At 40.4% G+C, this 72,089-nt stretch overlaps 4 protein-coding genes across 11 annotated transcripts in view; 2 read left to right on the top strand and 2 right to left on the bottom strand.

The window, feature by feature from the left end:
- Positions 1–12,795: 12,795 nt before the first annotated feature.
- LOC126984185 (translin-associated protein X-like) lies at positions 12,796–18,708 on the bottom strand. Of its 2 annotated transcripts, none has more exons than XM_050837660.1 (4): positions 18,561–18,708; positions 17,326–17,559; positions 17,028–17,167; positions 12,796–16,610 (listed from the first exon to the last, which is right to left on the bottom strand). In XM_050837660.1, exons 2-4 carry the CDS (start codon positions 17,541–17,543, stop codon positions 16,141–16,143), a joined length of 828 nt encoding a protein of 275 aa, XP_050693617.1. In that variant the 5' UTR covers positions 17,544–17,559; positions 18,561–18,708; the 3' UTR covers positions 12,796–16,140. The 2 variants fall into 2 exon arrangements, with proteins under 2 accessions (XP_050693617.1, XP_050693618.1); XM_050837661.1 differs by having other exon boundaries at positions 18,494–18,570.
- Positions 18,709–21,121: 2,413 nt separating this feature from the next.
- On the top strand, positions 21,122–41,814 carry LOC126984176 (titin homolog). Of its 2 annotated transcripts, XM_050837594.1 has the most exons (15): positions 21,122–21,287; positions 23,048–23,529; positions 24,230–24,319; positions 25,295–25,870; positions 26,128–26,301; positions 26,799–26,959; positions 27,172–27,258; positions 27,930–31,829; positions 32,475–35,652; positions 35,849–36,015; positions 38,126–38,329; positions 38,639–38,862; positions 39,942–40,145; positions 40,558–40,867; positions 41,113–41,814. In XM_050837594.1, the coding sequence occupies exons 2-15, from the start codon at positions 23,103–23,105 to the stop codon at positions 41,281–41,283; spliced, it is 9,873 nt and encodes a 3,290-aa protein (XP_050693551.1). In that variant the 5' UTR covers positions 21,122–21,287; positions 23,048–23,102; the 3' UTR covers positions 41,284–41,814. The 2 variants fall into 2 exon arrangements, with proteins under 2 accessions (XP_050693551.1, XP_050693552.1); XM_050837595.1 differs by lacking the exon at positions 24,230–24,319.
- Positions 41,815–46,197: 4,383 nt separating this feature from the next.
- Positions 46,198–65,401, bottom strand: LOC126984186 (ubiquitin-conjugating enzyme E2 G1-like). Its single transcript, XM_050837662.1, has 6 exons — positions 65,257–65,401; positions 55,294–55,396; positions 54,999–55,096; positions 54,285–54,463; positions 53,975–54,075; positions 46,198–48,445 (listed from the first exon to the last, which is right to left on the bottom strand). The coding sequence occupies exons 1-5, from the start codon at positions 65,300–65,302 to the stop codon at positions 54,001–54,003; spliced, it is 501 nt and encodes a 166-aa protein (XP_050693619.1). The 5' UTR covers positions 65,303–65,401; the 3' UTR covers positions 46,198–48,445; positions 53,975–54,000.
- A 3,698-nt stretch (positions 65,402–69,099) lies between these two features.
- Positions 69,100–72,089, top strand: part of LOC126984180 (hepatoma-derived growth factor-related protein 2-like) — a 21,500-nt gene continuing 18,510 nt past the window's right edge. For 4 of the 6 annotated variants that reach the window (XM_050837649.1, XM_050837648.1, XM_050837652.1 and 1 more), the window contains exons 1-2: positions 69,100–69,430; positions 71,472–71,548. In XM_050837649.1, the coding sequence (XP_050693606.1) occupies positions 69,353–69,430; positions 71,472–71,548 (155 nt within the window). In that variant the 5' untranslated portion in view covers positions 69,100–69,352. The remainder of the gene's footprint in view (positions 69,431–71,471; positions 71,549–72,089) is intronic. The other 2 variants (XM_050837647.1, XM_050837651.1) reach the window with 2 other exon arrangements.

Raw genomic sequence — 72,089 nt, 5'->3', positions numbered from 1 at the left:
CTCTCCCAAGTGCTTCCATTCGGTTCTGTCCTGTGCCTTTACTTCTCAATTTCGATGTAAATGTTCCTTAAACTTCAAACTATTGGACAAAGTATAGCGTCGTTAAACACATGTGTATGTCTCTCCCAAGTGCTTCCATTTGGTTTTGTCCTGTGCCTCTGTAGTTTTTTTCTATCAACGTTCCGTAAACTTCTTAATTCCATCACGCTACCCGCTGAATTGCCTCTCTTTGGGCATTTTTATATCAGTTATTTCCCCGTCTATCACGTTTTGTCCATCTGTTGTCCGCTTTCCTACCTGCGTGGCCTGACCATTGCTGTTTCTTATTTTCACAGCCTTTGTTATGTCATCTACTTTAGTCTGCTATCTTATCCACTGTAGTGATACACAGCTTCAATCTCTCCATCACTCTTCGGGCACTTATTTTTTTCTTCCAGAGGCTTGGTCAATGTCCTTGAGCCGATTTCACAGTCCAACACAATGTCTTCGTAACACCCCGAACCAAACTATAGAATCCCATGCAATCCAAAATGGGGAGGTCTTCGATCCCACACTAAATACACATGACTTTTCTAGTATAGTTTCATCAAATTTGTGAACTTAAAATATAAACACCAGACACTATACAAGGAAATTTCGAAGGCACTGGTATTGGTTTGGGAGCTTATTAACCGATCATGGGGAACTGTGAAACTGGCCCCAAGTCTCTGCCCCGTATGTCATGGCGGGGAGACGCTGTGATTTAAACCCTTCGCTTCAAGCACAGCGGCAGAGATTCTCGGTTAATTGCCTTATTCTTCAAAGACAATCCGGCCCTTATACGTCTTTTTCTATTTTTTCATAAGTTGTCCTAAATATAGGTATTCATTTACAGATTCTAGAGCTTCCTCGAAGGTGACTATTCGATATGAGTATAATTGTTGAACATCACTTTGGTATTTTATTATTTACCTTATCTCTACCTGTAGATTTTTTTCTCCCATCATATGCTGCGTTACACCACTAGTCTAAAAAGAACAACGTCATCTGCTAATCGGAAATAACATGGATATTCGTTCCTATTTTAATTCCTTTTATTACCCCAGTAGCGTAAATCTTTTTAAAGATATCATTTAAGCACGCCGTAAACAGCTTAAGTGATATGTATTTTATGATCATATCTAATGGAAATACCCAGAACTCGTAAAAAATCCTTGTCAAATGGTGGGGGGTGTAAGGCCCGTATTGTTCAACGTATGGGCACCTCACCTGGAGTTCGCCCGTTTGAGAAGCCTTTCGTAGGAGTTGCTGAGATGTTCATGGACTGTTTTGGGATGCTAGCTAGTGAAAGTGGTAGTTTTACCCGACATCTGCATCTTGAGCGGGAAAAATCACCGAGTTAATCTTTGTGGCTTTGGGAAATCCAGGATGTTTTGAGGGTGAGAGATGCAAAGATAGAAAAAATGATCAGAATTGGGAAGGAGAGAGAAGGGAAAGTAAGGCCAGTGATTGTGGAGTTGAATGGAGTGAGTGTGAAGTGGGAGTTAGTCAAGAGGAGCAAGGGCTTGAGGGAAAATGAAGACTAATATCAAAAAAAGTTCCCATATTCCCCGACCTAACCTAACAAATAGTCAAAATGGGAACCCGATAAGTGTGATGATATGGACTTGAGTCTCGAAATGTTTGAGAATTTATGGGTCTACATGTTTTGCTTGGTGGAAGGCGGCGGGCGAGCAGCTGCAGTTAAATTGATTGATGAGGCGCTAATTATTACACGATATCATTTTAAAGGTGTTCATGCGCTCTAAACCACATGTTTCTGATTACTCTCTCTCTCTCTCTCTCTCTCTCTCTCTCTCTCTCTCTCTCTCTCTCTCCTCCTCCCTTCACCTTTCTTTTCTTCTATGTCTTCTCTTTTCTCCTCTTCTCTTTTCTCCTCTGTTATCAGTTCTTTGCTCTCTCTCTCTCTCTCTCTCTCTCTCTCTCTCTCTCTCTCTCACACACACACACACACACACACACACAGTGAATGAAGTACGTGTGGTTTTCATCTCGCTTGTAATCTGCTCTTGGTAGCTAAGAAGCCGCAGTAACAAGATAGTCCCGCGCGGCATTAGCCTACTCTTGCCGCAGACGCTCATTTGTTTTAACTTCTTCAAGAGTCAAGAGGATGGTCGAGACTTCGGTCGACATCCTCAGACGCTCCCGCCCCTCACATCAACCATTTCCAAGGAGCGAAAGGGAGATGTAAATCGGGTTCTAATGAGGTTTTTTTTTTTTTAGGGTTATGATACACAGGAATGGACGAAATACCACCAGGGTTATACAGTAAAGCTACCCATGGAAATGCATAAAACTCCTACGTGGGTGTGATGGAGTATGGAGATAGGAGAGGGAACGAGAAGGCGGTAAGGAAGGAAGGTGTTTGTAACTTTGTAGTGCGTTGAAGGAAGGGAGAGAATGCGTGAAAAGCCTTGTCAAATATGCGAGCTTGGACGCCGAAATGTTTAAGAATACGACCCTTTATATGGTTGGTATCATAAGACACGTTCGCTTCTCACTTCACCTATTTCTAAAGGTCAAAGAGAGGGCCAGTCGGGTTCTAATTAGTGTTTCTTCAGGTTCACGGTACAGAAGAAGACTCACACTACCACCAGGGTCATAAAACTACCCCTGGAAATGCCCAGAACTCCTACGAAAGCCTTGTCAAATATGTGTTCTTGGGTGGCTTTATGTCTTGTAATACGACCCATAGTATGTATTTTGAGCCTCGGTCGGGCGCCATATGGAGTGAGCTGATTAGCGTTTCCTGGTAACACAACATTGATTACTTCGGTTACAGAGCCATGCCATACAATAAAAGAGTTAGTGATTTGTCTTTTTTTGACCTGTTTTTCAAGGCGTGGTTAGTTGGCTTCGTTGATCGTTTTATATCACTTTTTACGACTGAGTTTGTATCATGTCGACTTAACCGCGAAAAGCCAACACTTCTAACAAACTCCATCTCAAAAACCGAATCAAAAAATCAAACTAGCCACATAACTTAATAAATACTAATGCGACGTTCAAGGTCTGGCGAAATTCAAGTGAGAAATCATCGTTTAGAGAGAGAGCTTCCCGAAGGGCTTGGCGTGAGCTCGTATCAACGTTGCCAGATTATCGTACTCAGCCTCCTATGTTTGCCGATTTCCGACCCCAAAACTGACTCCTTAACCCCAATAACTACCTTCATATATAATTAGCGTTAAAATGGTTTATTATTTGGGTTTTTTGGCAATAGCTATGGCTCAGAAACCGGTAAATATGAGGCTCTGAGTACGATAATCTGGCAACGGTGGCCTCGTATCATTAACTTCTCACAGGGTGTAACATTGATGGTATTTTAAGACCGTTCCACCTTTCACATTAACTATTTCCAAAGGTCAAAAATGAGATCAGCCTGGTTCTAATAAGCGTTTTTGTAGGTTCATGGTACGGAAGTAGGCTCAAACTACCACCAGGGTCAATAAACTACCCCTGGAAATGCCTGAAACTCCCACGAAAGCCTTGTCAAATATGTGTGCTGGGGCGCTGAAATGTTTAAATACGCCCCATTATTTTTACCCACTCTGCAAAGGCCGTTATTCATCCTACGTATATGGATAGTTTCGCTTTTCAGTGGAGAATAAATGGCAAGGGGCTGGATTCTCGTGTTGCTTGCCTCGGTGTCCTAGAAATACGCGGGGCCGTCAGGGACTCATGGGTCGTATTTTAAAACATTTCGTCGCCCAAGTCCACACATTTGACATGGCTTTCATAGGAGCTGTAGGCCTTTCCAGGGGTAGTTTTATGACCCTGGTGGTAGTTTGACCCTTCTTCTGTGCCATGAACCTTAAAAAACACTCATGAAAACTAGATTGATCCCCTCTTTGACCTTTAGAAATAGTTGATGTGAGAAGCGATGGTGTCTTAAAATACGGCCCTCAGCACAAGGACTTATCCAATTAACTACTATGCTATGAAGCGTTTCAGGATTTTAAAAGCCGAAAGTTTCAGTCATAGTTTGGGACTTCCGTGGTCAAGGCACCCGAAAAGGCCTGTAGTGGCAATCCGTAGAAACAACATAGATTGGTTGGGCTGATTAACAAGCAAAAACGGAGGATCAGGACCGGAGTAAGCCATACCAAGGCCGGGGACATGAGAGGGTGAAAAACATAGCTGACAATGGCTCTGTGGCCCTGCCCTGAATCCGGCCCTGTGTACCTCTCCTCTCACCACTTAATATTCGCTTTCAAAGATGAGTATCCACCACTGCATGAGATAACGTCGTCGGGGCAATTCTTATGACAAGCATTTATCTCCTCGCAGTTTTTTTTTCTACGTACAGTATAACAGTGGTCAATGTTTTAAAGATAGATTCAAGCCAACCGGTTATCTGTAAACATCAGACAGGGATTCTCGGCAGGTGCAGTATGTGACCGGCGGTGACGATAAGATATATATAAGACGTGTCATATCGGAACCTCGGTCACGGCGGCTGGAGTGACCACACTGTAAAAAAAAAATTAAAGGTATAAAAAGGGTATGGGGGGGCTCCCGTGGTCCCGTGGTAGTCTCTCCGCCTTGCGCTCCGGCGGGGTGCTAGAGCATATAGGTTCGAGACCTGCCCGGTGCCATGGGAGTGGAAAGGTGGGCTCTTTCCGTCACCCCCAGCCCCGTTGTTGGGCCTCCTCCTTGAAAGAATTGGGCATCTCTCTACCAGCCGTCTGGGTGGTTGCGCGGCATACACCGCCTTCCTCCCTTGGGGTATATCCCCAACGAAAAACTGCCCCCCCCCCACACAAAAAAAAATAATAATATATGCTTCCCATACCCTTACCCAGGGGTATTCAAGGCAGAGAATACACGTACCCTACGAAAGAGTATTCTAGATGATTATATACCACCACCACCAGTGCCACCACCACCACCACCACCAGTGCCACCACCACCACCACTACCACAACCACCACCACCACAACCATCACCACCACAACCATCACCACCACAACCATACCACCACCACCACCACCAGTGCCACCACCACCACCACTACCACAACCACCACCACCACAACCATCACCACCACAACCATCACCACCACAACCATACCACCACCACCACCACCAGTGCCACCACCACCTCCACCACCACTACCACAACCACCACCACCACAACCATCACCACCATACCACCACCACCACCACCACCACATCACTACCACCACCACCACCACCATCATCATCATCACCACCACCATCACCATCATCATGTGGTAGTGGTGGTGATGATCGTGGTAGTGGTATAACATAAGAACATAACAAAAACGTAAGGAGTCTGCAAAATTCCGGTTGTCAATTAGTTCATCGATAAGTGTTACCCAATTCGTTAGCTAGACGGGAACCGACCTCCTGGAGTGTACAGACCAATTAGGAGCGCCAATCATCAGTCTTTGTCTAACGAAAAAGGAAAATATGAAAGCTATAGGACGAAGACTCCGGTCATACACAAGGTAAAAGTTGGTTTATTGCATCTACTCATCCTTGAACCTCTTTTATTAATCACTTTTATTTGGTTGGCAGGTGAAAAGCATTGATCGATGTAAAATGGTTCTCACGATCTGAGTGAATAATCTATTATATATTTTGTTAATAAAAAAAAAACGAAAATACAATACAAAACTGAAAATAGTAGACGTTACTCGTAGCCTACAGCTGTGAGTTTTCTTCAATAACTTTTGGTGTAATAGTGTCAGCGGAGAGAGAGAGAGAGAGAGAGAGAGAGAGAGAGAGAGAGAGAGAGAGAGAACATGGTGACAGTCGGGGAATGATTACAGCCCTCGGCCACGCTATAACCCGTTAACTACAGCCTTCCCCTCACTCACTGCCCTCTCTCTTAATGGTCTCCTTGTCTTCCATCGACCCCATGTTGGCCAATAACGGACAACGGTTTCATGAAGACAAACATATCTAGCGTTTCATAAGGTGTGTGTGTGTGTGTGTGTGTGTGTGTGTGTGTGTGTGTAATTCCCCACCACGGGCTGATCACGTGTTGGACTCGTAATCGCCAGCAGGTAGCCTACCGACCCTCTGCTCCCGACATGAACAAGTGCTCTTTATCGTCGATCTCTGGGTACTGCCAGGACCTCACACACCACACACCCCATCCCCCTTGCCCAACGGGGGACAGTAACCACTCCTAGTCAACGGAAAGAATCCGGCCTGAGCGGGCTCGAACCGCCGCCCTGTCAGACCGTGATGCCTGCCAGCGAAGGGCTTTGTGTGTGTGTTTCTGTGCGTGTGTGTGTGTGTGTGTGTGTGTGTGTGTGTGTGTTTATCATCGACTTGCCAGGATATGTTGTATATAAGTATTTTTGATAAAGGTGTAAGTCTGTAAGCCTCATCTTCCAAGTTGATCGCACGCACGCACGCACGGCTTTGTTGCCTGATATTAATATTTCCCGAGGCGCTTTTCGTATATTAGAGAATTATTAGTCAGCCTTTGTCTTTGTCGGGTCGATCATTAAGAGATTGTCGCATCATCCGTTGAAAAGTATCGAGTGTTCTGACTGTCGCTTGTACGATTATTGATAGCTAACGTAACCACTAATACCAATAATAATAAATGTGTGTGTGTGTGTGTGTGTGTGTGTGTGTGTGTGTGTGTGTGTGTGTGTGTGTGTGTGTGTGTGTGTGTTTAGGTGCTGTCTATAGCGCCGGTAGACTTTCTTGAGGGGGCTCTTGGACGGCCCCAGCCTGTTAGTGGCGCAGGCGAATTTTATTTATAGTGGCTGGGGAGTGATGCATGACTCTTGTTTAACACACGCTGCCCCCCCCTCCACCCCCACCCCTCGATGCTCCTCCCTCCGGTGATGAGCCCCAGGTAAAAATTCGTTAAGTGTTTCCATTGTTCTCTTCGCCGTACTTACCTGTGGATCCCTAGCACAAAAGGGAACTATATGCGGGTTCTTTACAATAGCAGATGGCCGGGTAATCAAGCACCAGTGGGCAGGCAGCGGCCCTCAGGAGACAACAGTATATATTATGCGCGCTCCTGTGTTGTGTGGGGTTGGCAGCGGTATTTAACTCTGTGATTATAACCCTTCAGCTGTCACAGTAATTTATTTTCGGCATACCTTGATGGTTTCTGATTATAAAAAAAATATATTTATATAATCGAGGTTTTCACATTATATATTTCTTAGATCGTTACTGATGAAGCACTATGATCAAGGTGTTCACATTATTGCATTTCTAGGTAGATTTAGTGATTTTGTTTTTGTTATCTGTTTTTCGTTTGCTCCTCGATCTTCACAATCCCAGTTTTATGTAGTCTCGTAGTTGGAGTCGATCGCTGAAATCCCTTGTCACCCTAATCTTTTATCTTGCTCAACGTGACGGCGACCCAGAAGGCGGGCACGTGGGTGGCGGTGGGCGTCGAGGTAATTTGTTTTATAATGAAGGATTTTACGTCAGCGTGGATCAAAGTGTTGACACCCCCGCTGCCCCCACCGACTGCTCAATGTCTATATTCTTAACCCGGTAGCAACGACGGGCCAAATTTGTGGCTTTACCGTGTACCAGCGACGGGGGCCAAATTTTTACCATGATATAACCCCAAAAAAAGAGATGATGCATAAACTGATGACAAATGCGTTGATATATATTATGAAATGGTTTGCGTGAGTGTTGATTTTTTCTCATTTTGATCGTTTAGAGGGGGCTTTAAGAAACATGATCCCCTCAGCTACTGGGTTAAACCTTTCATGTTACACTCCCAAATTTAATGAAGCCTTCGTAGAGATTATTGGTATTTCCATGGGTGGTTCTTGTAGCATTAGTTTGATAAGTCTTCTTCACCATGAACGTGAAAAACACTTATGAAAACCCAACTAATCCCAGTCGTGGCCTATGGAAATAATTGTTTTGGGAGCCGAAAGTGACTGAAAATATGGCCCAGGACTGTACCCCGAAGCCCCCTCCCCCAGCAACACCTCGTGGGCTGTTGGATTGAAAATGAAAATGAATGTGAATATGAAAAACACTTATGAGAACCCAACTAATCCCAGTCGTGGCCTATGGAAATAATTGTTTTGAGAGCCGAAAGTGACTGAAAACATGCCCCAGGACTGTACCCCGAAGCCCCCTCCCCCAGCAACACCTCGTGGGCTGTTGGATTGAATATGAAAATGAATGTGAATGTGAAAAACACTTATGAGAACCCAACTAATCCCCTTCGTGGCCTCTGGAAATAATTGTTTTGGGAGCCGAAAGTGACTGAAAATATGGCAGGACTGTACCCCGAAGCCCCCTCCCCCAGCAACACCTCGTGGGCTGTTGGATTGAAAATGAAAATGAATGTGAATATGAAAAACACTTATGAGAACCCAACTAATCCCCTTCGTGGCCTCTGGAAATAATTGTTTTGAGAGCCGAAAGTGACTGAAATATGGCCTCTTAGACCACCCTGCCTCTCACATCAACAATATCCAAAGGCCCAAACGGAGATCAGTCGGGTTCTAATGAGTGTTTTTTGTAGGTTCATGCCACAGAGGAAGGGTCAAACTACCAATAGGGTCAATAAACTACCCCTGGAAATGCCCGAAACTCCTACGAAAGCCTTGTCAAATATGTTTAAAAATACGGCCCACCCTGAAGGCCCCTCCCCCAGCAACACCTCGTGGCCTGTTGGATTGAATATGAAAAGTGGGACATCGAAGTCTCGCCACTGCAGAGGATATATGTAAGGAAGATAAAAGATAAGGTCCATGTCCCCATCATTTATACTTGTTTTCATAAGGGCTTAGTCAGCAAAATTGGGCATGTAAAGTAAGTTAACGAACGATCTGTACTCCGTTATTATTATTATTATTATTATTATTATCATTACCAGTAGTAGTAGTAGTAGTAGTAGTAGTAGTAGTAGTAGTAGTAGAGAAACACAAAAGGGCATCAAGAAAATATAAAAATTGATATAGACCCAAACTGAGTCCCCTCGATGAACAGACGAGGATGTGAAATATAGAAGAGACAATAAAGATGACAATGAAGAAGAAGAAGAAAGGGGGAAGGACAAAAAACGAAGCCTAATGAGTTCACAGGTGTGTGTTCCCTGCGTATACTCCATAGGACTCTCCGAAACTTGCTGTGGAAGCCTATTAATCGTTGCCAGCAATTACTATCCAGATTATTATTTTTGCAGTAAAGAAAGCAACTCAAGGGCAAAAATAAATAAAAACAAAAAAGACCGCCAGCACTGCTCCTATATAAGAAAGTAGAGAAGAGTGCCCAAAAGAGCGGTCAGTTTCGGATGGCAGAGGTGGGCGCGGTACTGAAAAATCAATAGTTCGGTTGCGGTAGTGCAGTTCTTTTTCCGGAGTAGTGCGGTTGCGGTACTGCGGTCCCATATTTTTTCTTTCCCAGTGCGGTACGCGGTGTGCGGTACTGCGGTAGCGGCAGTCACTAGTCAATATAAAAAAAAATACTTAAGTGCCTATCCTAGCTATCCATTGACTAGCTAATAACTTGTTAGCTACAAAAAATATAAAGGAAGATTGGGGGAGGGAGAGAGGGAGATAAGGAAGGAGGAAGGGGGGGACAGGGGAGTAGAGGACGGGAAGGGGAGGAGGGGTAGGGAAGGGAATGCAACTTTCCGAGGGAGGAGGAGATCAGCGTCATGTGAGAGAGGAGGAAGTGGGGGGTGGGAAGGAAGGAAGGAAGGGTGGTGCAGTAGCAATAGCCAGGGAGGAATGGTAGGGAGGATATGGGGGAGTGAAGGGGAAGGGGAGGAATTCTCTGGCGTTTGAGCGAAAACGAAAGATTACTAATATAGGAAAGTCATGACGGGAACAGTGAAACATTATTCAAACTGTCCAACATATTAAGACAAAACACACCAACCGGTAATAGCGAGACATCGGCCGTGGGAAAACTCTAAGCACTGGCGTCTCAGGCCTCAGCGAAGGAACCACGTGGAAATTTCAACGAGGAGATAATAATAATAATAATAATAATAATAATAATAATAATAATAATAATAATTATTATTATTATTATTATTATTATTATTATTATTATTATTATTATTATTATTATTATTATTATTATTATTATTATAATCAAACAATATTGATCTTGGCTACATTGAAGAGAGAGAGAGAGAGAGAGAGAGAGAGAGAGAGAGAGAGAGAGAGAGAGAGAGAGAGAGAGAGAGAGAGAGAAGTTATAATGAAGTTAAAAAACAGATATAGTATGTACTATGGTCTATGTTATGCATCAAAGAAAAATTTGTACGGGACATGAGATTGAGCGGCGATCATGTTAGTGGTTGCTTGTACTGTTGTACACTGCCATGTACAGTCATCGTCAGAGGCAGGCATGGCGCGCCGCCTTGGGTTGAGTGACGAACAGATTTACTCTGAGTTATTAATTTAGTATTTAATTTTGAACTGAAAAGTCAGAATGATTGAATCACTGATTCTGATGACTGATACCGATTGACTGAGTCCGATTCACTGAAAAAAAAAAATATCTGTGAGCATGCCGCGCTGCAAATGTCTTCGATAGTTTTCTAAGTACCGCAAAAAGTAGCTGCCGCAGGATTTTTAAGTGCGGTCCGCGGTAGTGCGGTATTTTCAGAAAGTTTGCGGTAGTGCGGTACTTTTTTTGTGATGCGGTACTACCGCGCTAAGTACCGCACTTGCCCACCTCTGTCGGATGGAGAGGTGCCCTTGATGCTCCTTGACACGGCCTACGACTTGACTTCTTTCAAGAGCGGAGTATTATAGTTCTGCGCATAGATGAAAGGTCTTTAACATTGTTTTTCCCTCACTATACTGTCTTCTAATGTTTATCTCGAGCGTTCTTTGATATCGTAACTGGCAGCTCTTTGAATCTGCGGGAAAGTCTAGAAAAAAAACATACTTCAAGATCAAGATATCTTAGATAATGATCATTACTCATGCCGTGACTTCTGATTATATCCCTTATCTGCAGGTTATGCAGCACACACACACACACACACACACACACACACACACATACACACCATCCCTTTAGAAATTCGATAAACATGACGGATCGGTGCGGTTAGTAACTATCCGATCTTGTTGTCGAATTTGACGTCATGCGTTGCCTCTTATGAGAGAGAGAGAGAGAGAGAGAGAGAGAGAGAGAGAGAGAGAGAGAGAGAGAGAGAGAGAGAGAGGCATAAACAAAAGACGAGAGAGAAGCCGAAATAAATCCCCTTTCTCTGGCCAGCACTATAATAAAAACATAAGAAGCACTAGTAATAATACTGCTGGGGAGATGTAATCCTCTCTGTATATAAATCTAGAATCTCATAGTCTGTCACGTTCCTTCATCTCCTCCTCTTCCATGTCTTCTCTTCCCCCTCTACAAGCTCGACCACCACTCCCTTCAACTTGATATTCACTGAAGTCGAAATGCAAAGTCTTGATGGCATTGAATTTAATATAAACTCACTTAGGTTAAGGATAGACCACCTAATCTGAACTATATAGGGTCTACGTGGTCTGAAGTGATGAAGTCAGGATGTATAGGTTCTATGATTATTTTGCACTTCCTCGTGACAGAGATGAGCACCGCCGCCACGCGCAGCCATAGCGTATCCTCTCTCTCTCTCTCTCTGGGCGGTATTCGATCGCTTCCACCTCTCACGTGAACTATTTTCAAAGGCCGAAATGGAGATCAATCGAGTTATCATGAGTGTTGTTTATGTCCATGGTACAGAAGAAGGCTCAAACTACCACCAGGATCATAAAACGACCCATGGAAATGCTGAAAACTCCTTCGAAAACCTTAATTGTTTGAAAATATGGCCCCAGATCATAACCTTGGGAGTATCAGTGATCAGATCTGGCGGGATTTTCTCAATATCAAGTCACATAACAGGGCATGAGGAGGGGACAGCACTTGAATCTCAAATCTCGGTAGCTGTAATCTCTATCGCTGTCGTTTTTGTTGTTGTTGTTTTTATGTGCAGATATAGTGTAAGAGGTGTGTGTGTGTGTGTGTGTGTGTGTGTGTGTGTGTGTGTCGAAGTAAACACGTACATGACTATGCATACGCGTGTCCATAGCATATAACAGTTCCCCTTCTCTGGTATTTATTTATTTATTATTTTGTTTATTTTGCCGATATATATAAAAATTGTTGTTAAGTTGTCATTAGCTTCCCCTCTTATACCTTCTATGTTATACTATATAGTGTTGCTGATCGAAGTTTTCCACCGATTACGTAACTAATTGTTCACGCACATCACCTCTTTATAACGATATTAAGAACACTGGGGCAATAATTATGAGTGCTCTCGGGTTCCAGTGATCGAGAGGCAAATTTGATGGATTGATAGTTTATTGTTGCAAGTAAACAACAAAGGAAAACGCCAAATATTTTTTTTTCAAACTCAAATATTTATTAGTACAGTGGGGGGGAAGTTACAGAGAGCGGGGGGTGGGGATGGGGGTGGGGGGTACATACGAAGATAAATATAAATATACAATCTGTGTATATACGAAGATTTGTTACGCCAAGCTGTTCCTCCTCTTATACAGGATGGTTAATAAATGCACGGCTGTCTGGGGAACTTGGGGAAGGTAAACTGTGGTGACCGCCCTGTGTCCCAAGGGGCATTCATTAAGACTGAGTTGAGCACTGAGGCCACGTGCACCTAAGCATATACGCCTCAGCTTCACCTTTATTGATATATGCGAGTAGGGTTGAATGGGGTAGGTACTTTTTTTTTTTTTTTTGTGTGTGTGTGTGTGTGTGTGTGTGTGTGTCGACTCTTGATGGTCATAACGTACAGTCGGCGAAATCTAAATACCTTGTTGGTGTTGTGTTTTGTAAATGGGTAGCTACCATAAGCTTGACTCCATCCATCGGTACCCACCCAACCAACACAACACCAAGTCTATATAGTTTTCGCTCAAATTTGATTCAATTGATCCGTTTCTGTTCGATCCTTTACAGCTGTACTACATAGTACATAATGTGTTTCAAGGCTAAGTCGCGCAACGTTCCCCAGATCAGAGTTTGTGTGATGCAATTTGTTTTGGCCTTGTCACCAAATTAACGCGGATCTTGTTCCTAACGCGATCAAGTTCATATCACAACCAAACACGACTAAATGATCGTGAGTGTAGCGAACCCAGCCCAGGCCACGCCGGCAACACGTAGCTATACATGTGACCGCAGGATCACTACTATTCATCCATGAGTTATGACTTGTTAAACTGACTTGTCTTTATCAGCAATGAGAGTGTGTGTGTGTGTGTGTGTGTGTGTGTGTGTGTGTGTGTTTTATCTCTCTCTCTCTCTCTCTCTCTCTCTCTCTCTCTCACACACACACACACATACACACACACTATCATCGCGAGCTCTGTAGTGTAGTGGTTAGCACGAATCGCGAGTCCAGCGCGTGATGCTTTCATGCAGAATGACAGCTAGCGTACAAGAGGTAATACAAACGAGAGATGGTTGGGTGGACAGTATTTATTTATATATTATGAAAGCATCAATAGAGTACCATACCAAAGGCTATCATGGAAACTGAAGTATAAAGGAGTTCAAGAAAAACATTATAGTTGGATTTTATTTATTTTTCTAAATACAGAGAATTGAGGACAGAGCTGAGGGGAAAATCCTCATTATGGAAAGTTGACAAACAGATCCTTGCAGGGGTCAGTGCTGACACCTAGCATATTTCCAATATAATGTACACACACACACACACACACACACACACACACACACACACACACACACACACACACACACACACACACATGCAAAATATAAGAGTATCATTCCATTTTATGGACAAAGAAATGATGAAGAAAATGAAGAAAATAATAACAATGATAAGTCCAAAGCTTGAATATGCTGCAGTTGTGTGGTCCCCTTACAAAAAGATCGGAAAGCTGGAAAGGATACAGAGAATTGCAACTAAAATGGTCCCAGAACTCTCGCATATGATGTATGAAGACAGATTGAAGGAGATGGACTTGATGACACTGGAACAAAGAAGGGAGAGAGGAGATCTGATCATGCTGTATAAGTTGGTAAATAAGTTTGATGAGGTGGATAGAGATGATCTCTTCTTAACTGCGAGAACACAGGGGCTGAGAGGACATAGGAAGAAACTTAATAAAGGAACCTGTCAGAGTGACTTCAAAAAAGTAGTTTTCCACATAGAAGTGTAAACACATGTAACAGCTTGTGGGAAGAGGTGGTGGAGGCGAACAGTGTCCAACAAATGAAGGAAAGGCTGGATAAATGTAGATATAGAGATGGGACTATTAGAGCTTAGCTTGGGCCTGGTAGACTACAAATAGGTACACACACACACACACACACACACACACACACACACACACACTTCAATGGAATGAGATGCTACAAAAAAAAAAAAAAAAATAGAAAATACTTCCTGCTGTATGACAGTGGAAGGACTAGAGGAGAAGCAAATTTAAGTTGGTAAAACTAAGTATCAAAATATATGAAGAGAAATTCAGCTTCTCATGAAGAACAATTAACAAAGAGAAAGATCTCAGTCAAGAGATGATTCAAGCAAGGAGCATTCATGAATTTAAGAACAGGTTAGATAAATAGTATGGCTATGAAGCATGACTTAATTCCTGTAAAACACTTGGAAAAATATGGATAACAAGCACAACCTAACTCCTGTAAGACACTAGGGAAAATCACACACACATTGAAAATATGCAAGGAAAGACAAAACATGATCATCCTATACAAACATGTGACAAAAAATGAAAACAAAGATGCAAAAGAGCCTAATCACCTATGGAAAACTAGAATCAGTGACACATTGAAAATATAAATATAAAAGTGGAGCATTCAGTAAGGATTGTAAATGGACATGTTTCTGCCCCCACCCCGGCCACCAGAACCTTGTGAATCACTCCAGTGCTCTCCACTAATGTTTCTATATGCATCACATCATAGCAATAAAAATTCTTTGTACCATATTATTTTGCAAGATGAAACTGCATGTACACACATTATTAGTAAAAATCTCTGCATGCTGAATACATTGGTCACCACAATCACTTAAACTTCCCATACGAAGATAATTTTGCACATGTTGCCAAGTATATCTGGAAGAAGGATGTAGTCAAGTGACTCTATAGTGAAAAATCATGGGTACCTTTCTTCTGTGGGACTCCTGAGAGGCAGAAAAGTGTTTTGTCAGCTTGATATAAGAATTAAACCTAACAGCAACAGTCAGCTCTAAAAGTTACACAATGGACCTGTCTTAATTTCCGCACCTTATCCATGACAATGTTAGCAAATCTCACATTTATCTGTTTGAGACACTGGTGATTAAAAAATGTGTTCCCATTTATAGTTGCCAAAATGTTCCAAACACAAGATGCATTATGTGAGTGTGGAATCACTTGGGTTCAACTGGCTGCACAGAACATAACTAACAAAAAGTTGAAGAAAGCTGGCTTTGCAAAAAAAAAAATATATACCCATATATAAACATTCATTAAAAAAAAAACACCACTTCCACAGCCTAAATGCACATGACTTTTTACTCCAGCTCATCTCTATTCTGTCCAAATTCCTAATGCAAGCGTTAACCAGTATCGTACCTTTATTGTTTCATCCTTTTAACTGATAAACTCTGGAACAGCTTTCCTCTGTCTGTAGTATTTCATGCTTATGACTTGAATGCTTTCAACTTTTTCAATTTAAATTAGTTATTTTTTTAGAGCTTGTCTTGTCCCAGTGTTATTAGGAGCAGTGTTGTGTATTTTTGTTTGTTTTGCCCCAGAGCTGCCTCCTTTGATGTATTTTTTTTAAGCAAATGTCCATTTACTGCTCACAAAAGTAAAGGTACAATTTACCAGTCATAAAATCTATTACTTGGGCCATCTGCTTGTACAACTGACTGGCATATCTGACACTTTGTTTTGGCTTTTTTGGCCACTAAGAGAACATATACACCACTAGATAACTCATACTGTTGTGTCAGTCTTTCAACTTCAGTTGTCTTGCCTCTCATTTTCCAGTATCAGCAGCAGTATCTTTCTTGACTTGTGAGAATGTTACAAGTCATAGGCTTTCCTTATCAGAATGACAATAAACATTACTACATAAAATGGGCATTGTTTTCATCAGCATCATACATGGCAAATACATCACTGAGCATGTCAGCAGGAACTTCTGACTTCCTTAGTTGTAAAGAGTAACATGCTTCCTCCACTTTGTGTAAGCTTGACTTAAACACCATCATCTTGTGGTAAAGCTCTTTGGCTGGAATATAACCTAAAGATAAGAAGCCACCATGCATAGTTTTGAGAATGTCACAAATCTTATAGCATTTGTCAAAATCCCCGGTGCTGACACACTTGATACAGAAACGCATGAGTTCACCGGTGAGATCAGCAATGCCCAAGATGTATTCCTTGGGCTGCAGGAGGACGTTGAGGGGCACCAGTTCCGCTTGGTCTTCTGCCAGGCCCCCAAAGGTTACTCTCTTCTGCACTTCACTGTGACTGATTATTGTCCCACTCATCAAAAAATAATGAAAGGACAAAGCTTCTACATATTCTTGAATACCTGAAATTATTTCAGAGAACAATAAATTTTCTAGTAAAACATAACATGTGTGTTTTACATTTAATTTGAAGGCCAGCCTGTATGTAAGGAGAACTTTTCAGGCAAAAGACCTCAAAGGAGCATTCAACAATCACATCACGAGATGGATTCCCAAAAAGCAGCTGTTCATAATACTGAATATGTGAGATAAATTAATCCATTACAAATGATAACTTTAGATATAATAAATTTGAGAGAAATATTCACAGATTTGAGACAAAAGAGTAAGATAATTAATATGCTTTCTGATAAGATGGCAAAAACAGTTTTTTGCAGTTTTTGGAGATATATAATAGATTTGCAGATTTAGAAGTATTTGTAGGAAATCTTACAGACTGGTGTGTCTGGTTGAGAGTTGACACACTTTTCCGTCCTTACCTGAAGTATAAGCGTTAACAAACTGGTGTGGGTCTTCATCCCTCAGCTCCATTGCTATGTGTTTCATCAAGGTTTGCTCAATGTCCCTCAGTTCATTGGCCCCAGATGACAGCAAACTTTCCCTGACATCCTCTGACACCCTAAAAATGAGATTTCATGAAATGTCAAAACAAGAGAAACATTTGTAATAAATAGCAACTGATAACAGAGACAAAATTAAACCAGCCCATAGGATTGTAACCTAAGGCGTGAGGGCTAACAAGCTGAGGCTGCTGTGCCGTGGGCTGCATGCCTTTACCCAGGGATCCTGTGTAGGGTGAAAATGACCCTCTTGCTGCGAACAGTAACGTCTCTGCTGGTCTTGTAGATTCGTTCATACTTGTCATTCTTCTCGTCAAGCATCTTTGAGTATTCTCGAAATTTCACCATTAACGGAGAGTCCTGGCAGGCCTCTGGAAGCTCTCTGCTGGAGCCCTTGAGGTCTGTCTTGGCAGCTGGCTCCTGCACCTCTGCCATGGTAGCTGGCTCACCCCTAGAAGAAGGGACATACATTGCAGACTCAAATGAGCTCAGAATATGCTTATTATACTGGTAAGTTATGCAAGTGAGTTATGCTGTGAAAAGTTAACTTATATATCGGCCAGCTACTCAACAGCTAACCTATGCTGTGATGCATAAAATAATGTCTCTTATTCAGTAACATGTATAGAAGGATATGGGTGAATGTCTTATGATTATTATTATTAGAGAAGATACTAATACCTTGTAACTAATAATCTGCTTGTAACACTAAAAACACCTTGTAACACTAATAAACACCTTGTAACACTAATAATCAGCTTGTAACACTAATAACCACCTTGTAACACTAATAACCACCTTGTAACACTAAAAACCAGCTTGTAACACTAATAACCACCTTGTAACACTAATAAACACCTTGTAACACTAATAACCACCTTGTAACACTAATAACCACCTTGTAACACTAATAATCAGCTTGTAACACTAATAATCACCTTGTAACACTAATAAACACCTTGTAATACTAATAACCAGCTTGTAACACTAAAAACACCTTGTAACACTAATAATCACCTTGTAACACTAAAAACCACCTTGTAACACTAATAACCACCTTGTAACACTAATAATCAGCTTGTAATACTAATAATCACCTTGTAACACTTAAAACCATCTTGTAACACTAAAACACACCTTGTAACACTAAAACACACCTTGTAACACTAATAATCACCTTTTAACACTAATAAACACCTTGTAACACTAATAATCAGCTTGTAACACTAAAAAACACCTTGTAACACTAATAATCAGCTTGTAACACTAAAAACACCTTGTAACACTAATATTCAGCTTATTTGACAGTTGTAAGGAAAACTCCAAGCTTTCACAGGGATACATAAATAGTGGACAGCTTCAAGAGGTACAGAAGCATGTATTACCTAATTTCCTAAAGCTACAGTTAATAAATAATCTTGTGGGAAAAGATTACATGGGCTGAAATATTACCTGAGTCAACCTTCCTGGAATATGCCTTTGCAACGGCTCCCATTATGTGCGGTATGTGGCTTCTTTTTCTTATTTTATTGCTTTTCTGTGCTTTTTCATGGCCTTCTACTCTGCTATATTCGTGTTTTTTCTTCTTTCTTTTCTTCTACAGCCCTTTTTTATCATTATTTTCTGGTTTCAGTTTCCTCAGCGCCTTTCAGATTCTTTTTTTTTCGTATTTTATTGCCTTTCTTCTGCAATAATAATTTCTACACCTCTATATTCGTGTTTTTTTTCTCATTTCTTTTTTTCCAGTCTTTTTTATCATTGTTTCCTGAGTTTAATTTTATTTTATTGCTTTTCCTCTGCTTTTTCATGGTTTTCTACACTAAAATTCGTGTTTTTTCTTCTTTCTTTTCCCCTACAGTCCTTTTTTATCATTATTTCTGTTGCTTGTATTCTTTTCATTCTTCAACGCCTATATGTAAGCTTCCTTCTCTTATTTTATTGCTTTTCCTCTGCTTTTTCATGGTTTTCTACACTCCTATATATTCGTGTTTAAATATCTCCTTTGTTGTTTTACTTGCAACAATTAAACAATCAATCAATCAATCAATCGTTCCCGTATATCAATCAATTAAGTCGTATTCTTTTTTATCATTATTTTCTGTTTAGTTGAATATTCGTCTTTTTTCTTCTTCTTCGTTCCCGTATTATTTTTTTATCATTATTTTCTGTTTAGTTGAATATTCGTCTTTTTTCTTCTTCTTCGTTCCCGTATTATTTTTTTTATCATTATTTTCTGTTTAGTTGAATATTCGTCTTTTTTCTTCTTCTTTCCCTTATTATTTTTTTATCATTATTTTCTGTTTAGTTGAATATTCGTCTTTTTTCTTCTTCTTCGTTCCCTTATTATTTTTTTATCATTATTTTCTGTTTAGTTGAATATTCGTCTTTTTTCTTCTTCGTTCCCGTATTATTTTTTTATCATTATTTTCTGTTTAGTTGAATATTCGTCTTTTTTCTTCTTCGTTCCCGTATTATTTTTTTATCATTATTTTCTGTTTAGTTGAATATTCGTCTTTTTTCTTCTTCTTCGTTCCCGTATTATTTTTTTATCATTATTTTCTGTTTAGTTGAATATTCGTCTTTTTTCTTCTTCTTCGTTCCCGTATTATTTTTTTATCATTATTTTCTGTTTAGTTGAATATTCGTCTTTTTTCTTCTTCGTTCCCGTATTATTTTTTATCATTATTTTCTGTTTAGTTGAATATTCGTCTTTTTTCTTCTTCTTCGTTCCCGTATTATTTTTTTATCAGTATTTTCTGTTGCTTGTATTTTTATTTTATTGACTTTCCACTGTTTTTTTTTTTTATATATTTACGTACATTTCTATATTTGTGGGTTTTTTCTTCTTTCTTTCTTTCCATTAAAATCTTCAGCGCCTTAATTGCTTTTCCTCTGCTTATTTTTTTCTTTCTTTATTTATCATTATTTCCTGGGTCTACTTTAATTGTGTGTTTCTTTAATTAATTTTATTTTATCGCCTCTCCTCTACTTTTTTCATGACTTAAAAAGTTAATAATAATTTCTACGTATTTTTTCCCTTCTCCTTAATTGTTGTTTACTTGCAATAATAAACTTTCAACCAATCAATCAATTTTCTATCATTATTTTCTGTTTAGTTCTGTTTAGCGCTAAAGAAATTGATGTAATATTGAAAAGATTGATTGATAGTTTATTGTTGCAAGTAAAACAACAAAGGAGAAGGAAATTGAAAAGAAAAGTGTTTATAAGTGAAAAAGAAGAAATTAAAGAGGAATTAACGAAAGGAGGAGGGCCTAAGAAGCAATACAATTTGGGTCGTATTTTAAGACGCCATCGCTTCTCACATCAACTATTTCTAAAGGTCAAGGAGGGCATCAATCGGGTTTTCATGAGTGTTTTTTTAAGGTTCATGGCACAGAAGAAGGGTCAAACTACCACCAGGGTCATAAAACTACCCCTGGATAGGCCTACAGCTCCTACGAAAGCTATGTCAAATATGTGAACTTGGGCGACGAAATGTTTTAAAATACGACCTTAAGCGTCACAGGCACCGTTACCAGATTATCGTACTCAGAGTCTCGTATTCACCGGTGTCTGGCCATAGCTATTCCCCCCCTCCTCCCCCCCGAGAAAAAACTACCAATAATTAACCATTTTAATGTTAACTATATATGAAGGCAGTTATTGGAATCGAGGAAGCAGTTTTTGGGTCGGAAATCGGCAAACATATTCGGGGTGTGTACGACAATCTAGCAACGTTGGTCACAGGTCAAAAGAAGAAGAAGAAGAGCGGCCACAGGAAGAGGAGGAGGAGGATGGGAATGTTTGTCTCAGTATTTCAAAGCTTTCTCGTTCATCAGGTCGGGGCCTCGTATTTTCGGTTTAATTAACCATTTTAACGTTAACTATATACGAAGGCAGTTATTGGAATCGAGGAGGCAGATTTTGTGTCGGAAATCGGCAAACATTCGGGGTGTGTACGATAATCTAGCAACGTTGGTTACAGGTCAAAAGAAGAAGAAGAAGAGCGGCCACAGGAAGAGGAGGAGGAGGAGGGGAATGTTTGTCTCAGTATTTCAAAGCTTTCTCGGCAGCGGGTACGTTCAGCAGGTCGGGGCCTCGTATTTTCGGTTTTAATACGCCAGCACACACATGGAAGCATCGTCCAGCTGTACACGACGTGAATAACCGTTCCGTGAGGTAATGGTGGCGGAGTTTTGAGTGTCAGGTGAATGGTTACAAGTATATACACCCTGTTGATATGTTTTCTCCCATTCTCCACCTCCCCTGTCCTTCCTTCCTTCCCATACCCTTCCTTCATTCCCATACCCTTCCTTCCTTACCCTTTCCTTCCTTCCCATCCCCTTCCTTCTTTCCCCATTTCTTCCTTCCCTTACCTTTCCTCCCCTTCCTTCTTTCCCCTTTCTTCCCATCCCCTTCCTTCTTTCCCCATTTCTTCCTTCCCTTACCTTTCCTCCCCATCCCCTTCCTTCCTTCCCTTACCTTTCCTCCCCATTCCCTTACCCCTTCCTTCCTTCCCCTTTCTTCCTTCCCTTACCTTTCCTCCCCATTCCCTTACCCCTCCCTTCCTTCCTCTTCCTTCCTTCCCTAACCCCTTCCTTCCTCCCCTTCCTTCTGCTGGCTGACACACATTCTCTGGTCGGCAGTAACGTGCTGCTCAGCCTCAACAATAACTGATTTCGTTTCCCAGTGCTGATTGCTGAGTTAATTATTGTGGTCCACATGTAAACATCACCCACCTGCCATGTCACAATTATTATGCTAAAAAATTTCGATTTTATAACTTACTAGCTATCGTCTACATCCAAGTGTCGTGGGAAAATTGAAGGGTCGCTCACCTGGTATTTATCCATCTACACCCGCCACACACGAGTTTAAACTTATGATAGGTTACATCATACTATTCACCCAATTTGCAGGAAATGGTGAGATGGGGGGACAGAACCCTCACTGCTAGGAGGTGATGTTAGGTTTGGTTACATTGAGATAACGGGGGCTAATGTTGGGGCAGAGACCCCCATTAAGAAGAGGTGTTGGGTTTTGTTAGATTTGCTGAGCTTAATTATTTTTGATAAATACTAATAATGTGCTTTGCAATGCTGTTTTCAACATGGCATTGGAGGCAACGGCTCACTTTGGCTGCTGGCAAGCTCGCCTTCCTCATGGTCTTCGTGTTTATTTTCCTCATTTTTGTGTATTGTGAGAAAACTTTTATTTCTGAAAGAGTAGCTAGAAAACAATTTAACTAATTCAGAAAACCACTAGTCTACAGAGATTTGTAACAATAGAAGTGAAGGAATAGCAGAATAGCAAACCTATTTTTCTCATGTAAAAATGGAGTTGGGTTCCACCATTTTGGCCAAAAAAATCTATGAAGATGAAAATAAATATGAAATTTTATGTTTTGCAAAATAATTTGATGACTTGAAAGTTTTATTTTTATTTTATATTTTGACTTCATTATTCAGCAACCTCATAAATGTCAATGAAATCAAATCATATAAATAAATACCTCACCAAGTAAAATAACCCAATCCACCATACAGCTAACTTGTGGATTTTTTTTACTTAGGTCCTCTCACCTTCCACTCAACTGTGTACGTGGACAATATCAGAACAAATCATCTAACCGTACCAAATTAAATAACATTACCTAATCCCACCAAATTATTCTAAAGTTGCAGAATTATTTATTCTAACCCTACCAGATAAAGTAATCTGATTCCACCAGATAGATTCACGCCAAGAGAGAACCTAACTCCACCATATATTGTAACCTGACCATCCGAACATAACCTGAAAACAATTATTTATAGTGTTGTTATGCTTTTTAATTGTTAATCATATGAGCTTAGACTGAAGAAGAGGCCTTATTTCCCTATGTTGATAATGCTGGGAATCGACAGTAAACCATATCAAAGTTTTTATGGTATTTACAGATGAGTTCAGAAGCGATGAGACATGTTGGCATGACCACCTGACCTTTGGCAAACCATGAGTTCCCACGGCCGCATCCCCTTCAGCACCCACTCCATAGGCCAGGGTGACCTTGACTTCCAGCCTGTGCGAGAGGCAAGGGTGCGGGTGCTGAATGACATCCCAAAGGAGCCTGTCGTGCCACCTCCTCCTCCACAAGTAAAGTTTAATTTTGTTGATGTAACATTTCCCAAGGCAACCCAGAAGAACCCCACGGAGTCACCAGGAATCCATCATGGAAGTCCTAGCAAGAAGAAAAGGAGCAGTGCTGGGAAAGAGAGGAATGCCAGGGACCAAATTAGATACGATAAAGAGAACTCTAACACTGGCCGAGCCCAGAGGAACATGGAGAGGGACCGTCGCGAGTACCTGAGTCGCCTGCTGAGGAGAGGCATGCCGGTGTGGGAAGAGGTGCCAGTGGAAGAGAGGGCTAGCAGGGTCATTGGTAAGCATGTGCCAACTCTGTTTGCTACCTCTCCTGATCATGGGAACATTAGGATTCCCATTTGAAATCAGCCCCGCCCCGAAGCTCCGCCACACACTCAAAACCTCTCACATCCTTTCATATGTCAGCTGTTTACTACCGTTAGATGAATTTAATTAAATGATTGGGTAATCCAATAAGGTCATTAGTGTTCGGATTGTTTCGATTTTAGGATAATAACAAAGATTTTGTATAAATACCACTACACGACAATGTTGTCAATTGTGGTATTTATACAAAATCTTTGTTATTATCCTAAAAACGAAATAATCTTAACACTAGTGATGAGAGGAAGCGAGAGGTTTTGAGAGTGTGTGGCAGAGCTGCGGGGCGGGGCTGACCCGCATCGGCCAACACACCACCAGCCAGTTTCAAAAGGGAATACTATAGTTAAAACTGACAATCTCAATAGCTTCATTTCTCTCAGCTCCAAACAATGACTAAGGATGTTTAAAGGTAATAACCATTTCTGAATTATTGTTAATTGATTTTTTATATTATTTGTCAAGCAAATACTGATAACATTTGACCGATTTCCTTAAAAAAAAAAATATATATATATATATATATATATATATATATATATATATATATATATATATATATATATATATATATATATATATATATATATATATATATGTATGGTTTTCTCTTTCAGGTGGCACAAATCCATTCAGACATCATCCATATTCTAGCACTCCACTAACATCAAACATTACACAGAGAAACTTAAATAAGCAAGAATCAGGTCAGTATGTAATTCTGATGTGCAAGTATGAACAACATGGTAATGTGGCAGTTGCCTATGTTGTTGTTACAGTTGACTTCCCAACATTGTTACAGGAATTTTCTTGCACTGCTTCTTTTAAATTGATTTTTATCTTTACTAGCAAAGAATATATTTTCTGTCACTAATACATTTCTTTCCATCACTATAGTGGGTAACAGAAGACTCAGAGTGATAATATGCAATTATTGCCATGAATATAATTAGCATGAACTGTTTAGTAAGCCATCCTGAAAACCCTATCTCATTGAAAAGTAGAGTTCCCATTACCACTACTTTGAAATATTTTGATTTATTTTCTGACCTCTGTTTTATTTCATGTTTGTGTAGTGCATTATATGTTTTGTGATAACTACAGCATTATCAGTACCTATGATGTACCTATGCATTTGCTGTATATGTGTATGAAATATGAATCCTCAAGAAAAAAATATTCTTAAATTCTTTGAGTGATGAAGCTTGTGAAGAATTAATTTTATCCAAATCTGAAAATCAGTTATATAAATTAGTATTATAAATTAGAAAATGTGTCAGCCAAACCTAAGTGCTATACAGCAGGCATAAAAGTCTTACAGGTGAATGATCATTTCAGGTTTTACAAAGCCATTTATTATATAAGATTAGAATAATTATATCATATAATTCTAGAATATTATTCCAAATTTTTGGATTGTTTCTTTAAAACCTCAAAGTCATTTTTCATAATTCTACGATTCATTACAACCTATTTCAACAATTCCAATCATCAGTAAAATTACATGGATTCTGTAAACGACAAGTAAAACTGACAAGGCAGGAACCTGAGTCCTAGTTTTTACGGGACATCTTATTATTATCAGCAGCAGCACCTGTTTTAGCAGCTTTTAGTGAATTCAATTAATTTTTTATATTATGTTCATCCTAATATCCCTTTACATCAATCTCATGACTCAACAGGTAAAGAAATCCATGCAGTGTGGGAGGATGTGAAGGATGGCTACAAGAACTCTTATCCACTGGAGCATAATGATGACCTAATTGATACCCCGAGAGAAAGTTTAATCGAGGGCAGAGAAATAGATCTCAAGAGTAGGGCTGAAAAACTCAACCATACCCTCCAAAAAAGCAGCCAAGTTGGCCCCAATACTGCATATGGCACTCCATACTATTACCAGTCTGAGAGCCCTTCCAGTCACGAACTCCTCCACTCAGAAAGACACACCATTCCTCCAGAGGCCTATGGGAGAACTCATGAGCCTCCAGCCGCATTGTCCAGTGAGCTACATTATGAAACAGAGGTCTCTCAGGGCCATCCTACCCAAGAACTTATTGATGGTCATGTTGAAGACAGCTCTCAGATCCAAGAACCACTGCAAAATCCCTCAGAGCATCTTTTGTCACAAGAAAGTGTCCCTCATGAACAAGAGGTGCTCTCCTCCAGGGAAGATGGGAGACAAGAGGATGTCATGGATCAAGGGAGAATCTCAAGGCCTGTTCTGAAGAAGATCCAAAGTGGCCGAATAGATAATGATGGTCAGTGTTATTTAAGTGAAATTATTGTAGTATGCTCACTTTTTATTCTTATTTTACCATAATTTTAATTTCAATATTTCTCTATATCTCCGACACCCTGTTCTCTCATGGGAACTTCCCTCCAGTGGGTAGCCGCAGCGGAAGTGTCTCCATCTCTCCCTGTTTTGGCACATAATTTTAATCTGTAAACAATATTTCATTATCTACTCTCGAGAATACATTCATAATCATTGCTTCATTTATTTATATATTTTTAGGAACTTCAAGTATCAGTTGGTGGCCAGGAGATAAGCTGTACAAGGAGAGAGACAAAAATGAAGAAGAAGAAAAGCATGAGAAGGAGTCAACCAAGGAAAAGAAAGGCAAAAGAGATCTATCTGCTCCTCCCAGTGTCACCCAGAAGAGGAGGCAGGTGATGGCTGACCAGGAAGGTACGCTTCTTAGGACACCCAGCACTTCTTGACTTTTTGACTCACACATCCTACATATTACAAAGAGATCATTTGTTGTGAATGTGGTCATGAGTGTGGTTTGTAAGAATCACGTGGGATGTATTTAATGCTTCTCAATGTTTCATACTCAACGAGACCCTTGTGGAGGTAATATACTCACTGAAACAAACGTTAAAAAATCGGCTTAGTGTCCCGTGCACACCAGAGTCACTGTTTACATACCATTGATTTTCCATATAGAATAGGGAGTTAAGATGATACATTGGCATGGCATTATTTAAAGGTAGGCTGATAAGTGTTTGCTCCTCATACCAAACCACAGGAAAGTGTTTAGAATGAACAGTGGTTTATATATAGCATGTGATTTTAGAGTTTTATATGAATAATTTAGTACTTGAATATTTTATTAACAATTTAAAGTTGAACGGCATTCATTTCTTCCTTACAGGAATTAATTATTCTTATCTATTTTACAGAGACTGAGAAGGTGGTGAAGTCTCCTGTGCGTGTACGGCACTATGAACCAGACGAGGTGAGGAAGTACATACGAGACAAGCAAAGTGAGCGTACCAAGGCAATCAAGGAGCAGCAGAGGAAACAGGAACAAGAGAAGATTCAGAGGAGTGAAAGAATGAGGGTGAGTACATACTGCCTTGATGGATACTTGAAAGTCTTTTGTCAAGTAAGCCTCAGTTCATGTATGGTGTGTTGCAAAAGGCATAAAAAAACTTGTAGTACCATCTCCCACTATTTTTGCCTAGAATATTTAGCAGGATGGTCACAGCCATTTTAATACCCTATACCTTTCTTGCTTAATTAGGGCACCAATGATTTTTTTTCTTTTTCCAGGAGCTGGCCATCAAGACTAAGCAACTCTCACAATCAAGCAAAAAAGGATGCCACGAGTCAACCTCCGCTGAATTGAGTCAAAAACAGGTAGCTTGATATTTTATGTTTATGAGCTCTTAAAGTAATAAAGCTAACACTTGATAAGCAGAGGAAGCTTCTTTTGTTTCTTTTTTAGGAGCAGCGAGTAGTGGGTTTTTTTTTTAATATTGTTTTCTTTTTTTGTGTCCCCTTGAGCTGCCTTTGTTGTTAAAAAAAAAAAAAAACAGACATAAAGTAGTAAAGTTAATATATGATAAGTAGAGGAGTTACCTGTAAAAGCAGACAAGGTGAGTGCAGTCCAACATGACTTGTTTGAAAGTGACAAATGGGTGGAGTTCATGCTGAAATTTCTTATTAAATTGGAACAAGCTATAAAGGTAATGTGGCAATGTTTTGGTGAATGTTTTGGGCCAGAGTTAGCACTGGCCAGTATGATGCTCCCCAACACAGGGCTTCCTTGTAGATAACAGACCTGATCTCAACAACAGCAGATGAAGTACTCTATTGGCACATAAAATAATAGCTGGTGTTATCCTTTTTTTAGTGTGCTGAATTTCATACTATCTCACACTCTATGTTGATATTTAGCAGCTAAAAGCATATAAAGCATCCTCATTTAACTCCGAACTGGATGTAAATCAGTACCCAAGAATTTTATTAACCCTAATACTGGTCATGCTGCCATTTAATAATTTTCACTCTTATTTCTCTCTCGACAGAATGAGTTGGAGCAACAGCCCATCATCAACTGGGGTGCCCCAAAGGATTGGGATCCACAAGATTATGCAGAAGCAACGCCCACTCACCACACAAGAACACAGCCCAAGGAGCAGAACCTCCCTTTTGCTGTACCTCTCACCCCTGCTACAGACAGAGCAGGAAAGTTACCCATGCAGAGTGAGACAACAAGAGATCCCAGTCATGTAGTAGTGGTGTCTCCAAAGAAAGAGAAGCATGGAGAGACATATGCTAAGAAAAAAAGCAGAAAGGAGAGTAAAAAGAAAAAGAGGCAATCTGTGAGTGACAGTGAGGCTATCAGTGACATAGTGAGCCGCACAGTGGAGGAATGTGAGCGAAAAGTGAAGTCTTCCAGTGTATCAGTGGAAAGTTTATCATCACTGTCATCATATTCCTGCAGTTCATCCGATGCTGAGTCAAGGAGCAGCTTGAGTCAGTCTGAGTCTCTCAGCTCTGGTCTAGACTTGACTCCAAAAGAGAGGGCAGTGGCACTGGGCCAACTAGCACAGAAGCTGACAAGTAGAGTCACTCAGGAAGCAGGAAGTCTCAGTCAAAGAGGAAAACACAAGGAAGATGTACCTGACGTGTCACAAAAGATGATGTCCTCAAACAAGGCAAAGCAAGCTAAAAGAGGACCTCATGCTACAGGTGCTAATATTTTGAGTGATCCAAGAGCTTCCCTTTCTCTCTCACAGATAGAAACAATGTCTGTGGAGGAACTGATTGCCAAGATGACTGCAATGCTGCCAAATAAATCAGTAAGTGAAAGAAGGTCAAATCCACCTCAGAATGATCCACAGAACAAAAGCATCAACATATATGAAAGACTGAATTTGGAACACAGTGATCAGACACAAAATAAAACTGAAGATTTAACAAGGAGACAGTCCCAAGATGTTCCCATGAGAGAAAGTTTGCAGAGGGTGTTAACAGAGCAGCTGCCTAATCTAGTTGTCCCAGATGTCCCCAAGCTGAAATTATCAAATGCAGAGAAAAAACTCCAGGAGTCATGGGAGATTGCTCAAGAGGATCTATCCACACTACCTGGACACAATATTGTGAAGAGTGTGCAGGACCTCAAGTCACTGCCAGATGAAGGAAAACAAGTATATCTGAAAATGACACCTTCCCACAAACTGCAACATGCACATTTGTTCCCTCAGTCAGAGAGCCATTTGGCAGGAAAGCAGCACTGCCAGTCACAAATACTCAGACCACACAAAAATTATGTAACCACCCCCAGGCATAAGTATGTTCATGCTGCTCTAGTCATCCAGGCTGCCTATAGAGGCTATCGAGTAAGAAAAATTACAAATTCATTGCTCAACAGACAGATGCTAAATAAAAAGAATACCAGTGAAGTCAAATATTCTAAAGGACCATCCAACACTACCGAGGTCAGTGTTGGCCCAAAGAATAAAAAATTCTTCAGGAACAATGACAGAGTGATTGAAGGAGGCACTGAAACAAGTCAGGAAGTGCAGTCAAAGACAGGCAAAGAACAAGATAGAATTTGGCAGAAACTCCAGTCAAAGCCAGCACAAAGATCTTTTAAACCTCATGAAGAGTCATATTATGTTTCCCAAAGGTCAGACTTACCAGAATGGATTAAACCATATTTTGTGCTCACTGAAACTGGAGATGTAAAGAACTTCCTTGAAACAAACATAAATAGGCCACAAACAGGCATGGGTGCCGAGGCTGAGAAAAGAGGGGGCAGCAGTATGATTAGCCAGAGCCCTGAATGTGCTAGCGATGTTGTGATCCACCCTCGCTTGATTTCAGAAAAGTCTGTGCATGATGTCACTTTAACAGAAGGACCTTTGTCAGATATAGAAATGGAATCCATATTTTGTTTTGATAAGGAGACCCAGACCAGCTATAACAAATATTTAGATACCAAGGACAAGAAGTCTGAACAGGGAATGCAAGAATTTATTGATTTAAAAAAGTTATCAAAACGGAAAGGTCAAACAATTCAAGGAGGGAGTGTTGAGGGCCATGAAGCAGAGTCATATGAAACTTCCTCAAGAAGGGCTTTGAATTCCTCACAGTTAGGTTTGTCACAGAAAGAGCATGAAGCGACACTAGAAGAAGGCCCATTGGAGGAAATGCTGGGAGAACAGACTTCTTTACAGTTAACAGAAAATGAAACTCTTGAATCAGGAAGCACTGAACCTAATGTCAGTATTGAAGAAGGACCCATTTTTGAAACCTCTGGAATTCTAGATACATCAAATGTCAGTAGTTCTATTGCAGTTGAAGAAGCATCTGCCCCTCATGAATTGTTAGGGGAGGGAGTACATCTTGGCCCAGCAAGTCTCAGATTAAGACTCAATGCTGAGCTTATGTATCAGGATACATTAGGCAAAGCTCTAAACCACCTCCACAGTGTAAAGCAACTCAACATTCTTAATCGAAGCAGACAGGAAGCAATGGCCTTGTCTCAATCTTTAGCTCTACAGCAACAAAAAATAGAAGCAACCACACAAAGGGAAAATGAAAATGACCTGAAAATACAGGAAGAGAAAACGAAAAGAGAGGATTACGAGGGACGATTAAAAGAAAGGTTGAAGCAACAAGAGGAAGCATTGCAGAAGGTTGAGAAGATAGAGAAAGAAGCCAGAAGTCGCTTTGCGGAGTTAGAAAGAGAAGTTCGCTCAAAGGCTGAACAGGCGATTGCTCAGGTTGCAGAAAGAGTCCCTCAGCCAAACATTGCCCAGTCCGATGTCATAGCCGCTGCTGCTGTGGCTGCTGTGGGAGCAACAATATCACAGTGGAAGCAGCTGAGACCAGCGCGAGGTCATGATTCACACGGCTCCATCACTCTCAGCGATGGCTCACTTTCTCCAAAAATTAGTTCAGACCACATTGATGCTTCTTCTTCAAGGCCATTAAGTGACAAATCTCATTCTAAAATTTACAGTGCAAGATCTTTGTCCAGAGAACATAGGTCCACTAGTGAGATGCCATCATCATATGTTTCTGAAAGATTAGATAACAGTTTGTCAAAGAGTTCAGTAGCCGAAGAACTACCATCAGCTGAGTCCGCAAACAAAACCTCAGAGGTGCCAGAAGTTATCTCTGATGTTAAAAGTAGTGTAAATTCTGTACCAGAAAATATTGAAAGCATTGAGAGTTCTATTCCTGCTCTGAGTGTGAATGAATCCTCCGTCAAGAGTAGCGGTAATGGTTTTAAAACCATTAATACTGTCTCCATTTCACAAGGTACATCTGTATCAGAAAAGGTAGACAGTGGTTCTAGCTCTAAAACTAAGGTCAGTTCAGGGGAAGTAGCATCAGCTTCTAATTTAGTGTCTGGAGATGCTTCATCAGTCGAAAATTCAGGGACAGTGACAGAAGCCATATCAAAGGATGACTCCTCTGGGGTCACCAAAAGTAGTGAGGCTGAAACTGTGTCAAATGCTTTGCTTCAATCCCCATCACAAAAAAGTTTCAGCTCCAAAGACCACAAGAAATTTCAAGGAAATGAAATTGCACCTTCAAAAAGGACCCAAGGATCCCCTCTCAAGAGTTCATTGAAATCTAAAGTAAAAGAAAGAAAAAGGGAAGAAAGAGATGCATCTGACATTTATTCAGAGTCTTTTGAGGTTGACTCTGAGAGTGAAGATTCAAATTCCTCTCAGTTGCAAAGTCAGGACCAAGGAACACATGGAGACTTGGCTCTTGTGGTGTCATCTGGCAGCATCTTGAATGACCTGGGCTACAAACCCTCCACACATGCTGGTGTGGGAGTGTCTGCATCAATGCCGGGGGTTGGGGGAGAGGGTGCCCTGAGTGTGACGGTCAGTGTTGTCGAGTCTTTGCTCAAAGAAGAAGAGGTTCATCACCAGCATCAGAAAACCCTCCTGAAGCTTCAGGTAAGAAAAATATTGTCAGTATTATGATATTATCCCAAATTATTATTATTCCCCCCCTTTAAAAAATGTCTAGGATTGAAAAAGTTGGTAGTTTTTAATGAATTAATAAGTACCAAAAAGTGGAATGAAGTTTTAGGATGATATGAACAAAGAAAATTTATGTTTGCATGATTGACATGAGATTTGAAGAGATGGGATATTTGTGAGAAGTAGGAATTAAGTCAAGACTAGTCAGTTAAAAGTATGAGGATTTGGGAAAATAAACCTTTTAATTAATTTATTTAAAGAGAAAAACAATGAACAGTAAATATATGAATGTGATCAGTAAAAGTACATTATAAATGGAAATGGATAAATAAGGACCATTTAAGACAACATAACAGGTAGGTGATGAGATCATTTTTTAAACTGTAATAAGAAAAGCTGTGTTCACTGAGTCCAGTTGATCCAGTATTCAAGACCATGGATGTTTGCCATATTGAATGAGTAGAAATGATTATGTTACCACTGCAGTAAAAGGATGTTTATCTTCAACTAAAATATTTTCACATTCCACAATGGTTTTCTTTCTGTAATATTTTTTTAATATCACTTATTATGTAGTACTTGCTGCTGTAAGTGCATTTTTCTGTTTGACCTTTTAAGGAACAGTCCTTGGTGGAGGAGGCCAAGTGGAAGCTAGCCACCCTTCAGTCTGAGGGAGGGCCAGGTATGCGGCGGCGGCAAAGGGCCATTGTGCTGCAGCTTCGGGAACAGAAGGCACACCTCAAACGCCTCAGAGAAACACAAAGCATTGGGGCACAGCAGAGACGACTCATGCTCCTGCAGCTTCATCACCTCCTTGCTTCAACCTCAAGCTTATCAGGATATAGTTCCAGAGGTTATCTAACTGCACCAAGAGGACATTCTCCTAACCCAGCATCACCACGACTCACTCCTAGATTGATGGAAATGCTCAGCTCCTCCTCCAGTGACGCTCCAGATGATGTGACTTTCAGCCTACTCATGCGAGGACGAGACTCTGACTCCAGCAGCCCTTCAGAAGGTGGTGGTCGTGAAAAAAGGAGATGTCATTCAGAAGACAGATTAAAAATTAGTTCTGGGAGACATCATGAAAAGAGGAGGACTGCTGAAATTGAGGCTTTACAGCAGCAAATATTACAAGAGGATAAGGAAATTCTTCGTCTTAAGTCTAAATCCCCATATGACATTCATGACAAAGATTCTGTGAAACCAAAGAGAAAGGGAGATTTCATCAGCAAGAGATCTCGAGACAAAAAGGAAAAATGCTCAGGTTCAGTTTCTCCTCTTTCAGTTCTTGTCCATGGAAGTAAAACCCTAGTAGATAATTCTGTGCCAGCAGAGAATGTACCTGGTGCAACTCATGACAGCCAGAGTTCCCTTCCTGAAGAAGGAGGGAGTGAGACAGTTTCCCATAGTGATGCTGCATCATCTGTGTCAGAACAAGAGGGACTTTCATCCACCAGCCATAGAACAGGAAGCTCTAAGTCTAAAGAAGTTAGTCATTCAAAGAGGGTGCCATCCTATGCAGTAAGTGAAAGGGAAACCAGGGAAGCACGTACCTCTAAACCCAAAATGATATCCAGGGAATTTGAACCTAAGGACATACAAGAGGAGTATTCAGACTCAAAAGTCAGTGAACAGAGTAGTTCTGCTAAAACCATTAGTAGTGAGGAAACTGAAAGATCTATAGAAGAGAGATACAATCATGATAATAGTGACAGGATATCCAAATCTCTTGGAGAGTTGACGCCTGTTGAGTCTGAAGTACATGATAAAAGTTCAAAATCTCAAGAATCATCCACAAGAACTAAGCCTAGTACTAGTGGGTCTGTTAAATCTACTTGGAGCAAACCAGAATCTGTAATTCCAGAGGACATCACAGATGGTTCCAAAACAAGGACCACTAACAGTTCTTCAAGGCATAGCATTGACAAAAGAGCAGACTCTGAGGAAAGGTCCAGTGACAGTAAGTCAGCTGAGGGCAAGTCATCCAGTCAGAAGTCATCTGCCAGAGGTCTCCCCTTGCCCCTGAAGGTACCCCTGTCTCCCAGGTCATTGCACCGGCAGCATAGACGTTACTCCAGTGAGTCAGATGACTCCTTCACATTATCCCAAACAGAGACAGCTTCTGACATTTCAGATGGAGAGGGTAAGCTCTTTGCTCTCAAGGAAGAACTGGCTGTGCGGCGGGCTGAAGCTGAACGCCTGAAGAAAGAGAAGAGGAGGCTGCGTCGAGAACGTTTGGCCTCACAGGAAAGATCACTTAGACAACAAATTTCTACCTATGATGCTTACATACAGCATGCCCGCATGGAACTGGAGAAAGAGTCCAAAGAGTTACAACAAGTATCAATGGTGAGGCCCCTCATTAAGAAACCTCAAGTGGCAGAAACTAAGAAGTCAAAACTTTCAGAATCAATAACAAGCCCAGAGAAATCCGATGTTTCAGATGTTTCCTTAGTCTCGGAAAGTTCAAAATCAGATCAGTCTAGTATGTCAAGGCTGCAGGAAACCAGCATAAAGGAAAGGGGTCATGCCAAACCGCAAGAGTCTCATCTTAAGAAAGACCAAGATATGGTTTCTTCTAGTTCTGGTAAGGATGAGGAGACTGAAGAGAAACTTTCATCCAGCAAGGAGGTGACAGTGTCAGAAATTGCTAAGTCTCAGAGAGAAGATGAATCAGAAAAGACATCTCGCTCTTCTTCAATATCAGAAAGTTTAAATGAAGAATCAATTTCAGAGCATCTTCAAGATCACTCCTCCAAAACATCTCTGTCACAAGAATCTAGTGCTGAGAGTGATCACACTAATTCTCAGGCTTCCAGCACAGAGACCATAGTTCATAGTCCTCAGAAGCTTGATCCATCTCAGAAAGATGAGGTTGGTGTCTCCGTCAGTGAAGTTAATGCAGCTCTGCTAGAAGTTATTAAGGATAATGAGAAAGACCGTCATGCCAGCATCAGCAAACCAGGTGCAAGTGACGCCAGTACCAGAGTCGAGGGTGAGAAGCTGGAAATATTTATACCAACATCAGGCTTCAAATTTTCTGAGGCAGAGGAGTTGGCTGAAGGAAATACAAACACAAGTGCAGAGCAAAGTATATGTGAAGAAGTATTTGATGACAATTTTAAAGAAACTGAAATTGAGAATAGCTCACAAGAGACAAGTTCCCATAACTTACGGCACCCAGTAACTACTGAGGATAAGATTCATGAAGAAGCTGTTGAAAGTAACTCTTCTGTTTCTGAAAATAAGGAAGTTTCCTTGAAACCTGAACCAGCACTGGAAACAAACATCTCAGCAAATCTTTCCTTTGAAGCAAAAGAAATCTCTCCTGAAACTGAGAGCAAAGTGCATCCACCCACCCTTGACCGGCAGAAATTTGTTGATGACATTTCTAATAACATGCTTGCCATCATGATCAAGGATACCAGCCAACTTTTTACAAACATTGTAAAAGACAAGGTTAACCTTTCCAAAGCATCTGAAGTTCTGAGTCATGTTGAAGCTGCCAAGGAGTCCCAAGTACCAGAACTAAGAGGTGAGGCCTCAGAACCCCTAGATGATGCTGGCTTACAAGGCCAGGCTTCCTGTTCCACAGTGCCAGAAGAAAAGGCCAGCAGCAGCAAAACAAGCTCCAGCAACAAGTCACAGATCTTGCAACGAGTGAATGAGCTGATTGGTGAAAGTGTGCCAGCATCCCCACGCCTCACCTCCCTCACCTCCCCGAGATCAGGAGACGTGCAGTTGACTTTTGATCTTAGTCCTGAAGCCTCCCCATCAGTCTCTCCTACCAGAGGTCAGTTGAATTTGTAATTGAATGAGGTTGTTGATTTTTTTTTGTGCAATGGCAATTATTTTACTGATTAACATAAATTTGGTGTGCAAATAGAAACTTCAGGCATGAACTTATATTACTTAATTTTTCCATATATCTTAAAGTTTGCAAAATATCACGCTGGTGCTAGTTGAATACTGTTTTCTTTACCCACTAGCAAAGGCAACTAAGGTTGAGGAAGACAGAGAAGTGGAGGTGTCTAAGGCTGCACCGTCACTCCTCCCTGGTGAACGGGCCACAGCCTCAGGGGAGGAGGAGGAGGAGGATGACTCCCTCTCTCCAAGCCATGACGTTGTGAAGGCAGAGGAGTACAAACTAGATACAGTAAGTAGAGGATATTATGACATTTTTGTTGATTCTGTGGTTGTAATTATGCTTTTTGTTTTATAATTCTTGTCATGTATTGTATATCGTTGCTGTTTTCACTTGTACACATTTTTTATTTATTTTTTATTTTATTTATTTTAGGCAAGCTAGGCTTTCTTGCCTGTGTGTCCCACTTAGTTTGGTTCTGTTCATTGTCTGATTCATTAATCCTTCTTATTTGTTCATGTTGTTTTACTGTATTTTCCAACATATAAGGCAAACAGTAAGTTATATTCTGAAATTTTCCTTCAAAATATGGGAACAAGATGGTCTCCATACTTGGAGTGGTTAGAAGCTTGCAGCCCTATTGACCCAAATCCTTTATCTTCTATTCACTGACTGGTGTCCTGATATAATTAACACATTGCCGAACAACAGTCCTTTGGTTAGGTTTTACTTTCAGCCATTGTTTGGGGGGAATTCACAGTCACTAACTGTGTTGCTGTCGCCTCCTTCCTTTGTCTCACATATTACTTTACCACTTTATATTTTTACCATCACTTTATATGTTTCATGTCTAGTAATGATATCAAATATTTTACACTTCCTGGGTAAGGCTTATAGGAGAGTAGCCGCCCTGTTTGTATTCACTGCCTTGGTCTTGAAACCTCTTTGGGATTGGCATGTCTAACAACAGCCACTTGTATCAGCAGCAATAGGTTACTAATTTATTGGCACTGTTAAAACCATCAGTAAAATTTACTAAAGAGGTAAAGTAAAAAGAGGTAAAGTAAATATCATCATGAAACAAAAGAAAGAGGTGTGGAGTAACGACACAGTTACTGTACATGTGACTACACAGTTACCGTACATGTGACTGCACAGTTACCGTACATATGATTACACAGTCACCATACATGCACAGCCTCTGAGACATTCAACCAGCTGATGGTGTGTATCTGCTCTGAGGTTTTGGTGTTAAAAACTAAGGACTTGGCTAATTAGAACAGCTTCAGACGTGGCAGCCCCGTGCTTTGCCCAGCCCCTCTCAGACTGAGACTTAAGACTCTATTATGTGCTTAGCTGGTCACCTACCTTTCTCATGCCCTCATGGCTGTATCCATAGAGAGGTTTCCATGAAGGTTTGCCATCACATAAAAAAATAGTTGTATATGATGATTTTAGTAATTTAATTTGTTTAAAAAATATTCAAGGAACCTGAAAGGACAAGATGAATGTTTGGGAATGCTCATCAGCCCCATGAGTCCCATAATCACAGGATGTAGAGGTCAAGATTTTATACCTATTCCCCACACACACACACACACACACACACACACCTTATATGCCGGAAAATAGAGTTTTTAGTTGCTGAATACCACATTGTGCTGTGTAGAGGATTTGCTGTTTAATGCTGAAAATTATTGATACTGGTGCTAAGTTGAGCAATGTTTTTGTCAATCACTGTTTAAGTCCTACACAAAATTGGAGGTAATATATTTATTTATCACCCTGTATGCATCAAAGGATATGGAAGGAGATAGTTTTGCTATTGATCCGGTGAGCAGCTACTTTTGTAATGGCTTGATGTCTGTGTGTTTGAAGGCAGCACTGCACCTCTCCCCTGCACTTAGGTTGTCTGGATTGATGTACGTAATGAATTACTGGCTTCACTTATTATAGTGTATGTTGCACTAAGGCATGCCCACATTGAACAGTTATGAATATATATATATATATATATATATATATATATATATATATATATATATATATATATATATATATATATATATATATATATATTTATTTATTTATTTGTGTGGGTGTATGTGAGTGTGTTGGTGGGTGTGAATCAGCTTTCTTCAGTTATTTTGTCATCTAAGTATGCCTTAAATATTTGCCAGCAAGTTAATGAGTCAGTCACAAATGGCTGTTTATCATCTTGAACTGAAGCTATTGCAGTACCATAGCTTTCTTAGGTATTCTAGCTTTTCAATCACACAGATCAAAACAAAAAAATTGGCTGAAACAAAATGTGTGTCCTACCTACCTCTGTATTATCTGATTTTTACATGCTTCCATTATCACTCATACCCTAATATAGTGTTTTGTACTTGTGCTACAGGAGACCCTGACAACTCGGCTGCTTAATCTAGCATCAGCTCCTGAGTTAGATCTTGAGGTTCGGCTTAGCCAGCTGAATGAGGACACAGAATTCTCTGTTGAGGGGATTGAGGGAGACTGGTTTGATGATGACTTCTGGACATCCTCAGACAACAGAAAAAAACAGCAGCAATTGAAAGCTGAGGAAGAGAGAATCACAGCAGAGGTAAGAGTGATTCCTACATTCCATTTATTGGCATTTAGTGAAATTGCCACAGGCTTGGACTGGATGGGCTTAACATTCCCCTAGAGAAAAGGTGCCTCACCATACAAGGCCCCTGCCATATAAAACATGATAATATGCATAGGTGTTGGGTCTCAACATGCAGACCCCCAGCTACACCATTGATTCCTCCTAAATGAGAGCAAACTCTCACATATTTGAAATAATTTAGCAATGCTCAATGCAGATAAGGAGTCACAGACCAATATATTCTTTGACATCATAGGTAGAAATGTATTTTCTTTTTTCTAGATTGCACGATTGGAGGAACTTCAGCACCTTCAGCAGAAATACCCTGGCCTGGTGATTCGTGAGGTTCCAAACAAGCCTCCACCTCCTTACACCCCTCCTCAAGTCACCTCTCCACCTTCCCCGGGTTCCTCTCCCGCCCCAGCCAGACCCCCAGCATACACCAATCCCCCAACCAGCCCTGTCCTACCAGAGGCACAACCCATGAGTCCTACACACTCTTCCAGGTATGTGTTCTTCAAAAAGTATTGTCCTACTTTCTAAATGTTGTTGAATTACAGCCTACAGAACTTAGAAAGCTTTCACAAACAACACAGAAATTACATTGCCTCAAAGTTTATATTTACCTCTGTCAACAGTAGTTGAGTTTTCAGTACATATTATTTTTTGGTTTGTCAGCATGATTATGGAAAAGCTACCAGCCCAATTTTCATGAAACTTGGGGGAGCATGAGCCAAGAAAGGATCTGTTAAATTTTGTGAAAACTGACAAAACTAACGAAATGATTACAAATAAGATTTATTGACTGAATGACCTTCGGTGGCCATATGGAAAAACTCACCAGTGCTTTAAGAGCAGACCACGAGTGTTTCCAGATGTTGAAAATGGTTGGGTGGTGGTCCAGCCCAGATCATTAGTGTTAGGTTTGTACTGTTTCCCACAGGGCTGGTATGGCCCTTTTATAATATAATCCAATATAAACTGACTGATTGAATGATGGTGGCCATCTTCATAACATTTTGGCCAATATGTATTCTTTATAACAGGCAGTTTGATTATTGGGCACCTTGCTACTATAGAAAGTTGTCTTTGGTTTGGTTTGATTCTTTGTTTATTTGTTTGTAATCATTACACAAAAACTGCAAACTAATTTTTCATGAAACTTGGTGGAAAGGCATGGATGGATTGACCTTGGCAGAGGTTTGGTGACTCAGAACACTTGTTAACTCTTTAACTGAGGTTGTGTTATATAGGGTCACAAATAGGGTAGTCGATGAGTGAAATAAACTAAACCATGTCATGTGTTAAATGCATTATGATTGAAAGTGTTGAATGAAGGTAAAATAGATTTATGGATGGGAAAAACAGGTGATGAATAACTGGTCCTTAGGAGCTGCCACTTGTAGGCCAACAACCTGCCTTCTTGCAGACTCTCTAGATCTTTGTGTATCTCCCTTGCATACAGAAATAGACATTTTGGGTATAAGAACATGAGGATTTTTAGTAGAGTTCTTGAGACCTGTATGTATTTGATTATTATTGTATTGTATTTGTGTTTTCTAATGTCTAAGTTGTGCATTTGCAGCATCTCTCACCGACTTAGTAAGGCAGATCAGCGGAAGTTGGCCGCTCACATCACTCAGGTTGTGCCCATCACTGAAGAGGAAGCGCTGCCCATTATTGATAGTGCTCTTGATACTCTTTATGAGGCATGGCAAAACAGCATTGACCCTGGAGACATCCCTCCCCCACCACACACCACTCTTGCAAAGGCCTTCTCATTAAGCAGGTAAATTATATGACTGGATAGACATGACCACCCCATTCCCCACCATGTGCACATACCTCAACCTTGTATCTCCTATGCCAAAGGGGTGGCTTCAGCAAGGGCATGCAGCCATAATGAAAGTTGTCCCCACTACCTTGTGGCAGCTTGGGAGAAAGGGCCTCTAGAGGGTGTGCCTCTGGTTGGGTGGGGCTGGGGTCGTGCTGTGACAGAAGGTACAGGACTGGTGGGAATCAGCTGATTGAGAGTGGTTTAAAATTGCCTACAGGGAAAAAATTGGCTAAAACAAATTTGACACCTGGAGTCTTTCCCTTGTTGTAAGTTTAATTCATGACAATGATGGAATTGACCTATTGAAATATGCATCCAGAGGGAATTATTTCTAATACATAAATTTTCTTGTGTTGTCCAACAGCTTTAATGATGAAGACATGCATGAAGATGAGAAGACTAGCAGCAGGGCTTTCCACCTCCTGCTGTTCTGTTTGGCCCGGGAGCAGCTGAGTGTGCCTTACAAGTTGCAGCACGCCCCCCAGCCCCCTCCTTGGATGAAACAAGTGCTGCCCCAGACCCGTATGCTGGGGATGGTGCACAATAAGTCACGGGCTGGGCTGTTCTCACATGTCCGGGAGCAGGTGAAGGTGTTGTTTGGGTGGAAGCCTCCCCTGCAGAAGGAGTCCCTCATGATCAGATGGGCGCAGAAGCACCGGGATCTTGTAGATCAGGTGAGCAAGTCGACTTTTTGCAAAACATTAGTATTTGTAAAATCACTTTCATCATCCTAGCCAATTTTTGGTACACAAGACTAAATTCTGTGGAATATACATAATAGGTGTCATGGTCGTATGGTATTTATGTTGATCGGAATTCTAAAATTAAAAAAACTTGCATCTAAAACTTGTCCCATATATGTTACTGTTAAAGTTAATGAAAATAGGAAATGAGATGATTTGTTTCTCTTCATGTTCAGGTTTTGGTGAAAGAGCTACAGGCAGAAGAAGCCAGCTGGACTAACTATGATGAAGATGAGGCAGCTGTCAAAACCAAAGTTGCCAGTGAGATCCTTGACACTTTGCTCTCAGAAACTGTCAGCCTGGTATCAAGCATCTTAGTCAAGAAGTTGGGATACATTGCTCACTAGATTGTGGATATAAGCACTCATAAATGTTTTATTATTTATTTTAGTGTTGACTTAGAAATCTGTTACTGGTTGCTGTGCCATGTGGTGAACAGGGGAATTCAGGGTATTGCTCTGTGGGTGTGCAGTCTGCTAGTTGCATCAAGAACAAGTTGATTGCTGCCTAAAACTCATTGGTTCTGGAATTCCAACTCATTCACCAGATTTTCAATACCTAGTGATATCTTCAGTGCCAGACTATGTCCTGTAAAAAGGATGCATGTTGTTTGTGATAATAATTTTACAGCACTAATAGCTTGCTTTAGGCGGTAAAGTATGAAAAGTTTGCTCTTTCTTAAAACGTCATGTATGAATGAGTTGTGTTCACTAGATGTTTAGTAATTTTCATGCCACACAAATACTAGGGTAAGAAAACATTTTATCATAAATTAAGTCATGTCTGGTTATGTGGATTTGAATACTGATAGGTTTAAGTTCCTTTTTATACTTTCTTTACATGTATATAGTTGTGAAAAAAAATATTTATTTCGGGGATGTAGTGCCATTTATTTTTGCCTCAGGTATGTAAGTATTTAGAATTTGTAGTTTTTCTTCCTCTTCCTAAAAAAATTGCATTAACCCGGTAGCAGCAGGGATCATGTTTCTTAATGGTCCCTCCAAGCGAGAAAAATGAGGGGGAAAAAAACCCTCACACAAACCATTTCATAATATATATCAAAGCATTTGTGATCAGATTATGTATCATCTATTTTTAGGGGTTTATATCATGGCACAAATTTGGCCCGTCGATGCTACACAGTAAAGCCACAAATTTGGCCCGTCACTGCTGCCGGGTTAATGGATAATGCTTGAACATCTTGCCTTTGTTTTACCACTGACGCTCTTATCCTGTTGAAAGATTTGTGGGCTTAGTTTTGCGTACAATTCCCTCTTTTTCTGTTGTTTTCCCTACTGGCTGTGCAACATACCCAGAATTATAACCTCATATCTTGACCACTCTCTATGTTGAACTTAAAAACTGTTTGCATCGATTGTTCCACTAACATACTTAGCCCTTGGGAATACTTTGATTAGAATCCAGAGATTAATGCATTTTTTATGGTTTTAATTTATTTTTACATCTTTCATGTCCAAATTTTCCTTCTTTATCCTACTATCTTTCTCTATATTATTTCCTCCTACTTGTCATTTATCATTTCATCGACGCCTGCCCCTAGGAGCTCCCACCAGGGGATGGCCACGGCAGAAGAGTTTCCAACTTTCTCTATCCAGACACTCCCTCCTTGCCTGCTCAAAGTTTCTCAAAGAAACGTACTCCTGCACCCTATCTCTCCATTTCACTGGAGGTCGTCCTCTAATATTCCCTCCCTCTATCTCACTCACATACACCCTTCTGGTCATCTTACTCTCCTCCATTCGCTTCATGTGGCCAAACCACTTTAAAGTCTATCGCTTCACTTCTTCCCTTCACCCCCGTGACACATTCCAAAACGCTCATACATACTTTCATTACTCATTCCATCCATTCTACTCACACCACAAGCACTCCTCAAATAACTCATTCCTCTGGCTTTCATTCCAGCCCCACGTTTCACTTGCATATGTGAGGGTTGGCACTATTATTGTATTTCTCAAATCCCTCTTTACCTCCATGCTCACACTTCTGCCATTCATGATTCATCCCAAAGACCCTTCCACCCTTCTTTCTTGCAATGCCCTATCTCTTATCTCTCCCTCCATACCACCATGCTTACACATAACTGATCCAAGGTACTTAAACTCATTGACCTCCTCGATTACTTCACTATTCAAAATTATTTTGCATTCTTTTTCACATTCAATTCCCACTATATGAGCATACAAAATCTACAACCTCACTTCTACTTCGCTCACAAACCATCACTTTACTTTTGTTGACATTTACTTTCAGCTTTCTCCTTTTACAAACACTATCAAAAACACTGAACAAATTTTGTAAGTCACTTTCATTTTTTGCAATGAGCACTGTGTCATCAGCAAACAGTATCAAATTCAGTACCCACTTCCTTCCTTCAGCGAACATTTTTACTCCAACTTCCCCAACTTTGCCCTTCATTTCTCAAATAATACCATCCATATAAATATTGAACAACCATGGTGGCATGACACATCCCTGCCTTAAGTCCACTTTTATCTCAAAATGTTCACTTGTTTCTCCACTAATTTTGACACATGCAGATGCATCCTCATAGAAAGACTTTATTGCACCTAGCAGTTTTCCTCCCACACCATACTTGTTTTTGCTTCAATGGTCTTAGACTCTTTCACATCTCTTGTCCCTTTTTTCAATAACCTTGTTGCACTTCGAAACACCTACCTATATTCGTTTACATTCCTTGCCTCCCTGGAGTCTTGTTCATCACAGATAATATTGATATTGCCATCCTTTGTATGCAATTCCATAAATTCCCTCACATTGTACTTAATAACCTTTTTGTTTCTTCTACTATTCACTGTAAATCCACCCTACTTATTGTATTATAAGTTTTTTTCAGACTTTCAAGCACATCACATCAATTGTCATTATCATGTTCACCAAAAGCACTCCATTGCATTCCTATCTTTTTCATGGGCTAGGTTTACACTATTTGTCCTAGATATGTTTATTCCTCTGGTCTCTTTTGTGTTTCATTCCCAATCATTATTTGTTATCCTGCCAACTAATTACTAAACACTACATTTGTTTTCTTTGTATTCATCTTAAGATCTACTTTCAGGCTCTGGAGTACCTCATGGCAGGATTCACCATCAACTTGCCAAAGCCATGAGCTTCCTAGGCATTTTATTGGCCTCCTCCATTGAGCATTGTCTCTTACAGAAACAACCCAGTCAACTTCTAGGTAGTGTACAAAATGCCCATGTAGCCATAGTTGACGTTCACAGACTATGCAGGTAATAGGCCTTGATTTAGTCTCTGAGTTATCGCTGATTTGACAGTCATTCCAGCTGTCTCCCAGGATTTTGCTTACCACTTATTATCAGATGCATCAAATTGCCTCCTCGTCACTATTTAGTGTCCATGTCTCACGCCACAGATTAGGAAAGGCAGCAACTTGAAGATCCAAACCTTTGTCCTACATAGGTATCAACAACACCACATACTTGTACTGAGTGACTCCATAACACCATCTCAATCCAACGTAAAACTTCTTGATGAGACCCACCATTGTTCTGCATCGTGCTACCATAGTATGTGAAATTTTCCGAGATCTCATATCCTTGCCACATGCATGAACAGTCAGAGGCTCAGAATATTCCAAGAGCCCACATGTAGAGCCCTCCGAAAGTTCACCCTTGACCCGGTTTTGTGGATAATTGCCACATATGTACCTCCCCAGCCTCCCCCCAGAACAGGGGTTAGGAAGCCCACCCTGCTTCAATTTTCAGGGGTGCTGTAGGCTTTCCCTTGCTTATGTCATGGGCAGCAAACTTTGAGGAAGCTGCCCTAGCAGAAGCGGGCCAGGACGTAAGCCTCAACCCTGACCTCCACTTTTTACTTTGTTTTTGGCAGTGCTAATGGCCCAGAGCAGATACAGGAAAACTATTGTCTGGCTTGGCTAAACATGCGGTTCAAAGGTGCCATGTGAGGAATAATCCAAGAGTGCAGCGTTGCCACGTTTTTAACCCCACATTGGTTGCCTCTCTCTCTCTCTCTCGTGGCGTTACTGCCACGAGGATTTGAATGTATTTTTTTCTTACTTATGTCAGCTTATTTTAACGTACATTCCTTCACGATATAATCTAAATATAATTGTGAAACTACTTACACATCCCAAAACGAAAGGGAAACTCAATAATAAGTATAGCTTTTTTTTTAGCAACACTGTAAAATATGTATGCCACATTTCTTTATATGCTTATAAAATATCTTATCCATAATAAGTTAACTGTTCTTTTATCCGTTACAATACTAAGATTAAATGTGTATGCATACTTGCTGATCATATTTGCCATCGTTTTACTTATATTAGAACATTTCTACATCGCGGGCTAGGAGACGCGGCAACGCTGCACAAGGGGATCCCCTATGCTGAACCCGCCCACAACCGCATGTTTAGTTGAGACAGACTATAGCTCAAAAGTGCACTGCAGCTATAACAGCGCTTTTTCTCAGAGAAATCGGCTGTCTCATTTGGATCTGAAGAGGAACACTGGCCGCTAAGGAATGCTTTGGCATCAAGTTATGACCATTGATTCAGGTCAGTCCACCAGTTATTCAGGAGCAGGACTGCCGAGAATTGCAAAACGGTAATGCTAATGCCCCTTCCACCTGCAAAAATCCTGGCATTGGCCACCCCACAAAACTTTTTTCCTGGATCCATGCCTGTTCATGAGTAGATAGATGGAATGAAACTTGACTATAGTCATGGGCAAGGATGCAGAACTCCTGAAAGGATAAATCTTCCATCTAACATATACTGCCCTTTAATAGGCATCATTTCCCACATCTGAGAATGGTTGAAGATGTCCAGCAGATTCCCTACCTTGTCAGCATTAACCCTTTCCATCCGTGATGCAGACGTTGGCGTCACAGTATGGAAAGGGTCAAGAGGAAACGGAAGAGGATTAATCCTCTTCTAAACCTCTCGATCCTTCTCAAAATTCCTTTTAATCCTCTTCCATTTCCTCTTAAGAGGTTTAGAAGAGGACTAACCCTTTCCATATGGTGACGCCGGCGTTAAGGGGTTAAGTACATAATCATTAATATGTACTCAGTTTTTCCTACCTAAGTAAGCTGCATTACAGTAAAGATTTACATGCTATCAACATTTTCTAGACCCTGACATTGGATAAGACCACAACTATTATTGAGGCTGATGAATGAGGGAATGAAAGATACCAACTTGCACCCGAGGGTGCAGCTATGTAAACCATAAATGAAGCTTGGTGTTTATTGAATTGAAGGACAACTACAAACTGTTACTTAAAACATATTGCAGTAATATGGAAAAAAGTAGAAAACAAATGTTCACAGTAGCAGTTCATATGTCCAGTATAATATCACACGTGTTTTTTTCATACTGGGGTTTCCATTTATTGCTGGGTCAGGGCAATGATTGTGCTCCACCCTTACCTCCTTAAGGCTTAACAATGACAGATTCTTAAATTCCCCAATGGCAGGGTGACACCACCATCATCATCTGGCCCAACACATGAACAATGAGACAATTCAACACTTGAGGTATTAAATCCTTCATGGGGGTTCTACAGAAGAACATGTAGTCGACTATCATGGCAAAATCAAGCCAGGTGGGATGAGATGCAAATTAAATTCTTACACCTGTTGATGTACTGACCTGGAGATACGCTTCATGAAGACGCCCTTTGGCAGTATTAAGTCATTAAATAATACTGCTGGTGTTTTTACTCTTCACATGTTGGACAAAGGCAGCATTACATTTAACAGTTTGCATCAAGAAATTTGAAATGTTTGAAGTTCCATTTGGCACAAAGTAAAAGTAATTGAAATTTCTGCCTGGTAAAGGGTGCTCCATTTGAAGGTATAACAATAATGAGTCCTTAACCCATTGATATTCTGTAACAAAATGAAAGCATTCTAAATCCTTATGAACAGCCTCATTCCCTGCTGCTGAAGGTATTCCATGTGATATGAATGAAAGTAAAGAGGGTGGTAACAAGTAGTGGTTCCTTGAGCACTCACTCCATGAGCAGAACAGTCAAGTACATTGGAAACTCTGCAGTTTTGACTATGTCCATCCCCTCCATGATAAGTGAGCAAGTTTAAATATTCCCTTTCAATATATATATATATATATATATATATATATATATATATATATATATATATATATATATATATATATATATATATATATATATATATATATATATATATATATATATATATATATATATATATATATATATATATATATATATATATATATATATATATATATATATATATATATATATATATATTGAAAATTTGCAATGCATTTCCATTATAAAGTTTAAGGCTCAAGACAGCAACTGTAATCTTAATCTAATTTCATTACCTAAAAATATCTATTCAGCAGAATAACTTGGATTATGCTATCTTGATGAGATCCACTTTAGCTTAAAAAGGATCCTACCAATGATGACTGAATGGTGTCAGTGATAAACTTGGGACAATTTTCATGAATATCAACACTTTACTTTTACTTGTCTAACTTTATTCTCATGGGCAAAGGTACAGCCCTAACCCAATAATTGAAAAAAATACTTCAGCTTGGTAATTTAAAATTGATATCAATAGTCTCCGCTAAATTATCAGCCACCTGTCTTGCTCAGGACCAACTTAAGATTTAATGCTACCTGTTGATATAAAGCTGCAAATGAAGTAATTATCAAAATACCTAACAAAATCTAAATTTGTTTAACAGTAGGGCTTGACCAAGTAGTTTAATATCTATAAGAGCACTGTGGATTTGAGTTAGGAAAGGCAGTCACTCCTTCCTGTATGTACTTCCACAAACTATCCACTCTAGACCTTAACTTACCTAATTTTATCATAGCAAAGTAACAAACCATTTTTCTGACCTGAATATTGCAAATGACATAGTTCAATAATTTAAAATTTGAGAAGAAATGTGAAGGAAAAAGGTAAATTTACTTGAAAACATTATCATGCAGTTCTATAACGTTCATGAAAAAGATATTATAAACACTTCAATTTTGCTGTGACATAATCAGGCTTTGTTAAGTGTCGTAGAAATGGCTGTAAACTTTTCCACTGCTGATCTCTCCCTGGGGTAGGTTAGAGTTTTCACTTTTTAAAAAAATGATCACTCATTATTCACAATGTGACCCTGATCAGAAATAATGCCACAAGGATGCTGTTCAACACTTGTCTCAGTCCAGCATCTGGTCCCAGATTCTTGCACCACTAAACCGCATAAAGTACTTTAATTTTATTTTTGACATCCCAATATTCATTTTGCAAGTTAACGGTCAGGTCAGTGACCTTTTATCACTAGGTATTGTGCTTGCTTATAGTTGCAAGGTTTTTCAATATCAGTTTATAGCAGGTGTGTTGCAGCTTGAAAGTTGTTGCAGTCCAGATTATCGACCACATGTGGCCTCTGGGAATCACTACCACACCCATTCACAGTCTTAAAACCTGAAACAGAAAAGGTTTGATTAAGTCTTATTTGTCTCTTGTGATTTGAGCTTTGTTATCTGGGCTTTCCTAAGGGTTTTCTATTTAACTGTTTCCTAAGGATTTCCAATTTAATTGATAAGTTAAAAGCTACATTCAAAGGGTTGATTCCTTGCACTATTAGAAGGGAGCATCTGCCAGGGAACCACAAAAGTCTGGGAATTGAGACTCACTACAATTCTCCGACGTTTACCATATTCGGTCTGGCAATCACTTATTCAGTGCCTTCAGTACCTGGCACATTTAAGCAGCACATTTTACAGAGACTAACTATAACATATTATTTGAAGACTTTTACATGTCAACAAGATACACTGTCAGCAGTGATCATGAAACATATGCCATTTTCTTTTTTAACTCCAGGTGCTTAAACATACCATACTTAGTGCAAATTATTTACTAATGTGTGTCCTATAAAAATATGGTAATGAAAATATCAAACAGATATTAAAAACTGGATCGTAACTACAAGCAACTGCTCAGCTGATACTTGTGAAACAAGCAGATCCAGTGTCTGCAGCAGCAATGCAGCATTCCCCATTTTCTTTTTCAACTCTGCGGGTGGCCTACAGCATTATGCCACGGTTGTCCCTTAACCCTTTCATTGCTAAACGCTCACAGCGAGCATTAGGCGTATTTGCTGGTGATGCAAAACGCTCACTGCGAGCTCCACCCGCACTCAAATCTCCCGCACATGAAAGTGTTCCAACACTAATTCTCACAACACAGGATTGCCAATTAAGTGGGTTCTTCACTAAATTTGGTGGAAAATCATATCAGCCCAGCGCGGCAAATCTACGGACAAGAAACTGGTGGATGTTCTTGCCCAATATAGCAGCATTTTTGCATAGCTTCACCTATAACCTGACTGATTCTTTGACCAAATAGTTGTAAATATTGCAGTTGGCAATACTCCCTTGCCAGAATCTGAAGGAGAGATTTCTGCAGTTCTCTCAATATGGCTGATCATCCCGCACGCACCGACGTAAGTGTTCACATTCAACACTCCCTGAATGTGCATGTACGTTCACAAGAGGCATACATAACCAACTCCTATAGATCTGGACCACCTCTTTCCAATGGTGTTTTTGGTTTTTAGCTGTGATGAATAGTTTTTGAGATACAGAGGTTAAAAGAGACCCCCCATTGGGCTGCCTGACTGCGCCTGAGGGGATAGTCACGTCCTGTCCCGCGCACAAGGAAAGGGTTAACATACACGAGGGCTACGTAACCGAGACCCCCACAGATGTTAAATTTCCGCTAATATATTCAGCCCCCTTTAAAAACATGCCTAAACCACCCTTTTCCTAATACAGGCAAATTTCGCTTCATGAATGTTCACGTAATGAAAAGTCACTTTAATGAAATTTGGATCACTCAACAAACTCCAAAATTCAATTTAATTGATTTATTCCCACAGGTCATTTTAAACCGAGTGCACTCTCAGTCACATGATTCCCGCCAACCGTCCTCCTCCCGCTCCTACCACCCCCCTTTTACAGCTCAGCACCACAAACCTCACTTCCTCATGTGTGTGTCTGTGCCTGTGTGTGTGTGCTTATCTATGTGCGTGTGTCTGTGTATGTAAGCGCATGTAAATGTGTGTGTGGATATATCCATGAATATTTAAATCTACAAAAGTTAAAACTGTAAAAGTTAGAGGATGACTGTACTTGGAATAATTTATGTACTTGATTCCAAGACATACTGTATTTATATGCAAATGTAAGGTCATAGCACACACCCTTAATAGCATGAGACAACAATAAACAAATATGTCCAAGTGGCCATCGAGTGGGTGTTGTGGACATTGATAGGGGGACGGAATCTGATGCATGGCTGAAATTCTGGTTTGTTACACGGACTTGGCCAGGCAAAGGCCCGGCAACTGCCAGGATTTTTAATTTTGATTCCCGGACTTGACTGGGCAGATGTCCGGCAATGGGCCGTATTGGCTATATAGGCAGCGCCACATGTGGCCACTCAACTTCAAGCTGTCCTTTCCATAGAGTTCAAGTTATAGACTAGAGTGTGTCTGAGGCTGTCTCAGGGTTACACGGCCATGAGGCCGCCGTCGCCCCAAGCCGATGATTGCACACACTTTACTCCTACCCGATCTCAGTTTTTCTCCATGTCAGAGAGTAGAGTCAGGAAATCGGGTAGGAGTAAAGTGTGAGCAGTCGTTGGCTAGGAGCGGTGGCGGCACCAAGGCCTTGTATCCTGGAGGCAGCCTTAGATGCACTCTAGTACATAACTTGAGTTCTATGGAAAATACTGCTTTGAAAATTCACCGAGTGGCCACCTGTGGCGCTGCCTGTTATAGCCAATACAGTCCATTAACAAACCTCAGATTTTGTTTGAGATATCCGACATCCAGGAAATCTATGGTCGAGTGTATGTTCATTCATGTCTTAACACAGAGCTCCACTGCCTTGTCCTGCCCCTCATCCATCCCATTCCTGGATTAATCACCAAGTCTCACTCTACTGAATTTTCTCAGCTGGTAAACAAGGAATATGTAGGTATTTGTAGAAACACATCACACTTCATTATATAAAATGAATTGCATTACATTACAAAATACTAAACATTTATTTGTGTCTTGAAATATGAGCGTCAGGAGGAAACTTTCTGACCTTGATCTGTCCCTTCTTACTATATCTTACTTTTCGTCAGGAGGAAACTTTCTGACCTTGATCTGTCCCTTCTTACTGTATCTTACTTTTTTCTCCAAATAACCGCGGAACACCCGACTTTATTTCACGCAAATGAAAGCATCTATGTTGAGTCATCTTTATTGGAGTGAGGGTTGGTGTCTTTTTACCCTTTTGAAACATTTCAACTATTTTAGCTATTGCCTCCAAAGAAATATTATGCACATGAGCTACGCTTATTTTACCTCATACTGAGTGGAATTATCTTAGTCACTCTATAAAATGATTGAAATATTACCAGGTGAAGGGCAAAAACATCTGCTCAACAAAGGATAAGTCCAACTACGGTTTTTTTTTTTGTTCAGAATGATTCAGTCATGTAGGGATCTCAATTACTATGTTAATTCTTTGTCAGACACTGAATTAACTTAATTCGGGGTGGTGATCGAGTGGTCAGCGTGCGGGCGTGGTGAGCCTGTGGACCAAAGTCTAGAGTCCCACCAAAACACACTAATTTTTCAACCATCTCTGAGTGGTGGAAGATTACCCACATGTAAGATCTTTGATCAACCCTAATTTCAGCGACTTAGTTCAAGTGGAGCACCGGGGTAGGCAGCAAGGGGCAGCCACTATAAATATAATTTGCCTGTGCCACTAATGGGCTGGGATCACCCAAGAGGCCCCTCAGGACAGCCTGCTGGCACTATAGACAGCACCTAAAAAAATACTAAAAAACAAAATCTATCTAACAATTATCCACTGCTAATTTTCTTGGCACAGTCACTGTTACCACTGCAGTCAACACACTTTACTTTCACCTATACACAATTTTATTGATCTTGCTGCCCTATTGTCTTTACGTTGTCCCCCTGTGGCATACTTCCCTTGAGTCATTCTCGGAATCACTTTGGTGTAATGATTTGATTCTCCACAGCACTGCATCTTTAATGTCATTCATTCATCAAGAACTTTCCCTTTCCTTTCCTCTCTGCAACTGCACCCAATCCCTCTTGTAGGCAGGAATAACCTCTCACATGATTATTTTTTAAATGACTCCAAGCAGGTCTAGATGTGAGAGAGATTTAGGCATCTTGGTGAGCTTTGGTCTCCTTCCAAAGAATCAGTGCAGTCATGCTAAGAATCTTGCAAACTCCTACTTGGGTTTCATTTCAAGGAGACTAACCAATGAAACTGCTAAAGTCACCTTCAAGCTATAGTTAACAAAGTTAGACAATGTTGAGTGCAGAGCATCAACATGTAAAATCTGTGCAGCAGAGGATGACAAAAATTATTCATGTTTTGAGGAACTTGCATTATAAGGATAGGCTTAAACATTTAAATTTGCATTCTCTAGTGAGGCAAAATGTGTGGGGACTTTACTGAAGTTTATATATAGATGAGGAGTAAGAGTGGGACAGGACACATAGTAATGGATATCAGATAACTTCAGATTCAACAAAGACATGGGAAAGAACTGGTTAACTAATAAGGTTGTGGAGGAGTGGGACAGGCTTGGCCGGTGTGGTGAGTGCTAATATGTTAAGATCCCTACAAAGAAGGTGAAAACTCATAGATAGTAAGGATAGGTGGGGGTTAGGTTTACAGGAGCTGCCTGGTATAGTCCTACTGGCCTCTTGTAGGCTATTTATGTTCACTTGCTCTGGCTCCCTATCCCTCTCTATTCTCCTTATTCAATCTCTATGATAATCAATCAATCAATCTCTCTCTCTAAGCAAGAATCCCTCGTAAAAAAAATATATAAAAGCCTACATTAAACCTAAAACATATGACTAGAACAATTAATGATAGCTCTTAATACAGCAAAACCCAATCAAATGACAGTGAAATTCAAGGTAAGTAAATGTTAGCCTAGAGAAGCTGCAACTCCAGGTAAGGAATCAACCCCAGTGTGCCTCAAGGTTGCCAAAGCTAGGAGAAGCCAACAATAAACAGCTAATAAACTTGCAACTGCCATCCCCCTACTGCCTTGTCTGCCCAGCAAGGGTTTATGAGCAAGAATAAGAAACAAAAAGTAGTCACAAGAGAAAGCTAGACTGGAGCAACACCATCTATGAGAAGAGAAGGTCGGGGTCAGAGGAAGGAACACTCAGAGTGAGGCTGAGGCTTCATCAACTTCCTGGCAACAAGTACTACATGGCCTTTAGTTCACAGAGGAACTCGTCAGCCCTTTAACAGTTTTTTTAATTGATTGGGCATCTAGCCACCCGCATTACTGACCAGCCTAAAATGGCTAGCCATGTGGGGGAGATGGTTTTGTCGTCAGTAATTTGACCTATGAAACAGATGGTACTTGACGGCATGGTTACAAGTAGCAGGACACCTGACCTGACCTAAAAACCAGACCATATCCAATTCCCAATTACAAATACATACACTCAATGCTTCACTTATGTATACATATTACTAAATATGCCATGAGAGAACAATGAGGGCGAGGCACCAATATGAAGACTGACTTGTAGCATGTTTATCAGATATTAATCTTGCTTTCTATAGAACTCAAAATTTGCTTTACACTAAGTCAAGGTCATTCAACTAGATCACATTTGAATTTTTGTGTCAGGAACAATTGTCTAAAACCATAACGGTGTTAATTTTGATTATAATTTTTTTCTTATTTGATGCTTTCATCAGCTGTATGTAAGAGTTTTGAAATATGAAAAATAAGGTTAATATTCACTTCATGAATTTCTTTAATATAACTAAACATACAATCAAATTATAAAACATGAAAAAGTATAGAAGCTTTAAATTTGCTTGGGTTAGTATGTGGCATGACAAATATGTGTTAAGACTGACAAGGAGCAGTACACACCAGGGATATGCTAAAGTCTAGAGATCCTATTCCTCTTGACTTCTCCGAACACAACGCGCTACTTTCTTCTTAAAGATATTGTAGTCTTCACGCCAGTCTTTCTGTAATTGAAATACTTGGATTACAAAATTATATAATGTGTGTATATACACATATATCATTATCTATCAGTAACTACACACACACACACACACACACACAACACAAATGTAAATAGCATTTTTCTGATATCATCTCAATGAAGTTCAATCCATGCAACTAAATTCTCAACATTTTAGTCTTACAGAGCTGATGACAATTTAAAACTTACCGCTGCATCAACATTTGCTGGACTTTCATCATTAGGATCCGCTAGCATACTAATGACGGAGATGAGGATGGTCTCAACCGTGTGCACTGGAAGCCAACGCTCCGAGGCTTTTTCATAACCCCACTTGTCATCTCCAGGCTCGTGGAGGATTGAGATACACACGTCTCCATTTTTTTCAACTGAAAATACATTCTAGTTACTATTCTTTACCTTACTGCATTTCTTCTACTTATCATAAGCACTTGTTTGGGGGAAGAAAAAAAATCCTACATTTAATCTGCTCCATTTGTTCATGCACATACAGTTTTTCTGACAGCTTCTGCCTTCTCCAACAAACAGCAACTGTTCAGATTTATATATGCAGCAACAGTGTACACTCCATAAGAAAACCAAAATTAGATAATAATCCTCAACTGTCTCAATATTTACAGTACGTCCTCTTAACCTATATGTAATAAATGTCAATACAAATAATGGAAACAAACACCCAAATTCTTTATTTCACCACATACAAACTATTTAAGAATAATTTCAGGTAGGTTATCTACATGTCTCCGTGGTGAAATGGTTAGCATGCCTAGCTACAAATCCACATGCCTAGGTTCAAAATAATAATTATATTATTACAATAAAATCAACCCATCGTGAAGGAATGTGAGCATTTCAGTGTTATGGATACAGTATAATATCACATAAGTTAAGAATTTTACTTACTATTTGGATGCCAAATGTCTGTGATGAATTTCATTTTAGGCGGTCGAAGAGGATACTCTCGTGGGAATATTAGATGCGCTTTGAAAAATCCACCTTCACTGTAATGCAGAAGAAATTGGTTTACATGTAAATCACACATACAATACTACACATGATGAATTCATGCACAAACATAAAACAATCCATATTTAGGAATAATGACAGTACCGTATTGTTAATATAGACTAAGCACAAAAAAATTTTACAAAAAATATGAATCTCTCCTATTGAGAAAGAAAAGCAAGAAAATACTTACTAGAGTGTGTCTGGAGGGCCTATTATAAGAACTTCCCACTTGAAAATGTCGTTGTCATCGATGAGTCCCGCTGAGAAGCCTTCGACAGGATTCTTATTCAATTCTGGGGAGGAAAACAATCACATTTTGAGCATGTTTACAGTGACATTTGTAGCATGAAGAGGAGAGATGGGGTGCTTGTGAGAAGGAATGAGGAGATGAGGGAAGTGTGGAAGCAGCACTTTGAAACTGTAATGAGAGTGTGGGAAGGAAAGCAGAAGTGACTAGTGTAGGAAAAGATGAATGTAGGGCAACCAGATCCACAGGGGAAGGTGGAGAGAGGTGAGATAGAGGAGGCAATGAAGAAGTTAAAATTAGGAAAGGCCCCTGGAGCTGATGGTATAACAGCAGCAATGCTGAATAATGGGGGAGGTATAGTTGTGGAATGGATGCCATGGATATGTAACCTAGCATGGGAACAGTGAGGTGACAAGAGGACTGGAGAAGGGCTATTGTTGTGCCGCTGTACAAAGGAAAAGGAAGCAGAGGTGATTGTAATAGTTACAGGGAAATAAGTCTACTCAGTGTGGCAGAAAAAGTGTATGGAAGGGTTTTCAATGTGAGGATGAAGAAAATAACTGAGAAAAGTGTAGGCGATGAACAAGGGGTTTAAGGAAAGGGAGGGGTTGTGTAGACCAAATATTTGCACTGAAAATGTTAGTTGAAAAATATCTAGAGAAGAATAGGAAGCTGTTTGGTGCTCTCATGGACCTAGAGAAGCCATATGACAGGGGTGACAGGAAGGGGTTGTGGGATGTTCTAAGGATATATGATGTGGGAGGGCATTTGCTGGAGGGAATCAGATCCTTCTATAAGGATGTAAGTGCCTCTTTGCATGTGAATGGTGAGTGAAGTGAGAGTTTTGGTGTTGGTGTGAGTGTGGGACAGGGGTGTGTGATGTCACCATGGCTTTTTACTGTGTACATGAACGGTTGTATGAGAGAAATGAAAGTCAGGGTGGGGGAGCTAGGTCCTTGGCTGAAAGTGAGGTACAGAGGAGCCATTGGTGGTAGACCTGTTTGCAGATGATACAGTATTGTTGGCAGGAAATGAGGGGATGCTATAGTGGATAGTAGATGAGTTTGACATGACATGTAAGTGGAGGAGGAGGAGAGTGAATGCTGGGAAGAGTAAGGTTATGGTATTTGAGAGGGTGAGAGAGCAGGTCATTGATTTTGCAAAACTATACAGAGTTAGAGCAGAGAGCACAACAAAGTGTAGAATAAGGCTGGCGAGGAGAGAATGGAGGAGGTAACTAAGTTTAAATATTTAGGGACAGTTTTATATAAGCATGAAAGTATGGAAGGTGAGGTGAGGGAAAGAGAAGGGAAGGGCAGCCAGGTAATAGGTGCATTGGGGAGAGTTATGAAAGGAAGAAGTGTGAGCATGGAGGTAAAGAGGGGAATAAGGAACAGTATTATCCTGCAAACTCTGTCGTATGAATCAGAGACATGGACATGGAATGCAGCCAGGGCTGAATTTAGGGCAGGGCCCATAGGGCCGCGGCCCAGGGCCCCGCGCATTTAGGGGCCCCGCGCCAACTCCATTACAATTATATAAGCACTTTTCTGTTTAATTCAAGGATACCACTGCCATCCCTTTGTGTCATATCAATATAGCCCCTGACTTAAGTAACGTAAAACATTTAAATTAATCAATTAATTTAAATTAATTAAAAGTCAGTTTACTTCCGGTTTCCAGGATTGGAAGCACGCTAGGGAGTGTATAGAAGGCCACAACAATTCAGATCAACACAAACAGGCAGTATCTACCCTGTGCAGGCAGCAGAAAATCATTGCGAGGGCAAGTGAACGCTGAGCTTATTCCCAGTACGAGTCAGAACGGCACTACTGGTACGAAGTGCTACGGCAGTGCATGGATGTCTTAATGTTTCTTTGTGAACATGGTCTACCTATTCAAGGTGACGATGAGATGATTGGTTCAGTGCATAATGGAAACTACCTGGGAGTGCTTGAGCTTTTTAGCAAGTACGACTCTTTTCTCGCGGCACATGTACAGAAACATGCCAACCAGGGAAGTGGAAATGTAAACTGTCTCTCCTCAACAGTATGTAACGAACTTATCGATGTGTTGGGTGAAAATATTATGTCTACCATAGTAGCAGAAGCTAAAACGGCCAAATATTACTCCATATCTGTAGATTCCTCTCCAGACGTGTCTCATATGGACCAGCTACGCCTAACCATTTGGTATATATTGTCAGAGGGGCCAGTAGAGCGTTTTTTGACGTTTGTACCCTTACTGAATCATACTGGAAAAGAAATTGCAGTAGTACTGATTTTTTTTTGCAGAAACACAATATTCCCATCTGTGACTCGCGGTCAATTGTATGATAACGCGAGCAACATGTCTACAAAATACAATGGCACCCAAGCGCACATAAAACGTCATTGTGAATTTGCAGTTTGTTCCTTGCATGGCTCATTCACTGAATCTTGTTGGAATGTGTGCTGCTGAATGTTGCACAGCTGCAGTGGCTATGTCTGGTACGATTCAACGTCTATATGTTCATCGAGTAAAGTCAACATATCGTTGGCGCAAACATCGAGATGAGCTGCAAGGCTTAACAGTTATCAAGTGCTTGTCAGACACACGACGGTTGGCCCGAGCAGATGCTGTAGAAGCCATAACCAATGGCTACGAGCATAACAGTGGTGCTAGAAAATCTAGCAATGGACAAACATCTAAATGCAGAGGATGTGAGGTCTCCGGTCTTTTGCAGGAAATGGAGAAACTTGAGATAGTGATTCTCTTAGTAACATGGCAGAACATCCTTAAGAGATTCAATGCAACAAGTCAGCATTTGCAGAAGCCAGGCCTTGATTTGAGCACAGCAGTAAATCTACTCAAATCACTGACTGAATTTGTTCAAGATCAACGGGACCGGGTCGATGACCACGAACAGATTGCTGTCCAAAATGTGGCCATAATGAATGCAAAGACGATCAAGGACGTGTGCAAAGGCGGAAGCGACATCATGATGAAGCAGATAGCGCAAAGTCACAAAGCTGTCACCCAGGGAAATATTCAGGACCACATCATACATACCCATCATTGATCAGGTAATAGTCACTCGGAGATCGCTTAAAATCCTATGAAACACTCCAGCAACGGTTCGCATTCCTGTCAAACATCATGACAATGCAGACAGACAAGTTCAGGGACTCTGCAGCCAATCTGGTCAGGAGCTATCCAAACGACCTGGAACCTTGTCTGGTTTCAGAAATTGTGCATTTCCAGGCATTCCTTAAGACAACTCTAGAAGAAGGAAGCCAGGAAAAATTGACTCGTCACAATGTATTCAACCATACACAACTGTGATGTGATTGCAGCGTTCGCCAACGTGGAGACAGCTCTACGCATCTATTTGTCAATGTTCATGACGAACTGCACTGGAGAAAGATTGTTTTCTAAGCCAAAAAGAATCAAGAACACTGCACAGTACGATGGGACAAAGTCGTTTGGCTTCTCTGCCCCGTGTGAGTGCTGAACGCAAACTGCTCAGGAGTGTTTGTATTCGTGAAGTGATCGAGGACTTTGCAAGAATCAAAGCCAGGAGGAAACCATAAGCTTTTGAAAGTGTTAAGTGTCTATTGCAGTCAATTTAATCCTTGTTTTTTGCTTATTTTCTTTTTGCCTATTTTTTTTTATTTTTCTGTGCTTTTTGTTTTTTTAACTCACTTTAATTTAAGGACTGTATTATTGCATGCATTAACTGTTTTTTTGCTGGTTTATACTCTGCATCTAATAATGACCGTAGAGGTTGGTGAGTTATTATTTAATGAATTTAGTTGTATAAAATTTTCTATTAAATGCTAGTGGGGTACTAAATGCTAGGGGGCCCCCCTCCTGACAGGCCCGGCCCTCTCCCCGCCGCTGCCTGAATGCAGCACAGCAATCGAGAAAGAATACGCAGAAGAGGAAATGAGTAATATAGTGCATATGTTGGGAAGTGATGGGAAAGAAATGAAAGTGTATGATGAGAGGGTGGTTTGTGTGATGGAAAGGAGTGTGCAGTGGAGTGGTCGAGTGTGTGTAGCGTGGTGCACTGAGATGGTTTGGACACAATGAATTTGTGAAGAGTTTATGCAGTATGGGCATGGGGGGGGGGGGGCTCACACACACACTGCTGATGAGAGAGAAGTCAAATCTCTCTTTTATATATTTCAACTGATGCCTGCTCCTAGAGCTCCTCCCAGGGGGGATCCATGGCAGAGAGTTTCCCATCTCTCTCATCAGACACTCCCTCCTCTTCACCCCTCCCTCTCCTATACCCCCATTCTCCCTCTCTCTCCATTTCACTGAGGTCGCTCTAACATTCCTCCTCTCTCTCTCTACATACACCCCCCCTGTCATCTTACTCTCCTCTCTATTTCTCCATGTGGCCAAACCACTTTTAAGTCTGTTCACTCCTTCCACACCACCCACACTTCTTCCTTCACCCACGTGACACATTCCAAACGCATCATACACACTTTCATCATTCATCATTCCATTCTACACACCACCACAAGCTCTCCAACAACTCATTTTTCCTGCCTGCATTGTAGACCTCTGACTTCCATTCCATTCCATTCTCAAATCCCTCTTTACCTCCATGCTCACACTTCTGCCATTCATGATACGTCCCAAAGACCCTACCACCTTTCTTCCTTGCAATGCCCTTTCTCTTGTCTCGATCTCCTTCTGTACCACCATGCTTACACATAAATGATCCAAGGTACTTAAACTCATTAACCTCCTCCATTTCTTTACCATTCAAAATTATTTTGCATTCTTTTTCACATTCAATTCCCACTATATGGGCACACAAAATCCACAACCTCACTTCTACTCTGCTCACAAACCATCACTTTACTTTTGTTGACAATTACTTTCAGCTTTCTCCTTTCACATACACTATCAAAAACACTAACCAGATTTTGTAAGTCACTTTCATTTTTTGCAATGAGCACTGTGTCATCAGCAAATAAGATTGAATTCAGCACCCACTTCCTTCCCTCAGCAAACATTTTTACTACAACTTCCCCAACTTTGCCCTTCATTTCTCTCATAACATCCATATAAGTATTGAACAACCATGGTGACATGACACATCCCTGCCTCAAGCCCACTTTCATCTCAAAATGTTCACTTGTTTCTCCACTAATTTTGACACATGCAGATGCATCCTCATAGAAAGACTTTATTGCATTAAGCAGTTTTCCTCCCACACCATATATCTTTAAAACGTCCCACAATGCCACCCAATCAACTCTGTCATAAGCTGTTTCTAAATCCATGAAGGCAGTGTATTTTTTCCTTTTGCTAATATTTGTTCTACTACCATCCCCTTCCCTTCCTGAAGCCTCCTTGTTCTTCACTGATTTTCTCTTCTGTAAGTCTTTGCACCCTCTCTATTATGACTTTTCCATATACCTTTCTGGGTATACTCAGCAGACTTATACCTCTATAGCTCCCACACTCCCCTCTCCTGCCCTTCCCCTTGTAAACTGGGACAATGATGGCTTTTGTCCAGTCTGCTGGGGCACCCCTCCCATGCCACTTCACATATCTTGACCATCCATTTAGTAACTACATCTCCTCCACACATCAACATTTCTGCTGTAATTCCATCAATTCTTGCTGCCTTTCCATTTTTTTAATCTTTTATTGCTTGATTTACTTCTTCATATGTTATACTTTCTTCTGTATATACTCCTCCTCTACTTCCACTCAAAATTACTGCTGTTACAACTGCTGTACCTCCATCTTCACAATTCATTAAGTTCTTGAAATATTCTCTCCATCTCTCTGGTGATATTGCCACTGCGCAAAGCACTTCATCTCATCAACTCCCCTCCCCCTACCGGTAGTCTTCTACCTCTTAAATTCCGCCACCATGTTGCCTCTTTCGATCTTCTATCAATATTTCCATGCTGACTTCTCTTCTGAACTTGCTAACTGCATGCCTCCCCCCTCCCTCTTTCATGAAGAGTGTATCAAGACACCTCTCCACCCAAAATTGACCTCTCTTTTGGCCACTCTTTACTTTTGTCTGTTTTGGGAGCGGAGAGTAGCGGGCTTTTTTTCTACACTTTTTGTTGCCCTTGAGCCGTCTTTGTTGTAAAAAAAAGAAAAAAGAGAGAGATAGAGAGAGAGGGAAGGATTGAGGGAAGGGGTGTCAGGGGAAGACCACCAGTGAAGTGGATCAATAGGGTGAGTGAGCATTGGAGCAAGAGAGTTGGAAGTAGCAGGATTGAGTGTGCTGAGAGGGAGTGGCAGAACAGGGAGAGATGGACACTTCCACAACAGCCATCCCCTGGAGGGAAGTTCCCATGATCGAGCAAGGCATCAGAGATATAGATAGATAGATAAAAGATCAAAACACCAAAAGGAGGCTGGAGTACAGCAGAGCCATATAAATACAAATTTATACAGCTCTAGAGTACAGTCCTGTGTAAAGGGCCAACAAGGGCAAAATAGCAGTGGTTAGGCAGCGCTTGTAACAAAACACTGCACAGAAAAATATGAGGTGCACCATGTGAGTCCAGAAAGCTAGTTTGGAGTTAATAAATTACGAGTTACATCTGGTGCATACAAATCTAGGCTATCATTGAATTTCAAATTTAATTTACCTATTCCCTGAATCTATATGATCAAAAAATAAGATCAACCAATGAACAGCCCCATTCCTCTTACCGTACGCAAATGAGGGAGGAACCCAAGTCTTTCACCTGAGGCATGCTTGTCAGAGTCTTCCACATGTTATTGGGTTTATTCTACAGTGTCATTGCTTGTTTCTCTGGTTTTTGTTTGAGTGACTGGCCTTACCACCAAATGGAGTCTTTTTATTACCCATATGCCTTTAATTAATTTGTATTATATGGTGAGTAACTGATATATGGAAAATGTATCCTAAATTTAGGTCTCACTTTAAAAGGAAATCCTTAAAAAGAACCACACTAAATGGAGGGTCTACTGTATCAATACTCTTGATATGAATTTACATCATAAATTTGATCATTTGTCATAGAGAACATCATTCCAGCAATAATATCAAGGGTGATTGTGGTTGATATCCACAAAATATGTTTGAGCAATTTTACACTTACCAATTACACTATTAACAACCTCTAGAATAGTAAAAATCTCCTGTAAATATTTCATAAACATTCAAAGTGGTGTCTGCCGGTCAGTTTATGTCTCGCAGAAGAGAATCATGTGTTTCTCCTTTAATTAGCTTTGCTTGTGGCTTCTGAGGATACTATCTTGAAGGATATATCAAGATGCAACAAACTGTAGGTGTAAGAGACAACCAAACATATGGGTAAAACCTACAATTTTTCTCCCCTGGTGTATTCAACCTGTATGAAGGTTGCCCAAGGAAACAAAGTCTTTTCTGACTTCATAATTAGCCATTTATAACTTGAACCCCTTGACTGCAGATTTCCTACAAGAAGACATCACCAAGCTGCTACAATTCAATGAAGAAAAATGTAATCATGCACCTTGGGAGGGAATATCAAGCATACCAATACCACATGGGAAACACTCCACTATCCACCACAGAGGCAGAGAAAGACCTGGGAGTATAAGTTACCAGGCTACCAGTGAAAACCAAATCTGTGCCAATCGCAGTGGACGGGTTAAAGGAAACAAACCAATACATATACAATATCTCTATCAGAAAAATCATATACTTAGCAGCCCTCTTCAGTATAGAAGTTCCTTTCTTCCCAAAAAAAGTAAAGCAGGAGATAGGATGACAGAGTAACCCTGCAAAGCACTCACAAAGAAAAATGCCATCTAGCTAAATGCAGAATAACATGAAGGGAGAGGGAGGAGTGAATCTGTGACTGATTATGGCCAGAATTTTGACATAAGGTTCAGCAAGGAAAAATGCCAAATAGTAGTAGATCAGGGTGAAGCTGTTTGGGAAATAATTGATTCCTAGGTGAGAAGGAAATAAAAAGAACAAATGAGTGTAAATATCTAGGGCAGCGTATCTAGAGTGAGGAAGGGGAGAAGAGAGGGGTAGCTAGGCAAGCATTAGGCAAGGTTCAGTACTAGTAGTGAATGGTGATGAGTCTAATTGGAAAAGGCCTTGATTGTTAGGTGAAAATGAAATAAAATGAAGAAATGAGTATTAATACCTCAAGGACATGTGTGCCAGAATGAGGGAGGAGGGAGGGGATTAACCAATGACTAGGCAAGGTTCAGTAAGAAGTCCCAAGTAGTAGTAGGGAATGGGGATGAGTTTAATTAGGATACAAATTGATTGGTAGGTGGGAATGCAATAAAAAGGACAAACTATCAGTATCTAGGGAAGTGTGTGCTAGAGGGGGAAGAGGAGGGGGGGGGGTTTAGGCAAGGATTAGGCAAGGTTCGGTAAGAAGACCAAGGTAGAAGTGGTGAATAAAGATGAGTCTGAATGCAATAAGAATGGCAAATCATATCAGTATCTAGGGAAGTGTGTGCCTGTGAGGGGGGAGTTAGGAAAGGATTAGGCAAGGTTCAGTAAGATCCAAGTAGTAGTGAATAGAGATGAGTATGATCAGAATATGACTTGAAATACAAAGAACAAAAGAGTATAAGTATCTGGGGAAAGTGTGTACCAGAGTGAGGAAGGGGAAAAGGGGGAATTAGGAAAGGATTAGGCAAGGTTCAGTAAGGAGACCCAAGTAGAAGTAGAGAATGGGGATGAGTATGATCAGAATATGACTTGAAATACAAAGAACAAAAGAGTATAAGTATCTGGGGAGAGTGTGTACCAGAGTGAGGAAGGGGAAAAGGGGGAATTAGGAAAGGATTAGGCAAGGTTCAGTAAGGAGACCCAAGTAGAAGTAGAGAATGGGGATGAGTATGATCAGAATATGACTTTAAATACAAAGAACAAAAGAGTATAAGTATCTGGGGAGAGTGTGTGCCAGGGTGAGGAAGAGGGAAGGGGGGAGTTAGGAAAGGATTAGGCAAGGTTCAGTAAGGAGACCCAAGTAGAAGTAGAGAATGGGGATGAGTATGATCAGAATGACTTGAAATACAAAGAATAAAAGAGTATAAGTATCTGGGGAAAGTGTGTACCAGAGTGAGGAAGGGGAAAAGGGGGAATTAGGAAAGGATTAGGCAAGGTTCAGTAAGGAGACCCCAAGTAGAAGTAGAGAATGGGGATGAGTATGATCAGAATATGACTTGAAATACAAAGAATAAAAGAGTATGAGTATCTGGGGAGAGTGTGTACCAGAGTGAAGAAGAGGGGAGGAGGGGGGGGGGGTAGGCAAGGATGGGGCCAGGTAAACATGTAATTGGCATTTCCCAGGTAATTCTCCCCCAGGCCAATGACTCACCCTCACCACAAAGACCTATTCCACGAGGCCCCCATTTCCAAGACCCATTTCTCCCCTAACCTGCTTTCTTTCTTTTATTCTTACGCTCCCAGACCATTTAAAACAGCCAAGTCACGTAGGCCTATAGAAATCTCCAATATTCACGTTTAATATATCCACTAACGACCTCGGGGCTGGTTCTGGCTAGGCATGGTTACTCTTTTTGCCTGTGTGTGTGACTTCCGTCTTTGATATACTGGTCGAGGTCACATGGAGGACCAGAGGGAAGGAGGATTGAAGGATTGTGTTGTTCCCGAGTTCCTAAAGTGACCCTGACCGACCTCAATCCTGCCTAACAAAGGGCTCCTACACCCGATCCTATATAAAGTCCTGGCTCTTCCTGTAGCTGCGGGGGGACCTAAGAAGCACAAAACACCGTAAAATCACACACAAAGTACCCGAAAAATCAACACATGCTTTGTTTTTCTCTTCCCCGTATTCCATCGTCTGCCTGAAGGACACTAATGTTAGACCCCAAAACTACCCTTATAAGACCAATGTATATATCAGAATAGACTTAAATGGAGAGATTATATACCTGCCAGTTGTTTCCGGAGCAGTAAAGCGCTCTGAGGCTCCCCCATGGTGGAGAAAAGTGGCAAAATAGGAGAGCGGCGAGGGTTGTGTTATCACTGTTCTGCTCCTTCCCCGCGCATGCGCACCCACCAGACCTTTGCTTCATTAATGTAAAGCTTTTTTTTCGCTAATTCAAGGCTTCTTATAGCTCGATTTTACAGCTGATCCCTTTTAATTTATATACCGGAAGTTTCCCTTTTATATCGGCAGTCTCCGTTTATATTCCTCTACTACGCCTTTCATTATATATCGGCATTTTTTCCCTTTACAAAGATTCTCATTAGCTCGATTTTACAGGTGATCCCTTTTAATTTATACCGGTAGTTCCCCTTTTATATCGGTAGTCTCCGTTTATATTCCTCTACTACGCCTTTCATTATATATCGGCATTTTTTCCCTTTACAAAGATTCTCATTAGCTCGATTTTACAACTGATCCCTTTTAATATATACCGGAAGCTTCCCTTTTATATCGGCAGTCTCCGTTTATATTCCTCTACTACGCCTTTCATTATATATCGGCATTTTTTCCCTTTACAAAGATTCTCATTAGCTCGATTTTACAGCTCCGGAAGCTTCCCTTTTATATCGGCAGTCTCCGTTTATATTCCTCTACTACGCCTTTCATTATATATCGGCATTTTTCCCTTTACAAAGATTCTCATTAGCTCGATTTTACAGGTGATCAACAATAAACTATCAATCAATCAATCCTTTTAATTTATACCGGTAGTTCCCCTTTTAAATCGGTAGTGCTCGGTTTATATCCCTCTATATATTGCGTTCCCCTTTCATTATATATCGGGATTTCGTTCCCCTATATCGGTAGAAAGAAAATACAATTAAAAGTTTCTCATGAGCTCGATATTCTACATGTGACCCCTTTTCATTAACATAAATCGGCATAATTCCCCAGTATCGGCAGCAAGAAAATTGAATTCAAGGCTTTTATATATGATCTCCATGTTATAGGTGACCCCTTAGGAGGCAGACTTTCATATCGGAAGCTTCCCTTTTAGCCTATATCGGCATGCTCCTTTTATTTGTATCGGCAGTTCGATCCCTTTTTATATCGGCAGTTCTTCTTTAATATCGGCAAATCTCCTTTATTCGTATCGGCATGCAGTTCCCCCTTAACCAGCATATTGCTCCTTTTATCTTTTATATCGGCATTTAATCTTTTATATCGGCATTTCCTCTGTTATATCGACAGTTCCCATTTTGATTGATTAATTGATTGATTGATAGTTTATTGTTGCAAGTAAAGTTCGTATTTTATATCGGCAGTTAATATTCTATATCGGTATTTAATCTTTTATACCGGTATTTCCCCTTTTATATTTGCAGTTCTCCTTATATATCGATTTTCATTGCCCTTTTAATTTATATCGGCAGTTTTCCTTTTAGTTATATTAACAGTTCCCCTTTTATATCGGCAGTTCCCATTTTATATCGGCAGTTCCCATTTTATATCGGCAGTTCCCATTTTTATCTGCACTTAATCTTTTATATCGACAGTTCTCTTTTATTTATATCGGCAGTTCCCCTTCAATCACATCGACAGTCCCCCTATTATATCAGCAGCGCCCTTTCATTTATATCGACGAGGTTCCCCTTTTATATATCGGCAGTTTCCTTATATATATATCGGCATATTTTCCTTTTAATTATATCAGTAGTTTCCCTTTTATATCGGCAGCTAGTTCCCCTTTTAATTATATCGGCAGTTTCCCTTTTATATCGGCAGCTAGTTCCCCTTTTAATCATATCGGCAGTTTCCCTTTTATATCGGCAGCTAGTTCCCCTTTTAATTATATCAGTCGAGCCAGGGATGAACTCGATTCTACAGGTGAACCACTTTTTTTTAATTTTTATCGGCAGTTACTCTTTTATATCCCTATATATCGCGACAGGTCCCCTTTTAATTATATCTGCAGCTCCCTTTTTAATTATATCGGCAGTTCTCATTTTATATCGGTGGTTCCTTGGTCTTTTCTATTGTCAGCTTCTCTTTTAAATCGGAGAATCCCCTTATATATCGGCAGTTTCCCTTTTATATTGGCGGGATTTCTCTTTCTATATTGGCAGTTTATCGATCGGCAGTTCCTTTTTTGTTTAATAATTTTATATCAGCAGTTCCCCGACCTTTTTTCATTTTATATCGGCATGCCTCCTCTCATATCGGCAGTTCTCTTTTAATATCGGCAGCTTCCATTTACATCGGTAGCTCCCCTTTAATATCGGTAATTCCCATTTTATATCGGCAGTTCCTTTATATATCGGCAGTTCCCCTTTTATATCGGCAATTCCCCTGTTATATCGGCAGCTCCCTTGTATATCGGCAGTTCCCCTGTTACATCGGCAGTTTCCTTATTGTTATATATCGACAGTTCCCCTTTTATATCGGCAGTTCCCTTGTATATCGGCAGTTCTCCTGTTACATCGATCGGCAGTTTCCTTAAATTGTATATTGGCAGTTCGATATCACTGTTCCGGCAGTTTCCCTGTTATATCGGCAGTTCCCTTGTTATATCGGCAGTTTCCCTGTTATATCGGCAGTTTTCTTGTTATTTCGGCAGTTCCCCTGTTATATCGGCAGTTCCCTTGTTATATCGTCATTTCCCCTGTTATATCGATCGGCAGTTCCCCTTTTTATATCGGCAGTTCCCCTGTTATATCGGCAGTTTCCTTGTATCTATATATCGGCAGTTTCCCTTTATATATCGGCAGTTTCCCTTTATATATCGGAAGTTCCCCTTTAATATCGGCAGTTTCCTTGTATATCGGCAGTTTCCCTTTTTATATCGGCAGTTCTCTAGCTTATATCGATAGTTCCTTTTTAAAGCCCCAAGCAGATATCGAGTTCCGCACTTTGTCAGTCTTAAAAATAGTGCTTTAAGGTACGATAAGGTGTCGAAGTAAATACATGAAGTTAAATACTGAGGGCATGGATACAGGGATGGACAAAACGCTTGGTCTTGGTCACTCATCTCTCTTTGCATTAGGTAACATCATATATTACGTTATATTATGCACGCACCTGCCTATCCTAACTTAAACTTTACCTAATTTGTCCCTCAATTAAGATCAATCCCATGACTAAGCGTATTGATCTAGGAATATAAGGACTTATCCGCCAGAATCGTTAATTTTGTCCGTCATTTTATCGGCACTAACCACTGCACCAATAAACTATCAATCAATCAGTCAATCAACTCGACGGAATGAGTGGTTTAGAATAAGACAGGTTAATTAGAAGCATATTAATTAAAAATACATCTGGGAATAGATGGGGAAAAAGAGGGAAATAAATGGTTAATTTTGTTCCCACTTGGTATAACGTTTTCAGTTTCATAAAAAAATGGTACTTCTATCAAAATTGGCTAAATTTCAATATAAGACGTGTCAGATTAATTGAGATAATAGTTTCTTTAATAAAGATAACATATATTGCTGTCTAATATATTAAGTTACCGTTGAGTGCTTGAGAGAGGCCGGCGCTCGAGGTTGTATATATTTTGGCCCACTGTAGAAATTGATATGGTGATCCTGGCTGATTTTCCTTATATATTTGAAGCATGTAGACATTGCATAGATAAATGATAGATAGTAAAGAGGGAGAGGTGGTTAATAAAGGCGTGTAAGGGGGCGCAAGACGAGGCTTATTTGACAGCGTTGATCCTGACTGACATTTTTTTACATATTCCAGGCATTTAGGCATTGTGTAGTTACCGTGTTAGATAAATAATAGATAATAAACAGGAGAGATGGATAATAAAGGCGTGTGAAGGGCGCAAGGCGAGGCTCATTTGACAACGTTGTTTACCATCATGGCGACTACAAGGACCCGCTGAGGGAAGCCTTAATTAAACACGATTTTGGCGACATTTACGAAGAGATAACGCAGGCCATTACCATTAACTTAACCCTTGTGACCCGGAGATTAAACTACAACAGGAGAAGACGACAGATAAGACAGGAGAGGCGGACAGGAGGCGAAGAGCGGTGAGCGGTGTTGGCGCCACTCTGAGGGAGAACAACATCGAAGCAAATTTCAAAATGCCCAAGAAGGACGTGTTCAAGCCCGGCGACCCCGTGTTTGCCAAGGTGAAGGGCTACCCGCACTGGCCGGCGAGGGTGAGTATGGCAGTGGCAGCGTCCTCAAGTGGGTTGGGTGCCCCTGGCGTGGTGGCGGCGACGGGCACATGGGCGGGAAAAGGCCTTGAAGGATGGCCGTCCCTCTGTTTACTTGCTTGACTTTACTCTCCTTCTCAGTTTGTGGGTTTGGGTGAGGTGGCCCGTGTTTCTGGTCCACTCGGCACTCGAGGGGCAGTCCTGGGGTCATTGGGTCCACTGGTGTCTTCTGGAAAGGCCTGTTCATGAGGACTTCCCAGGGGCCAGCCACACCCTTAGTCACAGTGGCCTCCTGGAAGTGCCTCATGTTCCCAGCACAGTCTCTATGGTCCAACAAAATGTTGAAGACGGGGTAACCACCTCTTGCAAAGTTAATACTTGCATTGTGGATTATTTTTTGGTCCTGAATGCAGTACAGTAACAAATGAATTCAGGAAAATAGAAGGGGTTGAGGGGGATGAAGTCCACCCGTCAGGGGGTTTAATGGGGGAGAGGTCCTCCCGTCAAGAGGGTTTAGGGGGCAAAGCCCTCCCATTAAGTAGGTTATGTTACGTTGTTAGGTTATGTTAGCTTAAATTTATTGGGCATGCGTTGTGTGCCGGTGGACATATGCAGCACTGGACAGGACGGGGCAGAGGCAGTGGTGGGTTCCCTATACGGGCTGGTGATGACGGGTGGGAGCAGGACGGTGTCATTGAAAAGTCAAATCATTTAGTGATTTCTGAAAAATAAAACTATGTCCATAATAAAAAGCATTATATATTGCCCAGAAGCAAAGTCATTGTATTAAAATTGTAGGCTACCCTTTCCTCAACAATCCCCCTATAAACCTTATCAGTAATTTCAGGCTACATGCTGATAATGTACATAATTACAAATGTCATCCCACCAGATTTTTCTACTGCTTAAGATCAAGATATTGTTGTATTTGTTATTCTCTCAAGGGGGATCAGTGGGCTGATGCCCTGTCCAGGTGTTTGATAAACAATGGTTGTTTTTTGGCGGAGAGGTTTATGGAGATTTAGCGACAGGTGAGAGCTTGCACTTGTTGAGGGAGCATAGTATAACAGTAAGGTATAGTTGAAACTTGTCTGCAGGGCTTTTAATGAGTCATGATAATACTAATAATAATAAGTAATAAGTATTGAAATAATAATAATCCAAGGTCTTCGTAGGGGGTTGGATATTTGGAAGAAAATCTGTAATGAGGAAAGGAGAGAAATGAAAATTTTTGGATTAGTTACTAATGAAGGCAGAGTTAAGTGAGTTGACACTGCCCCCCAAAATAACTTGGTTACTAATGAATAAGAGACTTAGGAAAGCAAAGGTGCAAGGGAGGCATCTGACTATCATTATGGTGATGCCTATGTTATTTGGGGAATTGAGATTTTTTTTTTTGTAATCAAACTTGGGTATCCTTTGGGAAATAGTGTTGTTGTATGTGAGAAGCCAAATATATAATGTTCTTAAGAGATTGTACTTGAAACAACATATATACGATAAATAACTAATAAAGAACATATAAAGGAATTCAGGGAACTCCTTCAAACTGCTTACAGGCTTTTTTGTGTAAGTGTAGGAGTGTCAAGTATAATATGAGAGAGGGGGTCATTGTCATATGGGAAGGCTGGAAATGACTAAAATGTGTGGGGTCAAGTATGAAAGACTAGTCAAGGAATAATTAAATTGGTACCATTAAATCTGTCCTTAATCTAAATTCAACCCCAAACTGACTTGTTATATAGCATGCAACATAAGGAAAACATTGAGAACATCCCTTGCATAACGTCCAAGAAAAATTGTTCATTAAAGTCACTGTCCTGGAAGGATCAAAATTATCATAAACAGAGGGATATAGACACGTCCACTAGGGAACGGACAACATTTCCCTTATTGGATGAATTAGGATATGTGGACCTCACTAGACTTGATTATGTGAGATAACTTATATTTATAAGATAATGTTATTTGAATTGTTGACTTGGCAAACTAAAAAAACTGGAGATAATGTCCGTATGAATATTATAGCTGTATCCTCTTTCAGGTTGAGAATTTTGAGCCAGATCCATCTGGAAAAGGAGTGAAGAAATATCCAGTGTTGTTTTATGGAACATACGAAACGTAAGTATAAGTAACAAATTTTCACAGGTTGTACATATTGATGGATGTCTGTTGATAGCAGACAGTTACTATGGTGAAGTATTACTTTTGCCTAAGTTTAGCTCTCAAGTTTCAGACATTAAAGAGTATCGAATGCCATTACCATGAGAGCTTAGAGAAATATGTAGCTTGCCGACACTCTGATCTGAAGAACAGGCAGAGTGTGCGATTGCTGCAGACAAAGGAGCAGTTTTATGAAATAATTTCCAGTCAGTGTTTATAGCAGCACAGGTTTTTATGATGCATCAGACCTTACTTTATATCCATAAATATAAGTTTCTGAAACTGCTTCCTATTTGAATTGCCTTGTTGTACAAAATGTCATCACCTGTTAAAGAAAGTAATTTGGGGTAAAAAGACAATTTTACTTTTCATTTGTAGTATGTAGACATGAAGAAGCAATAAACAATCTAATGCAGCCTCCCTTAATTATAAACGGGTTTGGTTTCAATCGGTCATTCCGTAAATCCATTTGTAAGTCTAACATTTCACATATATAGGA

Source organism: Eriocheir sinensis, chromosome 56 (genome assembly GCF_024679095.1).
Source record: "Eriocheir sinensis breed Jianghai 21 chromosome 56, ASM2467909v1, whole genome shotgun sequence".
NCBI lineage: Eukaryota > Metazoa > Arthropoda > Malacostraca > Decapoda > Varunidae > Eriocheir > Eriocheir sinensis.
The sequence above is the reverse complement of the archived record's forward strand: the minus strand, read 5'-3'. Positions and strand labels throughout refer to the sequence as shown.

Coding starts and splice junctions, on each gene's coding strand:
- LOC126984185 (XM_050837660.1), bottom strand. CDS start 17,543: ATGGCAGAGGTGCAGGAGCCAGCTGCCAAGACAGACCTCAAGGGCTCC. Junction 17,168..17,325: donor ACCCTACACAGGATCCCTGG/GTAAAGGCATGC, acceptor TCTCATTTTTAG/GGTGTCAGAGGATGTCAGGG. Junction 16,611..17,027: donor TGTTAACGCTTATACTTCAG/GTAAGGACGGAA, acceptor AAATAATTTCAG/GTATTCAAGAATATGTAGAA.
- LOC126984186 (XM_050837662.1), bottom strand. CDS start 65,302: ATGGGGGAGCCTCAGAGCGCTTTACTGCTCCGGAAACAACTGGCAG. Junction 55,397..65,256: donor GCTCCGGAAACAACTGGCAG/GTATATAATCTC, acceptor TTTCCTCCCCAG/AATTGAATAAGAATCCTGTC. Junction 54,076..54,284: donor CAGCAAATGTTGATGCAGCG/GTAAGTTTTAAA, acceptor TTTCAATTACAG/AAAGACTGGCGTGAAGACTA.
- LOC126984176 (XM_050837594.1), top strand. CDS start 23,103: ATGAGTTCCCACGGCCGCATCCCCTTCAGCACCCACTCCATAGGCCAG. Junction 26,960..27,171: donor AGAGGAGTGAAAGAATGAGG/GTGAGTACATAC, acceptor TTCTTTTTCCAG/GAGCTGGCCATCAAGACTAA. Junction 27,259..27,929: donor CTGAATTGAGTCAAAAACAG/GTAGCTTGATAT, acceptor CTCTCTCGACAG/AATGAGTTGGAGCAACAGCC.